The sequence below is a fragment of the Sceloporus occidentalis genome, unplaced genomic scaffold (assembly GCF_023333645.1).
Source record: "Sceloporus occidentalis isolate IW3139 unplaced genomic scaffold, rSceOcc1.0.p SCAF_140, whole genome shotgun sequence".
Lineage (NCBI taxonomy): Eukaryota > Metazoa > Chordata > Lepidosauria > Squamata > Phrynosomatidae > Sceloporus > Sceloporus occidentalis.
The window spans coordinates 906764-978852 of record NW_028317120.1 but is presented as its reverse complement, the minus strand read 5'-3'; positions in this window follow the sequence as shown (position 1 = coordinate 978852).

Here is a 72089-nt window from a genome sequence, read left to right as displayed (position 1 = left end):
CAAATGAAACAATTTATCCAAATGTTATATGAAATGAAAGGGCAAGAAACTAAATTTATTGAAAACAAATGGACCAAAAACTAAAAATTTGTCTGAATCTTTCTTGGTCCATGTACACAAGTCTAATATATATATATATATATACAAATTAACCCAAAGAGCACTCATGGGACTTCACTTTGCACTTCACTTGATTATTGAATTTTTCTATACATATGTTAAAAATAATTTAACACCTTGATGCCCCTTAGGAGGTACCTGCATATCTGAACATCTCCTGTAAAAAATAAAAAAAATCATAGCCACCATTACAGCGTATCCCTCTTTGAATTCTAGAGTTTTACATATCAGAACATAATAACAATCATCTGTTCTTTAGGTCTAAAAATAAGGTAAATAGAACCTCAGATGAACAACACATGGCATATTACACTGTGCCATGATTTATTCAACAAAAATAAAGCCAAAATGGAGAAGCCACGCGTGAGAAAGTACACCTTTACTGCTTCCGTAGGAATTAAGATGCTAAGTAGCAGACCGAAGCTAATCAAATGCTTTTCAAGAGACTGTCTATTAATGCTTTCTTTTTCTTTTTAATGTATATTAATACCATGGTCATAGAGACCCATATGTCATGTTATTAGGTGATGGTTTTTATTTCTGTTCCCTAGCAAGTATAATTTAGTATTCATGTTAGGTCTTAACACAATTATGTAACATTTGGGTAAAAATATACACATCAAAAGTCCAGCGTTTGAGGCCAATATGGCAAAAATCTCTACGGCCACCATGTATTTGCCTTTGGTGCTCAGATAGGCCGGTATCATTGCAATCCAAACACTGCAGAACAACAGCATGCTGAAGGTGATGTACTTGGCCTCATTAAAAATGTCCGGCAATGTCCTGGCTAAAAAAGCCATAATAAAGCTAACAGCTGCCAGAAGCCCCATATAACCCAGGACACAGTAGAAGGCTATAACTGAACCTTCATTACACTGAACGATGATCTTTCCCTGATAAGAATGTTTGTCCAGCTCTTGAAATGGAGGAGAAACAACTAACCAACAAATATTAATTATTAATTGAATGGATGAGCACAACAGTACTATTGAATTAGAGACCTTTGTGCTGACCCAGTTTGCCCAGGAGCTGCCAGGTTTGGTGGCTTTGAAAACAATATAGATCATTATTGTTTTGCCCAGAACAGAAGACACGGCTATTGAGAAGAGGACTCCAAAAGCAGTTTGTCGCAGCATGCAGGTTACATCCGCAGGACGACCAAGGAACAGAAACACACAGAGGAAGCTCAGCATGAGGGAAACCAGGAGAAGGAAGCTGAGGTTCTTGTTATTGGCCTTCACAACAGGTGTGTCTCTGTAGACTGTGAAGATTATTAGTATAACAAGTGTTAACACGCAAAGAAGAACCGAGGAACATGATAAAACAATAGAAATGGCATCATTGGTGTATGATAGAAACTCCACCACTTTCGGAATACACTTTTCCTTTGTTTCATTGCACCATTCAATATCTGGACATTTTATGCATTTTTCACTATCTGGGGAAAAAAAAGCAAAAATTAAAAGTAATCTTTGTGAGTTGAGAGAAAGCAAATACGTATATAGCTTTTGGTAACAGGCCTGTGATAGATTAATTTTTGGGGTGAAAAACTTCGGTATAAGTCATCTTTGAAGACTTCGATATTTTCAGGGTTCCCGTTTGAGACCCCAACGAAACCACTCACCTGAGTAACCGCTAACCACGGGTGCCAGGTCCGCGTCGCGCCCTCTGCTCCCTTCTTGTCCACCTCCTGCATGGCTGCTTCTGGGCATGCACGAGTGCACCCTCACCAAACTTTATTCATCCCCAAAAGGAAACAGCGGGGAACACGCTCTGATGACATCACGCACAAGGGCGGGGCATCCACCAGTGGATAGTTTAAAACCGAGCACTAAGTATTACTCAGTGCCCAGTTATTGTGCCGTATTGAACCTTTAGCTTATGCTGTGTGCTTTGCTTGCTGATTTCCCGTGTACCAGACCCGGCTATTCTATTGGACTTGCTGTATTCCGTGTACCAGGCCTTGGCTGTTCTATTTGACTCTGCTGACCTCCATGTTCCTGACCCTGGCTATCCTTGTTGACCCTGGCTTTCGCTGCCCTCCTGACTCAGGCTACTTTGTGTTGCACTTGCCTTGGTGCTTACTTGGGTTGTGATGTCCTGCATTCCAGACTCACAGATATTAAATGATATATAAAGTATGCCTTCTATACTAAACACTCCTACAGATTTCCAACAAACTGCATCTTGCAACGTTAAAAGATTTGTGAGGGATAAAAAGTCAGCATCAAAATGTATTCACTAAAGTGTTAAAATCCAGCAAAAACTGAATAAATCAAATTATTCTGGACAAAGCAATTTTAATTAATTTCTGGTTCTTTATTAAATTAAGGACAAATATATATATATATATATATATCTATATATATATATATATATATATATTAAAAAGTAGTTTAAACAAAAATTTGGATAAAATCTTGACAAGATTATCATCAGATTGTTTTCTTTATTTTACAAGATTTAAGATCATTGGGCCAGGGCAAATAGATTTGCAAGAAGAAAATCAGAATTTCAGTGTTTGTGTGTAAATACGTGTAGCAAGGTCCATGTGAGAAGGTTTGTACATGGTTAAAAAAAAAGGGCCAGGGATTTCGCCATAACATATGTTACGGCACGTTTATTTGTGATCACTATGGATCATTACCAGTTGGCATACCTGGGAATTGCTGGGTGAGCATTGCTTCTCCGGGTCAAGACCTGAGTCCTCCGGGTCGTGGGAGCAGGGTCTTGACACGCCCAGTTCCCCGCCCATTTTTCCTTTAAATGGGGGTGTTTCGCGCTGCCAACGGGAGCGGGAACGCCACCAACGTCACAGGACCACCCACTGACTTCAGTGTGCAGTCCTGGCCGCGTCTGCATTTTTGTCTTGCTATAAAAGCCCCAAAACGTATTTCTTACTACTTATACTGAATGAATTATGCAAGGAAGGTATGCCAACTGGTCCTTGGGACAGGCAGCCAAAAACGGCTGCTTGCTACCACGGAAACAAGTAGGAAAAAAAGACAAAGCATGCTATCAGCTAATCTTATGTGGTGCACTGATGTTACATCATAGGTACCCCCTCACTCAAAAATTTCCTAACTCCAATAAAATAATGACAAAAATACAATATAGTTGCAGCTGTAGATGTGCATATTTTCTAGCCAGAGTTTGTTTCATTAGCACAGTTATGTAACCCCTTTATGTGTGCCTGCGCTGCAATACGTTGTATACTGTGACCTACCACGGTATATATGCATATATTGCATAAAGAGGTGGTAACATTTTTGCCATTTGGTTTGGGATTAATGTGAAATAATTGGGACCGTTACACTTTTTTGAGTTTTTACACTAAACCCTATTTTGTGATGCACGATTTGCCCTAAGCTTGTTTAACCCCTTCATGTCCCTATAAAGGAAACGGTAGATCTACAAAACAGATGACAAGACGCCACTTATGATGCACCAGTACAACTAGTCTTTTTTTGCAGTGGCAGGGAGATCAGACTGTCTAACAAGCATGCACCAGGACACCATTATTGGGCTATCAAGCAAACTGATCTGTATCTGTATCATACTGATAACAGCGAAAAAAACCTCAAAAACATTAAAAACTAATGCTTTCTTCAAAAAATGTGCAAAAACGTAAAAGGCAACCTTCACTACTCCCAAACCCCTTAAGACAGAAGAGTTAAAAAAATCTAGAACATAAAAATTGGAAAATCTGAAAAAATGCCAAGCCCAATTGCAGCAGTTGCTCTCTAGAAGAAGAACTAAACTGTTTATGACTTTTTTTTTTTTACATGGAGACTCATATTGATTACATTTGATAAGATTCTTTGGTTTAAAAGAAAGCCCTAATTTGCGTGGGTAAATCAAACATGGAAAAGAGAAACTCATGGTTGACCAACATATAGTACAATTGCATGGGATTCGTATTCCCTCCATATACCTTTGCATTTTCCTCCCCCACCTGGCTATTTGACTTGTAGGAGATGGGATTGGCAGAATGCATCACCTGTCACTTACTGTGAGTTGGCACTAGCAAGCACTCCAAAGACTTAAAAACACATGGTTGTGTCACTGTCATGGAACAAGTTTGTTCATTATGTTGTTTCCCTTTCTCCCATTAAGTGGCTGGTTGCCCTGGCAACCTTTCCAATTCTCATAGTTGAGATTGGGCTATTCCTCCTCCCCTGTAACTTTTCTGTAGTTGGTTTGTCCCGGAGGTTTTCCTGTTCCCCTGGACATTCTATCTCAGCAGCCTCTGTGAGGAGAGGTTCTCGTTATCTTCTCCCTTGCAAGGCAATCTGTTTTTACCTTCCCCTTGCAGAAGCGCTTCCACCCTCACCAAAGCGCCTTCTTCTAGAGAAGCTCCTTTCCAACACTACACAACCAAAAAGTGCCTTTATTTCTGTGACTTTCCTAATAAAGCTAAGAAAATACAGAAGATTTTGTGTGCTTTTATAGGGGACGAGTTAAGCTATCTGACCTTATTCATTTCCTGGCATTTGCCATTCATATCCAGGCATCTGACCCTGAGGTTCCAGAATAGTCACTCATGTTACACTCATACCTAATGTGAATTTATAATTAAGAATTCAAGGCTTTCTTAAACATTTCATTATTTAATATGATTGCTATTACAATGAGAACCCCTCCTTGGACTTTATTGGTGGACTTTTTACCGTGGATTTCTATTGTGCCTTATGGTATTTTGACCCTTCTAGGTATGTTTACTTATTGTTCGGCGAGGAGACCATATATTTGCGGTTATTGGAGGTAGAACCATCGAAGGAAATACCAGTCTAAAGGCTGTCCAGCGACCTGCTATCCTCCACAGCATATATGAAACTTCTTGCTCCTGAAATGCGAATTCTCCAGCCCCCGAGGTGTAACTTTTCTCCACTTTGTTTCAATCACGCTGGAACCTCAAGTGAGGAGTTACACTAACTTTGAAAAGGATAGGACTAGAGGGACCAGACTTACATGGAGTATTGCTTGCAGGCCCGGACTGGCCATCGGGCACACCGGACTGACTGGGCCTATGCGGCCTCTACGGCCGCATTAACGCAGGGCATAAGAGGTACCTGCCCCTTAAGCCTGCAGCAACTGCGACCGGGCGGGTCGGCCACCAGGGCCGACCTTAGGGGTGTGCGGCCGCACAGGGCTTAAATTAAAACATCAGGTTTTTTTTGTTGTTTTTTTTTAAACTTTATTTAACAGGCTGAATCCTGACATCGACCCTGATCTCTCGGTGTATTCTTGGTGCCAGGAGTTGCTAAAGTGTGGCACAGCTGGGCAGAAATGGGGTGAATATATAGTTTTTGCATTATAATGAACTTTGTGTATTAATGGTGCCGGGTAAAGAAGGGTAGAAAGGCTCTGTTGGTGCTTCAGATGCTGTCTTCTATCTATGATATAGATGGACATGTAAACTAGGGCACAAAGTCATGTGACTACACACGCACAAACATATTCATATTATTATTCACGCTAATGTCATGACATATTTCAGATTATGAAGGAGGAAACTGCCGTTCTGGCACTTCATTCTCTCTTCTATTCTCCTGCTTTGGCCATATAAGCAGTTTTAGTATTATTTTATAACTAAATATTAATTATTAATTAAAATATTAACTTGTTCTGCATAAATAAAATAGAAATCAAACATAAATAAAAAGAAATCTCACCTGATTATTATTATTCCTCCACGTTATTGATTCTGTATTTATAATCAGCCGCTGACCATCCGGTGCGAACTCTCTGAAGCTTCCCACGTTTCTGATAAGGGTGGAGATGTTAGGTAGTCTTACCCAGTTAACAATATTAAAACGAAATCCAAACTCTTTAAGCTTCTCGTTGAAAAACGAACCACCAGATTCCAAAAAATATTTGACCTTTTTTATATAGTGAAATATCTGTAAAGTAAAACAGAAATTATAAGCTTTGTGCAAAAGATACACAGAGTGATAGAGAAGGCAAGATAAAATAACTCCACACCAATATGGACATGTCCCAAGAGCCCTGCGCTGAATTCACAGAAGTGAGCACTTTCTGAAGACTTATGGGAATTGTAGGAGGAGACATGCAGATACAGGATCATAAAATAGCAGATATATGTAAATATAGGAACCCATGTAACAAAGAGTAAAGAATCAAAAAGTGAAGCACCGTGTGATCCTAGCTGTGTTCAAGGCTACAGTTAAATGTGTCTACATCAGCTTACATGTAGTTTATTTCACTTATTTGTTCACCATAAGTATACCAACAGAGAAATAACAGATTTCTATTTCTGAATTGACTTGTATGTATATTTTGAAAATTTTACTACACATACACTATAAGATCAAAAGTAAGTGGATACCTGACCATCACACCTGGTGATTTTGGAGTGTGTCGTGTGTGAGAATTTCTGCCTATTCAGCTAAAAGAGCGAACGTTGGACGAGAAAGCCTGGCTTCAATAAGTGTTTTAATTCATCCCAAAGTTGTTCAATGGGGTTAAGGGCAGGGCTCTGTGCAGGCCACTTGAGTTCCTAGACCGTTATCCCTCTTCTGCCCAACTTTTCAGCTGGTGGTATGCATTCTGGTAGGCACCTTTCTACTAGGATCGGCCAAACCGACATTTGTCCATCATACTTTCAGATAGTGAATGTGATTCATCACTCCAGAGAACACATTTTCACTGCTACAGAGTCCAGTGCTGATGGCTTTACACCACTTCAGCCGGCACATGACTCTGTGCATAATGATCTTCGGCTTGTGTGAAGCTGCTTGCTTGTAACGTACATACATTATATGACCACAAATATATGGCCAGCCTTCCTAATCAACGAGTTTAGGCGTTACAAAGGATAACAGAGGATACTGAGCATGAATGGACAGGGTGAGAAGGGTAACAGAGGTAAATAAAAACCCCCACAAACACCTTGAAAGAGAGACACAAACTCAACTACGTTTTGAGGGAGAGGGAATAAAGAAAGAGATGAGAATGATATTGAGAGGTGTGTGTTGCGTTAATGGAAACATCACCAAAACTTTAGTATACGTTCAGGTTTTGTAACCTCTTGGGCTTCTTTCATTCTTCCACTTTTGCCTATTAAGGATGGAATCTGAGCCAATGTATAAAACACTGGCTTTGAGTTTCATTCTGTTACCTCCACCTTTTGCTCTTACATATCATACTAACTTCCCTACTCATGATGATGGAACTGGACCTTATTTTTTTCTAGCATGTGCCCTCTGTGTAACTTCTCTATTTCTCCTTTCCCCCATCTCTGACCATTTCTTCCCAACACCCTGCCTGACATGAGAACTAAACTTTCTCAATCTTCAGAAATCCCCAATCCAATTACTCCCTCTTCCCATCACATACATGTCATGCCCTAACCTTGCTTCCTCTTTTTAAAAACATTGCCTGCATTCGTCCCTTCCTAACACAATATGCCATCTCCCGTCATGATAACTGTAACGCTGTCATAGCAAATCTCTTAAACGTCTCACCCCTCTGCAATCCACCATGAACGCTGCAGCCAGACTTATCTTCCTCACCCACCCTTTACTCACACCTCTCCCCTCTGTCAATCTTTTCACTGACTGTGCACTTCAGGATTCATTCCAAAGCTTACCTTCAAAGCGGTTCCCCGACTTACATCTCCTCACTCATCTCTAAATACATTCCCCTCTGGTTTCTCTGCTTATCCTCTGGAATGCCCTCCCCTTCCCATCCATCTTTTACTCTGCCTTTGGTCTTTCCCAAAATCCCTCAAAACCCCCCAAAAACTCAAAAAAGACTCCTACAACCTTACACGTTAACCCCCTTCCTCTCACATTCCTTCGCTCACCTTTCCTAGTCCTCCTCCTTCAATACTGATACTAGTGTGGCTGGTCCATCTCAAACAGTGGCACTTTAACCTCTTGTGTAATACCCCCTTACGTCAGGGCCCTCTTCACCTGTTGTTTCTGTAAGTCAAATTATTATGTTATTTACTACTTGTCGAGTCCTGTTTATCCATTGTACAGAGTTGCAGAATATGATGGCGCTATATAAATCAATACTAAACATCCATCATGTCGTACTTACCTGATGGTTATAACTATACTCCTTGAAATTTAAGTGCAAATAATGTAAGGCGTTAGCCATAGCGAGTACGGAATAAAACACATGAGATGATACCGCTGTAGGCACATAATTTCTGTCATAAATTGCATATTTTTCCCCAGTGCAGTTATGCAGAGAGATCTTATAGAGCTTTGAATACATTTTATTCTTTTGTGAATTTTCTGACAAACAGTTAAAATCTGTTATCCAGATATCTTCAAGGAGTTTGTCCTTTGGGTAGTTTGAAGGATGGATATTAGGAAAGAAATCTCCGGTATCTGGTAACGGTGCCGGATAAAGGTCTACGGCCAAGGTGCCGTTCAGGGCTTCAATATAGTATTCTGTGAGATAAAAGTTGGAGGCCCAGGATGGAGGAAGGATCATTGTTTTATCAGTAAACATATTAGCAAAACCAATGATAATATCAAGAATCGCCAGACTGAAAGATCCACAAAGTATAATAACTTCAGCAGATGACTTTTGAACAATTTCTATTTTCCTCTTAATAATATGACGCATGCCATCTGATAAATTTATTTTTACGGTGTAAGCCACACAGATCCCGTGACTGGCCATATATTTTAGGAGCGCCTGTGTCTCTTTTTCCCCGTTGTCATCATCTGAAGTCAGAATTCCCACCCAAGTCCATCCAAAGTACTTCAGAAGCTGACATATAACTTTGAGGTGGATATGGTTGTTCTTCCATGTCTGGAAGAAGTGTGAATGAACACGTCTGTTATCGACCTCGTAGTCTGATGCTCCATAACTAATCTACAAAACATGACATAAAATGTACACGTAAATTTCTTTTTTACATTTAATGTATGGTATGAGGCTCCCACCCTCCTTACCTAAACTTTAGTTTTGCACCATTGATGTAGATGCAGCAGACGTGACGTCCACATGCCGCACCAGTCTGCCTCATCAACGCTGGGAATAAAAAATCAGGGCGGAACTAAAGTTTCTGGGTTGCCGAGGGACCGCATTTTTGCTGGACCGCACCACTGAAAGCACTCTGCGGTCTTCTGATCTGGCCTTCCAGACACCCTGTAGAAGGTAAAAATGCTAAACCCCGATTATAGGCCGCATCCCCACTTTAAAGATTTAAATTATGGGGAAAAAATGCATGAACCCTCTGTATTTTTATTTAATCTTCTCTTGATTGTAGACTTTATGATACTCCTGGAGAGTGTTTTTCATGTGGTAAGATGTTGTGAAGGGGCTTTCTTTACCAAGGAAATAATTCTGCGATCAACCACTACAGTTTTTGGCTTTTTGGTGTGGATGAGCTTACCAGTTCCTGAAACGGCCTCCCAATCATCCAATTACTTTTGAGCCCCTGGATATGGGGGGACTACGTATGAATGGATGTAAATACTCTCAATTAAAACTGAAAGTCTTCCAATCCATTTCTGAAAATGGTATCGACCTTTGGAAATGAGCTTATGTTTGGGCATAATCTATCCAGATGTAGCTTCGACTCACCTGAGCGTATCCGTACATCCCCAGTACCTGCGCTATGGGGACCGTTGTTATCGCATGCTGATCCCCGATAAATCCGGCCACCCTGTTAGAATCCATACAGGAATAATTAGGGATTGTTTTCTTTGGTCCTGATAATATCTGAATAATGCTTTTCACAGCTTTACCCGCATATAAACACGAGTCGTATAAATGGTATCCCAGCGAGATATTTGGTAAAATATTTGGGTCCAGGTTCACATGCTCAATGGAGAAAAGAAAAAGTAGAATATTTATATAATCACGGGGATTAGGCCTGCAAAAAAAGTAAAAAAAATCAGTTATTAATACAATCTAAGAATTCAAAAAACAGTATACATGCTATAATATATATAATATATAGTTTTATTGTATATATTATGTAACATATATTATATGTAACTTTATATATTTTTCTATGTTGGCTGAATTAAAATGTATTAACTACAGACAGAATTTTATATTTAATTTGAATGTCTAGCTGGAAAAATGTGGGTGAAAAGTCATGTTGGTAAACCTTACTGCTAATTTCTAGTATTATTTGATAATTAACGCTTTAGCGATAGATAATAAAACAATTCACTTTTATGTTGGATATTTGTCAATTTTTGCTTGATGGCTTTCTTCCATTTTGTTTCTCTCTGTGACTTGAGCCAAGTAGTAACTCAGTGTTGAGCAGCACCAAATACCGTAATAACCCTAAATTAAAATATAAAATTATAAAGTCCCCACCAAATGGTGTAGAAAAAATATATATAAAGAAGGAATACAACCTTTCACATATACAGGTCTTCTGCAATGCACCTCTTTTCAGAATTTTAAATCTGGGAATAACATGAAAAATACATAAAGAAAAACCAGTAGCGTGGTATGTAAAAGTAAAGAAACCCCCACTACACGATTTTGTAGATGTAGATATGCAGATGGAGATTTCAGTAAGCAATCCAGTAAGTAGAAAAATGCTTGGACGGACTCCTACGCGTTTCGCCTGCTCTAACTTTACAAAGAAATGTTATTGTATAATCAGCCATCAGAGTCAAGAATGTAGCAATCTAGAATTTCAATAACTGCTTTAAAACAACATATACTCTGTCCATGAATAGGAGGAATAGAAGATACATTTAATACCACATACATCCCCATGTTGTTATTTTGTATAAACAGAAGAAAAGAATCCATAGCTTAATAGAAAACTGAATGAATTCTCTTTTCAACAATAATGTATCTTTTTTCAACCAAAACTGACCTACCTGGCACAGAAGAGTATTTTCGGTGGTTTCTTTTTATAATAAGCCCTTACCACGTATGAATTTACAGTAAACACTGCCCCAATGATGATGTCTCCATCCTGGAAATAGTCGTAGTCCTCATATGATTGCACCAGTTGGAGGCTACAGGCTGGAGCTGGACTCTGGAACACAATTCCAGAGAAATACAGAAGGATCACGCAGAGAGGCACAACAGATTTCACTGCAGCTATAGACACGGTGCTCCTCCATAACGCGGTAAAGAGCATGGCCATAGGATTTAGAGGACGAGGCACCACATAGAATAACAAAACCCTCCGCACGTGCGTCAATGTAAAGAAAGTGAGCCATCTCCTCTTCTTTTATACAGTTCTGTGTGATACATTTTGCTGGCTCCTGATATAGCAGCCTCTGTGGGTTGGGAAAACTATTCTGTCCTATTCCTCCTGCGTATTTCACAGATAAATGCAGTAACCTTACATTTCTCAGTCCCTAGCCGGGTTCAGCTGAACAGCACTTTTTGGAACATGTTTGTAACTTGGAAAATAAGAGATAATGCCTGGATACTTTTTACAAAAGATTATCAAGCTAAATAGGTGATAGATGGACGTTGATAGGTATAGAGACATTTCCTGTAATAATATATACTTATGGTTTTGGAAGAATCTGGTACATTCTAGAATAATAAAGTATTAAAATTTCATATATATTTGATATTGATTAAAAGGACAGTTTAATGTAACTGACACCCTACTGAGAGAAGAAGAATGAATGTGTAAGTACCCTGTGAGTAACCTTAAACCTCTGTGAGAACTTTAATATGCTTTCTTCCTAAATGAAAATAAAAAATGAAGCCACAACAGCTGCAACTGGCCTCCTCCTCTGTGAAATCAATGTGAGCGCTTTCTGTACATGCTCATAAGGTTTGGATAAATGTTGTATAAATTACCTTTTCAGTAGTACTAAATTATTTCCATTAGAAAGGCTTCATTTCCTTGCATATCCTCATCCTCGCATGGCCTCGCAAACAACTTGCATTTTACTGCAAGCTGTATAGAGTGTTAGCATGAGAGGGCATGCAACATCAGTCACATTAATCTTTATCTTAGCTGACCACTCAATGTCTAGGTGGATAGTTCTCAAAGAAAAAAAGAAGAAATGTAAACTTCACCTTATTAAAACTACTGACTATATTTATTGATGCCTCTTTTCAATTGATATATATTCCCAGGGGTCATGGAGACAGATTTCCCTAGCTTCTGGTGAGAACATGCAAGGTTTAATATTATTTGCATTCCCTTGCTGCAATCACATGCCTTTGCACATTGCTCACATTGTTTTGCAAGTATTAGTAAGGAAGGACATGCTACCTCGGTTGAGCCTGGGCAGTCAATGTCTGGTCCACATTCTTTAACCCGCTGATGTGAGTTGCAGATGGAAATGGTGTAACATCACAAGTATGCCATGTCATATGCTATGAACTCACATCTTTCTAACACCTCTACCTAATGCACACTCGGATGTCGCATATAAAATCCCTTAAACGCAGTCACTGCTAAGTTGTTTGAATGTCTCTGTGGTTTATGAATGGGAAAGGGCAGCTGCTCAGACTGTTCACTGGCTGATGCCAGACGAGTCCTCTGTCAGCAACCAATAGAGTCGCTCCTACGGACCTTAAAATCCTGGCGCCAACCCTGGGTTTTCTGCTTAGTGATTCCTCACACGGATGAAGCCGAGGTGGATCTCGGCCAAACGACAAGTTTCGGATTGGGTGTTAGGGATTTATTTTTCTCCCGCTATCATTTTTGGTGGTTAGAATGCTAGAGATCTATTTTCCTCACACTATTAGCTTTTTCTCCCTTGTGGATTCCTGTATTAACCCCTGCTATTCTACGGAAGACTTAAGATCGGCTAGAGGCAGTGACTTATAACGAGGAAGGGACCAGGAAAATGAACTAGGAGATAATTAGGGATTTTGTCCTAACTAATAGGCTAGCCTAGTATACACGAAGACAAACATGAAGTAACGAAGATTCTTTGCGTTTATTTGCCTCCATATTAATGTGTTAGTTATTCAGTTTGACGAACGAGAACGCAACATTCGTGTTTGTCTTCATGTTCTCCTGTATGCACAAGATTAGTGTAAACCAGAGGTAGTACCATATATAAAAAAAACCACATAAAATATGGGCAAAATTATAGACCTTTATTGAGATATGATATTCCGGAGTACACTATCACATGAATTTCATTATTAGGAGCCAACACTGTGTCAGACTAAACTCACCGTGTTCTGTGACTTGAGAAAGGAAGAGAAAGGGTTAGGGGAACTTGAATGGAAAACTTTCCAAAGAATGGTCTAATGCCCCAGGCCGCCTCATCAATAAAGAATGCATTATTACAGTAGTTTTTGAGGACTTTATGATGCATTTTTCAGAACTTTTAGAACTTACCTTTAGGAGAAGCTGCATCTCCAGAGCTACAGCAGAATGTCTCCTCAGTGGTCTGATATGCTTTTTTGTCCTTCTTTCTGGTTTGTTTCTGCCTTTTAACTTTTTTTTTAAATTAATTTCCTTTTCTGTTTTTTTTTATACTGGAAAACAAATGTTATGACCAGATATTGTTACTTGGGTAAGTCTGATGTCTAATCTATGAGACGGATAATAAATGTGAGTTTTCAGCAGCAAACTAGCATTAGTTAAAAACAACAGGAATTATGTGTGAGTGTGCATGGATATGTGCTCTAACACTGTACACTGACACCCTCACATTCAAACAGTGTGCACCGACACACCAGACAGCCTAACACTGTAACACACACTCCAAATTAAATGTAGTTTTATAATTGGTCATTAATGTAGAACAATAAAAGTGAATTAACTGAATGCTTCAGAGAAAAGATGAGTTTTAAGACTTAAGTTTTAAAAGTCTCTGAAGATTGGGCTTCCCTGACTGAATGTGGCAGAGAGTTTCAGAGTGTAGTAGCACCATGAGGGGGGCTGGTTTGTTAATACCCCGGCTGGTGCATTATGAGCCATCTGTAAGCGATGAAGTTCTTTTTCTAGGAGGCTTAGGTTTAGTGCATTGCAGTGATCCCGACGAGATCACAAAAGCATGGATACGGGTGGCCTGTGTTCTCAGTTGGGATTAGGTGCTTTATCTTGGCTATGTTCCTCAGATGAAAGAAGGCAGGTTTTGTCACAACAGAAATCTGGTTTCTGACAAACTGATGTCAAGCAACACCCCTAGGTTTCACATTTCATTTGATCTGGTCTTATCAGCTTTAACCAGCTAGTTTCCAGGAGATCTGCTAAGCATCTGTTGATTAGAGGTGTTGAATCCTTGGTTCCTGGTGCAAAGGAAAGATAAAGCTCTGTATTATCTGCATAGCAGTGATATCTTGAGCCATAACCCCCGGTGGCAGCATGTATATGGCAAATAGAGTGGGAGATAGAATAGATCCCTGCGGCACTCCACACGATAGTGGTGTGGGAGCTGAAGAACATATTCCTGATGATACTCTCTGTGGTCTGTTTGTGAGGAATAATTTAAACCACATTAGAACAGTACCTCCCAGACCACATAGATCTTGCAAATGCTCAGTTAGAATCTGATGATCAATGGTGTCAATCTAGAAGAATTAGTATTGAGTAATAACCCTTGTCTCTTCATATCAAGAGATCATTTAGAACACAAACCAGGTCTGTCGCAGTGCTGTGATGTTTTTTGAAGCCTGATTGGAAAGTGTCAAATATGTTGTTTTTTGAGAGATGGGCCTCAAGTTGAATTAACGGACATGTTTTAGTTATTCTTTCCCAGAAAAGGGAGGTTGGAGACAGGCCTGAAGTTTGACATGCAGTCTGGGTCTAAGGAAGAGGTCTCACCTCTGCTTCTTTCGATAGATCTGGAAAAATTCTAGATTTCAAAGAAGACTAGACTATTTTTGTAATGACTGGAGGAGTTGCATTTGTGCATGGTGGGAGAAGATGAGTAGTTACAGGTAGTTGGCCGCAGGCTTTGTGTGATAGACATGAAACAAACTATTTCAAATATGTTAAAGCTGGTTCACAAGGCAGGGTAATGTGGACCACCACTGATGGAACTCTGCAAAGTCCTTGGCTTTCCACTTGCAATAGAGGTCCAGATGGAGGCTATCATATCAGAGAAGAAGGTTGCAAAATCTTCACATTTAGACTATGAAAGGTTTGTAGGGGTATGCATGCAAGCAAGTTGGCTTGTAGGGCCTTTCTACTGACAGGAATGTCGATTTATTTTCTTAGTTATTGTTAGCTAATCAGTGATATACTTGATTAAGATACGTTTATCATCCAAGTTATGTGTTTTTTACGCCATCTTCTTTCGAGTTTGTGACCTTTGTCCTTCAACATTCTGATGGTGTTATCAAACCATGGTGCATGGCGAATGTTTTCTATGGGTTGTATGCACATTGGGGCTAGGCTGTCAAAGTTATCACTCACCCTCTTATTAAACTGTTCAACTAATTAATTGGGGTCTTTGCAGGAGTCCAGCTATTCTGTTAAATAGGGATTTCATGAAAAGTCTAGAGGAGTCACACCCTTTAATGAGTGACTCTTGGCCAGCTTTGGAGTGGGAAGTTTAGTTGATTCTGAGGAGATGGAGAATTGGATGCAGTGAAGATCTGACCCTACAACTGAGTTTATTTTTACAGAAGGAATTTCAAGTCCAAGTTCGAACACTAGGTCGAGTGTGTGGCCTCTTTTGTGAGTGGCGGAGGTGACAGTTTGTGTGAAGCCAGGAGTGTTCATTATGCAGAGGAGGTTTTGCCCAAGATGGGAACGAGTGCCATCAACCCAGGCATTAAAGTCCCCCAGAGTTAAGCATCTTGGGTGTTCCAGGATTAATCTGGTCACACGCTTTGAGAGTTTCTCTATGAATCCCTTCCCATCACCAGGAGGCCTATATATTGACAGAACCCTCAACACTTAGAATGAAAAGACTGCTATTCCTCCTCTCTTGTGTCTGGAATAATGGTTCACTAAATAATTGCTTGGCACAGCTGCTTCCGAGATAAGGCCTGTATTTTTTTTAGGCCTGTCTGGGGGAGTTTAGATTTTCTTGTGGCTTTGTAGTGATATGCTTTGGTACCGGAATTAGGCAGCGGCTATTTTTTGGCCTGACTTTTTTACACCTGTCATTTCTTACTGTGGACCACTATAATTGGGTAAGTGTCCCTCATTGACGGCTGGCCCACAGTTATTTGTGGAAAGATATTAGAGTCTCCTAAATTTTGCATCCCCACTGCATCCCCTGCCGGTTTTCCAAAGGATGCCAAGTGATTTAAGCCAAGGTTAAATTGATCCTTGCTGTCTGTGGAAGACAGAATAAGTGCAGAGTTTTGATGGGTAGCAGAGCGTGGTACTGGAGGGGTTAATGTTGTGGAGATCAGGCTCTGGGGGGTAGTTGATTACATATGCATAGTATCGGGATCCAGGCTTGGCTTAGTGTTAAATCAAGCCAGCAGAAGGCACGAAAGGCCTTTGAAGTTTTGATTCAAATAAAGACATATGGGATGCAGAACTGAAACACAAAAGGATTTTCCCAATATTTAAGCCCATGTATAGGATATTTTCATTATTTGAGGGATTTGTATAGACCCTATGAATATAGTGGAATATGTGAATTTCATGAATTGATAAGTTGGGTTCAATATGTAGGTCAGCAGTATGTAGTCTCTGGGTGGTTGAAAGTGAGATGCCAAAAATTATCAAGAATTGCACAGTACCTTGATCATCACTCTGCTTCTGTGAGGCACTTTACTTGGACTCGGTACTGGAAATTTGTATCTCGTCGCTGAAATAAACTGAACAGTTCCATGGGTGCAGCAAGCCAGGAAGATAGATGATCCATAGATATTGCAGAGGTTTTGAAGCCAGGATGGAGGGTAAGTTAGAATGTTTTTGGAGAAGACTGGCGGCAGTAAAAAGGTGAGGCAGCCATCTTGGGTACATTCAGAAAAAATGCCTGATGTTAATGATTATGTTAAATGTTCCCTGTTTCAAGCAAACTCGCACGCTCTTGCCTGAAACTTGCAAAATGTAAAGTTGCATATCCTGACATTTTAGAAAATATATGCTATGTTTTGATAGGGTTACCATGAGGGTGCATGTGGCCTATGTAGAGTCTGGTCAGTCAAGTTTACCATTAACTCAATTGACCACTGGATTTAGCAAATATTTCAAATTGGAACTGGATTGTGGGCAATCCTGCTATATTCAACTCTCTACATAGTTACATAGACATACAGAGACTTGGAATATGATGTAATATTCCAGCATATGTCATATTTGTTTTAATTACCATACCGTATCGATATGTGATTGGAATCCTTAGTCTACTTGGCCAGTCATGCATCCCATATTTCATGTATCCTATCATTTATCAGAGTTCTTTTTTTTAAATACTAAATAGCCCAGATATATTACAGCAAGCCAGTTTATTTATTTTTATTTTTGTACAAAAATGTTTCTCCAGCAATATGACAAAGAGAACAGCTGTAAGAAGGAATTATCTGCATATATCTAGGTCAGTGAGGTACTTTAAATAAATAACCCTTTTTATTTAAACTAGGTCTAAACAATATAATATAACACTTTGGGAAAAATATGCAACCTAGTATTCCAGAACTTGATGCTAGTATAGCAAAAATCTCAACAATCACTGTGTTTTTGCCCATAACGCTCATATAAACCGGGATAAAAGTGACCCAGACATTGCAGAAAACCAGCATGCTGAAGGTGATGTACTTGGTTTCATTGAAACCGTCCGGCAATTTCCTGGCCAGAAAAGCAACAATAAAACTCACAGCTGCCAGGAAGCCCATGTACCCCAGGACAGCGTAAAAAGCAACTACTGATCCCTCATTACACTGAATGATGATCTTTCCAGGAGAGGAGTGAGTGTCCATTTCCTGGTACGGAGGAGAAATAGACAACCAGCAGATGCTAATTACAATTTGGATAAATGAGCAGACAAATACCACACAGTTGGGTATTTTAACACCAATCCATTTTCTCCAAGTGCCGCCAGGTTTGGTGGCTTTGAAAGCGATGCAGACCATGATGGTCTTGGCCAACAGAGAAGACACAGCTACCGAGAAGATAATTCCAAATGAGGTTTGACGCAACATGCAGGTTGTGTCTGTAGGATGACCAGGAAACAACAGCACAGAGAGGTCACTCAACATAATGGAGACAAGAAGTATAAAGCTCAAATTCCGGTTATTGGCCTTCACAATGGGAGTGTCCCCATATAAAATAAAAATACCCAAAATATTGGCGGATATGACAAACAAAAATACAGTAATAGTAGACAGGGCTATGGCTATTAAATCAGTTTTGTACGATAAATACTCAGTGGGTTTTTCAACACACTTTTCTTTTGTCTCATTTGGCCATTGGTCATCTGGGCACTTTGTGCATGACCCTCCACCTGTAAGGTATATAAAAGTTCAAACATTAAATGATTTATAACACTATAAAAGATAAATAGATATTCAAGAGAGTAAGTAAAACATTTTACCTATATTCTAAAAAACTATGAAAATTGTACATTATCAGCATTGTTGATCTGGATTTGAGTAAGGAATTTGTCCTTGACTTTCATAGAAGGGTCAAATAAATACCGTATTTGCTGGAATATAAGACAACCCTGACTGTATGATGACCCCCAAAATTTGAATATTAATTTAAGAAAAAAAGAAAAAGCCTGATTATAAGACTACCCTATAAGAAAAAAAGTGTTACTAGTAAATATTAATTCATTCACATGTAAACTATTGTTTTCATATGTAATAAAAACTACGATTGAGAAAAATACATTTGTTTTTATTGCCTTGTATTTGCCAACCTGCCCCCCAGTTATGCACATCTGCCCCAGGCTTGCCACTCTGCCCGTAAGATATGCCCTATATGCCCTTTTATGCCACTCTGCCCCCAAAAATGCTATATAACCCCCTATATGCCGCTCTGCCCCACAGATATGCCTTATACCCTATATGCCACTCTGTCTCCCAGATATGCCTTATACTACCCTATATGTCACTCTGTCCCGCTGATGAGCCTTATACCCCCTATATGACACACTGCCCCAGATATGCCTTATTCCCCCCAATATGCCACTCTGCCCCCAAAGATATACCTATATATCCCCCCTATATGCCACTCTGCTCCCCAGGTTGCCAGAGATGAGGAACAAGGTCCCCTGCAGCGCTGCGGGGCATCTGGATCTTAGCCTTTTAGTAAGACCTCTACTTGAGGTCAGATTATAAGATGACCTTGAATATCAGACAAGGGGTATTTTTCAGAGTATTTTCTTAGAAAAAAACCTTGTCTTATATTCGAGCAAATACGGTATATTGAAGTATTTGTGTTTAAAAGTTAAAACAGGTAGGTTGTAGTTATTGGTGAATATTCAGAATAATGTCTTGTTACTAGTAAGCGACATTTGGGTTCAGTACTGGGACTCACATCGTGTGACAGAAAACAAGCAAGTTGTTGAGTTGTATAACTAAAGGGCAAAAGAGGGCAGTGGTTCTGCCATTTTACAGATCTCTGGTCAGACCTCTTATAGTTTTGGGTGCAGTTCTGGAGTCCCAATCTCCAGAAAGATGTTGAGAGTTCAGAGAAGGGTAACTAAAATGTTTTTCAGAATAAATGTTACCAGGAAAAATGTATGGCTTGATGGAGAAAAAAAAGAGAGGGATACATGACTATTTAAAGCACATGATGGTTCAAAGCTCAGAGTGAGTTTATCCCAATATTATACTTACTGTATTATATTTATTATTGTATGACTTGTATTGTAATACATTATTAAGCTTTTTTAAATTACAGCATATCCCAATACTATTGTATTTGGTCATAAATGAGGTTTTGCTTCATATTTTATGAATATAACAGTCCCAAAAGTTAACATGAGTTGAGAGTGATCATTTTCATTAACATTTTGTAGATAACAGGACACTAGTTATTTTTTCTGCCTCTTATATTCCAACCTCTATTATTCAAAATTATAAGCAGAAATATATTTTAATGCACCTGTTTGATTTGATATCTCTCCTTCTGGGCACAGCACACAGTCGAAGCAGCAGGTGTGTTTCCCTTTACGTAAAACTCTTCTGTGGCCAGGAGGACAATCATCAGAACATCGAGAACGAGGAATCTATAAACCGTGCAACAAGAACTTTGATTGAAGATTGAATTTATGTGATAAGTGTGTACTGATCTGTGGTCATGTCGTTGGGTTAGCGGGAGATATACACGTTTAGAGGAGAGGCAGCAGTGGATATATTTTAGGTGGAGGGGGAAGTATAACAGGGCCAGAGAGAAGGTGTGCATGAAAATTGGGAGACAGTTAAGTGGAGGGTGAAAACCAGTTCAATTAGGTGTCCATTATAGTGTGTAGGCGAAGTGGTCCACTGTGAAAAAGTCCAAGGAGGAGGTGAAGGATGACTGTTTAGAGGTAGTAGAGAACGAGGGATTATCAATAGGTATATTAAGTAACCCACAGATAGTGTGGGGATGACAGAGTACAGAAAGTCATGCAGTAAAAGGATCAATAAATTGAGATATACGAACAGGAGTTCACTAATTCACAGCCACGTGTAAGAGAAGAATAGAGTGAACTTCAAAAGAAAAGAATGAGGGAAATGGAGGCAAACACTGACAGGTGCAGTGGACCGAGAATGATTCCAATATCTGTATCCGGCTCCCCACAGGGTTAAAGCATGAAATGATGGCGCTTAGGACAGTATTGTAGTTGCATTGTGAACATAGGGGATGGAGGTGAAGGGATATACAAACACGTGAGATGAGGAATATGAGGTCACTAACCTCATTATTATTGGGCCTCCTGTTTCTATATGTTTACAGCTCACTCTGTGATAGTCTTGCACACAGTTAAACCGATGTGTATACCTCACAACACTCCCAGTTTTCATGGCTCAGCTCCAAGTTTTGGGCTTGACTGTCGTCCTACTTTTGTAGGCAGTAGTGATCATCGGCAAGTTGGGGAGATCCTCTGATCAGTGAGCCACGGAGGAGGTCTAGAATCAGGGAAGGTATATGGTGTAGCACCACAGACATCCAAAACAACTGAGTGTTGCGAGTTGGCTATTTGGGTCAGGTGGTCGGGTGACCACACCTCCAGCCCTATGCACCTTCTGGTGCTGGCCTGCCTATTCCCACTTATTTCTGCATCCCTCCACACCAGCTCTCCCAGTTTGAACACCCGAATGGTTAGAGGGTATGGATATGTATATCTCTTTACTTAACGGTCTATACACTTGGAGCTACATTGGGCAGGTAACAACATCCAGTTTAGTTAAAACACCTGAATAAACCCAGATAGAAGAAAAAGTATATATATATATCCAAAGTCTAACGTTCTTTAGCCATAGAACCTGGCATGTAGTAACTGATATAAGCCACTGAATAGTGAGTTTAACCAGTTCTCCCAATTTGGGCGAATATGAAGTGAAAGGGACCCCAAAATCTCACGTGAAAACAGTGTAAATAGAAAAGAATACTTTCCCAAAAAACACTCCTCTGGATGTTTGGTAATCAACGAATAATGGGGCGCATGTACATAAGGGAAAAAGAAATGAAATAATCATAGTGCAATATTTTAAAAAAACTGTTATTTATGATTAATTCATTTTTCCGTTATGTACATGCACCCCATTATTTGTTGACTCCCAATTTGGGCACCTGCATTTTTCAGCAAGTGTACCACAAGCTACCACCATGTTTACATTACAGTAAAACCAGACATCTTCTAACCTCAGTAGTGCCGTATTTCCATATTATTTCACTGTCTTTGATGGTGAGTTGCTCTCCTTCAGATGACACGCTGAAAGTCCCAACAAGTTGGTCAAAGTAGGCCCCACTCCTTGAAATAACATAATTTTGAATATGGTAAACATTTGTCATTTCTCCATTTTTATTGAAATACACATCTTCTCCAGTGGGATCTTTAAAACGAACTCTTTTCAGAAAATGCTGCAATAAACAACGGTGTCTAGAATGTTATATACAATAAATACAAGAAATAAATACTTCTTCAGTTATCCTGGCAGAATCTGACTATAAATCGAAACGTTTCATCTCACATTGCATTATATAGCACCAATGATTTACGCAACGCTTCTTAAAATACGTATATTCAGGGGGAATGACAAAACAGACTAAGACAAACGGATCCTTTAGGTAAAGGGTTAGGTATAGAGAAAAGGAAAACATGGTGTGAAGGTTGTATTAGTGGCAGAAAGGTTCTAGTAGCGATGATTGACTCTGAAGAAGTGGAGGGTGAAAGCTGGAGGTTTGGTGGAAGTGAGTGGTGATAAACGAGGAGGAAATCAGATTTGCTGCTGGAGCTGTCAGGCCAGCCCTGACATTAACCCCACTGAACACCTTTGAGATTAATTGGAACACTAAGAGCCAGGTCTTCTCATCCAACGTTAGTGCCTGACCTCACAAATGCTCTTTTGGCTGAATGGGCAAAAATTCCCACAGACACAGTCCAAGATCTTATGCACAGCCTTCATAGATGAGTAGAGGGTGTTATAGCCTCAAAGAGGGGTGGAGATGCCATATTAATGCCCAGGGTTTTGGAATGGGATGTCCAATAGGCACATATAGGTGTGTTGGTCAGATGTCCACGTAATTCTGGCCATATAGCGTATGTATGTATCAAAACTCTGCCTTAGTGTATTAACTATTTTAATTATTGAAATATCCCTTTAATTCTCGAAACATTTTAGAATATAGATAGATTGAATTTCGGATTTACCTCTCGCATTCGTTTATGTGACCAAGTAGAATTTCTTTTGGAGTGCCTCTCCATATACATATTAAAGTCATTCAAAGCATGAGCCATGGCATAAACTGCTTTATAAACTTGATATGGGGTTCCAAAACTCTTGGAGTTGTATAAGTGAATGGCAAACGTTGTCATATTTCTATTCATACTGCAGTTATGGAGGCGAGTCCTGTACGTATACTCAAGTATCCAGTTCCAGTCTGAGTTTGAGGTCTCACAGGAGAAATACACAGCCCAGATCTCTTCTAGTAAAGTGTCAGTGGGACGGTACATAAAATTTATATTCTCAAAGAAGTCCTGCATCCTGGGAATAGATTTATGGGAACGTGTGAATACAAGACTGCCGTTAAATGTGTATAAGGATATGGAGCTATTATCACTATGGAAGTGAAGGGTCCAACTCGCTGGGATAATTACAGTCTTTTTGTACATATCGCCACCTTCATCTATATACGCTGACCACAACGAAACCGAACCGCATATCACAAGAATCTGAGATGTTGAGTTCCTAAGGATCTGTTTGTTGGTTTTGATTATTTTAAAGCTTTGCTTTGGTTGGGACTTCAGGATAAATTCAATGCAAATTCCATTTTCGTTTGCTAGTCTTTGTATTTCTCGACTCTGCGCCTCCCCGCTATCATCATCTGACGTAAGGATACCAACCCATGTCCATCCAAAATGTTTGAGTAACTTTATGATGGCGAGACATTGAACATGGTCATTATAAAGAGTCTGGAAAAATGATGGATATAACTGTTTGTTTGCCAGAATGGGGTCTGTTGCACCAAAGCTGATCTAAAAACAAATGAGAAATCTCATCAATAGAGACATTCACCTCGGGATGCAGAAGGAGGGGTCAATCATTGTTTTAACAGGCGACCCAAAAAGGAAGGACCAGAGTGATTTTTTGTTTTGCTTTTTTTTTCAGAACCAGCAGATATTTATTTATGTATTTTTTATGGTCCAAAAGAGTTTCTGGTGCTGTTTGGTGGAAAAAAAATCTGGAAAATGTATGTGCCTCTACGCGGGATCTCAAAGATCTAACAAGCCCTTCTATTGTCAGCTTAATTATATATAAAATCTAAACTTTATAGACAGGTAACCCATATGTTAAATGTCGGATAAAGATATAGAACTATTATGACCATGGAAGTGAAGGGTCCAACTTGCTGGGATAATTAAAATCTTTTTGGACATCTTTTTCACCACCTTCAGTCTGATTTCTATACGCTGACCATAACGAAACTGAACCAAATCACTAGAATCTGAGACATTGAGTTCCCAAGGGTCTTTTTTGTTGACTTTGATTGTCATAAAGCTTTGGGTGCAAATTTTTATATTTCTTGACAAAATGTTTTTATAGAGTATTGAAAAGGGTAGTAGCCACGGAAGAACAGGAAAAAGTTAAAATAATACCATTTGTTGGCAGAGAGTTTGATTGCAAGCTTTCAAAACCAAGTTGGTAAGCCCCTTCCTCAGGCGTTAACGAGGCTTAAACTAGTTATTAATTACAAAAGCACAGTTTGCAGCTTTACAAAAAATTTACTTACCAAGCCATTTACACTCGGCTAGCCTTTTATGACCACCAGGCAGACCTAATCCGTGATATCCAGGGTCCTCATGTACATAGCCAACCAGAACAGTAGACTTTCAAGCAATAAGCCCTCAACACGTCTTCTGTAATTATATATATTTTTTTGGAGCCCGAGGTGCTGTTCTGTGCATTAGCAGCAGAAGCCCAGAATACGATACTGGGGTCCCACAAGGGGAACCCAGACAAATCCCCCCCCATGAGGGGGGCCGGATCTTCAAGTCTCACCCCGAAGGGTGAGACCCCTTTAACCTTCAGGGCACCCCCGCAAGGGAGAAACCCCCTTTAGGCTTCACTGCTTTTTGAAAAAAAAGCAGTGTCCAAAAACGTGGGTACAAAAAATCGGAAAGCAAAATCGTGACCGTGTCCTCGCCGTGAATTTCAAAAATAACCGTGTAGTCCAAAGCAAAAAAAATTGATGGGCACACGTGTAAAAACGTAGTGATGTATAACTTAAATAAGGAAAAATAAATAAGGGCAGGCCATTTCTAGCCTAGCCAGGTTCAAAAATAAGTTCTTCACTCCAAGACCTGATGGTGCAAGGAGAAGAAGGTGCAGGAAGGCCACCAGCGGGAAACATGCGCTCACCATGTGCAGCAGCATGCAATACTACACACGGTAACGCCAGCTTTATTGCCAGGGCAATTTAACACCTCAGGCTCCATGCTTTCTCAGCCCTAAGGCCAGAGGATCAAATGCTTATTACACTTGAGCTTAGCCAAAAGGCTGAGAAGCTTTTTCTTCTGGAATTATAGCTCAACACTGGACTCATAACAGTTGCGGTGCTAAAAGACATCTCAGCTTAATTGATTTCAGGATGTGGATCCCCTAAGCCACCATATAGGTTCTGGTGCCCCGAGACAACACCCACAAACTACACTTAACAGGATGGGGAAACAACAGTAAAATTGTTCTAACTTATCTAACGCAAAAAAACTACATGCAAAGTTGGGGAACATGACACAAACACAACCTCCGCCTCACATTCATAACATCACTGAATTTGCATATGAATGAGAACAGCGCCACCAAATGTCACATTGCAATACGCTTTACAACCAATAGGTGGGGCAATTACATTAACGAACAAATACAATTTTATTATGAATTAATGTAGTAACTTGGTCTTGAAATCTTGCACCCAAACTCTCAGTTAGCAAATAAATTGAATCATTTCAACTTCCTCATTTCTTACATGAAAAATGTAAGACATGAGGATTTTGGACGTTTAAATATCCATGACATGATAATGGTCATCTTGGGTCACTTACTAAAATGGGGTAATACATCACAGAAAAAAAAATCTGGTCTCTGACAGCCCTGCTGATCGGATTTAGTTTGATTCTCAACATGTTTCTCTAAAAGACAATAATTTCCACGATTCACACAAATCACAGGAAACTCCCATGTCCAAAGCAAGTCAAAATCGCTGATGTCAAAAAATGTCTTTGCGAGTTATAAATGTGACTCAGGCCTAGTAGCACTGAGAAGTTCGGCGCGTGAGAAGGAAGGAGCTTGGAATGAATTCTGTGACTGGGGGTCATGCAACCAGGATCCACCGACTGGATGTCCAACAACCTATCCTTTGTCAGTTAATTTTGTCTGAAATGCAGTTCTTGATGTTTTTTGGCTTTTCTTTCTCTGCGATATCTTTTTTTTAGATAAAATGTTTGTTTTTATTTTTAAGACACTCACATACCTGTATATTCTTCTTATTATTAAGGGTAACTCAGATAATAGAATCATATCAGCTGTTACCTGTGAGTACCCACATTCTGCATTACAGATTTCTGTATATGGTTTATATATATTTTCTTAATATTTAGGTTGTTCAAACAACGTTAAACTGCTTTCTACCTGTGGGTATCCATATGATCTTAATACGTTTGCTATTTGTGTCGATGTTTGTGAAGACAGATCTCCAATCACCCCGGCCAGCTGTCCGTGTTGCCCGCAGGAGTAATTTGGAACAGTGACCGTGGGTCCAGATAATATCTGTATCACGTTACTAACTGCCAAGTTGGCGTCTCCGCAAGAGTCCAGCGCGTGGTACCCCAGAGTCTGGTTGGGTAAGATATCAGTGTTCTTATTTATCTCATCAATGGCAAAAATAAAAGCCAAGAGATGCCTGTAATACCGAGCAAAGGGCCTGGAAGGCGATAATATGTAATTATAACAGACATCATAATACAGATAATAGAAATATACTGTGTATATATTAATTAGATTTATACTCAAGATATACAGGACGGTAGTCACACAAAATGGGGGTACGCAGGAAAAATTATGGTATTTTGAATTTTTAATACAATCTCCTTATTTTGATTTTACAAAACGAGTTCAATAATTTCCCCTTTTTTTTTTTTTAATGCAGAGGGAGCACTTCACTGCATAATAATTATTATTAAATAAAAAAACGTAAGTATTTCTGGAAAAAAAAGAACATAAATGTATAGATTTTGGCGAACCTTGAAGGACTAGAAGAAATAAGTCTATCATATGTTAAGATAATATGTTAAATAATTCATATATATAAAGCGTACATTAATACCCCAATTGTAAATGATTATTTAAAATGTTGACATACCTATGCATCGTCATATACACGTCTCAATCACTATGATAGTTTAATTTTGTACATAGTTATATAGTTAGTTTAGGCAATTTGTAAAGTCAATTGACTCTGCCCTTCTACATACCCATATCTATCAATATGGAAGAAGGAAAAATGTCCATATAATCTGATATAGCCCCAAAACAGGAAATATCTCATCCCTTCTAGATTGTGGACCAACTTCACCCATGCTGACGCTGAAACATCAGAACTCAGAATACCTGCGCTCACTAGGAATGGATCCAACACTTTTGGAAACCATGAACTCGAAACCACTTTTCTACGCATTCCACATCTTTACCCCTAGAAAATGCATTTCTAAACGCCCTCAAAAATTAGAAAAAAGAATATTCCATAACCCTATGACAAAAACACAGCAACCCATTAGGAGTTTGACTAAGGCATCCATCAACCTGTCCAAGTGCTGGCATCTCTAGCTTTAGAACCCAGAAGCCTTTACCAATGAAAAACACATTAACTGATTTCACAAAGAAAAACATAGAACAATTGAATATTTGCACATATGGTAACGGTTTCGTTCATTCGGTAAGTGGTAAGTGGTACATACACTGTACAATAAATAAAACTCTTATATGTCATGTGATAGATTTGTTCATGCAAAAGGTATCTCACTGTGAATATTCCTCCAATGATTAAATCTCCATCCTGAAAGTATCTGGGGGCATTGAAAGCGTTTTTTAACACAAGTCTGCATTGGGGTCCAGAACTCAGAAGGTTGCCCTCCGTCACCAGCTGGATACTCAGAAAGAAGACAATATATAGAGGGTATGTGGCCCCTATTAGAGAGATCTGAGCATGTTTCATCCTATTGTTATCTCACAGAAGACGTCCGTGTTCTCATAAGGCAGCTTGCGATGAGCTACGAGGATTTATATTCCTTGCTTTTATATCTAAATGTAACTCTGAGTCCGAAAGCCAAATTAGTGCGAGAAACAAAGAGTGAAAATACGGAGGGGCCATTGGGAGAGATATAAAAATCTATGAATTACACAGATGTCTGTTGAGGATCTATCCCACCGGAGTACCGAGCATGCACAGTGTCACGGCAGCAGGTGGTAATAAGTTAAATAAAGAAAAATAAGGACATAAGATTTTATAGAGATTTGTGATGAAAAAACACATCTTAATGCTAAATTTTCCATTATATTGCATTTTTTATGAAGATTTAACAAAACACATCATTTTTGCAACATTTTTTCTATAAAGAAAAACATGGAAAGATTGAATTTGGAAACCTAGACTCAAATCTTTGTCTTGTGTTATGCTTCGGATAGCCATGTATGCTTTCATTCCCTCACGCTATTTACTTTTACCACTTCACCTGTGAGGCTGTTCTACTTACCTACCAAGCCTCCATCTAAGCCTCGGACCCTTTAGTTTTTAGATTAAGGCCCCTTGCTCATACTTTTTGCCTCTTTTGATATATACTTACCTCTCTATTCTTCCTCCAAGTGATTCATGCTGAATATACATACACATGGAAGCGTGGGCACCACTCTCTCATCTCAGCCACCACTCTCTCATCTCAGCCACAAATGTGTGGTCTTCAGCTGGTAGACAAAATGTAACAAGAGCCCAGAGAGTCCCCTCTTACATTCTGTAACCTTTAGTGCTTTGCTGATAGTATAACTTACACAGTTGTTGGCCTTATATAACACCGAGGAAATGGAGATATTCACATTTAGATATTTATATTCAGTATATATTTATAAATCTGAAAAGTTCAAACATTTGAGGAAACAATACATCCCACTAGTGGCAAATAGCTGTTGCCGTGGTTGCACCTCCTATATAGTATTCTCCTGAAATAATACATACTGTATGGAGTCCCCCTACACTTTCTCAATTACATTTATTGCTGCTGCTCATTTGTTGCCCAACTCCTGCCAGGACTCAAAATGGAGATGCTGGCTATTCCTCCCACCCACCCCTGCAGGCAGGTCATGTAATCAGCTTCACCAATCAGGTGACAGTGTAGCTTTCCTTGGGTTTTGAGGGAGGATGTTGGTGACTGGAGGACAGGATATGAGTGGGAAGCTGGAAGGAGCTCCAGGGTAGCAGAGCTGAGGACTAGGCCCAAGGCCAGCCCTGATTGTAGTTGAGTGCCTCCCATTTAGAGAGACAATTTCTGGGAAATACCCTGCGCAAAGTGAGTGCTGTGTCCTGCGCATGCTGGCTGTTACTGAGGGGGTGCTCTATATTTGCTTAGAAGGTGAGCTCGTCTGACAGGAGCTCGTAGGTGGCCATTACACTCATACACGCCATGCCCTGCAGTCATATGTGATATGTGGTGTGGACCCCTGGAGCGTATATTTCTATAATATAAATGATTATATAATGTTAAGCAGCGCGATTGCTCTATAGAGTTGCGTCTCAGCTGTTATAATCAGCTTCAGTGACACAAATAAAAAATGCCGTGCATGAAGGGAAGAGCTTCGCTTTTATTGCAGCTCTCATGTGACTGTACGCTTCGTGTTGGCGCTGTAGAGCCGCCATGTAAAGATGAACTGCTTCAGTACCGCGATCGTGTCGAAGTTGTATAATGTATTATTTTTGTAGCATCCTACCTATCATATGTTTTTATTTTTTATTTTAATCTTTGCCATTTTAATCAAATCAAAATTTCTCTTTTCCATGTTTTGACTCCCCTCCTAAATTATACATCCCTTTTTTTAAATAAAAAAATAGGGCTTTCATTTATAACCAAAGAAAGAAGTAAAAAGTAATTCTTAGGGCTAGTTTACTAAAATAAAAAAAAAAACATATTTGTCAATTTTGCTTAGAATTTCTTCTACAGTAGGTGGCCCTGATAAACAGTTTATGTACCGCAGCATCCCCTGATTACAGACATACCTCACATAGATACTCTATTGGCTCGATTATAGGCCGCACCCGATTATAAGGACGCACCTTAAAAGCTAGGTGCTTTTTTAAAGAAAAATTTAGATTTTTAGAAAAAATACACAGAGGAATAGTAAAACAGTATTCTAACTAACACACTGTATTTTAACATTTTTGGTATCTTTTATGCAGGTAGTCAACATATGTTACATACAAACAGAAAACCAATAGCCATTTTAATGCACCTTACTTATAGACATGCCCCTTTGCCCCGGATATGTCACTCTGCTCCCCCAGATATGCTGCCACTCTGCTCCTCCAAATATGCTGCCACTCTGCCCCCCCGAGATATGCTGCCACTCTGCCCCCCTGAGATATGCTGCCACTCTGCCCCCCCAGATATGCTGTCACTCTGCCCCCCCAGATATGCTGTCATTATGACCCCCGAAATATGCTGCCACTCTGCCCCCTCCAGATAAGCTGCCCTCTTCCCCCGAGATATGCTGCCACTCTGCTCCCTAGATATGCCCCCCCCCAGACTTACCAATGCAGGCTCCCTTGTGTCTAGCGGGGCCGGCGGGGGACAAAGAAAGTGCCGGCATAGAGGATTGTTAACATACATCGCGCAGACGTTCACCAGCTGTGGCGATGCGAGCATAAACAACCTCCGCTGCTGGTACGTCTGCACGATGTGCTTTAACAATCTCCCTTGCCGGCACTCCCCCCGTGGGAAGTCCCGACAAGGGATATTGTTAAAGCACATTGAGCAGACGTGCCGGCAGCGGAGGTTGTTTACGCGCATCGCCGCAGCCGCTGCACAGTCCCCCTAGCATGCATAAATGTCCTTAGGGGGAGGCCTCCGTGAAAGGCCAACCATGCAATGTCTTTATGCCTGTTGGTCAGCCAGCTTGATGCCACATTAGCCCAAACAGTCGTGGCTGTGGCTGGAATGTTCTCGATAGTGTCTTTGGCTCTGATGAGCTTGTGGATCACAGAAGGTGACCACAAGTCTGGTTTAACTCCCTCCAGTTCATGCTCCCTGTCAGGCATCCAACCTACCTCGGCGGCCGTGCAGGGTCCCGCCACGAACTGCATCCATGTCCGGACACCTAAGACGCCGTACGAGAACCACGCGGTTGCGGAGTGGGCCGACCCCCCGGCCTCGATTGAAAGGCACCTCGCGGAAGATGGCCGCGAACACGATGTTCATGGCGGGGGGGCGTGTCCAACTTCCCAGTTCCATTGAGCTAGTGCAGGAGGCAAGCAGAGGGCGGGGAATAGGGAGGATTGACAGCTCCTCACTAAGGGTGGATAATTAGAGGGGAGGAGTCGGGTTCTGGCAGGGCTATATAAACCCCCAGCACTGTTCAGTCAGTGCTGGCTTGTTAACTAAGCAGTGCCCCATTCCTGTATGCTGATTACCTGAATCTTGCCCTTCCTTACCCTTATCTTGTTTGTGGATTTCCTGGCTATTCGAGCTCGGCTTGTTTACTGGACTACGTAAGTTTCCTGGCTATTTTTGACCTCGGCTTGTTTATTGGACTCTGTGCTTATCTACTACCCTTGACCTTGGCTACGTTTAAATGGACTCTTGTGTACTTCTGTAATCCCTGACCACGGCTTATATTAAGACATCGCTTCCGGTATATGCCTGTCTTTTGTGGAATAAATACCTGTTTGCACCACTCTGGAATCACCTGTGTTTAGCGTCTCACTGCGCTGTGCTCCGTTCCCCTCCCTTCTGACACTCCCTTACAAATATGCCTACGTCCCAGTAGAACCAGGACATAGTCAAATTGTAAGGGGCTGAGCTGTCCTACTTTTCCCACTTGAATTGCCTCCATAGGGGCAGTAGAAAGAAGCGAGACATCCTCAAGAATAGGGGAAGTCTTTCCCAGCACCCAAAAGGTCCTAAATGCGCTCAAGCCTCACGAGTGTTAGGATTTCTCCAGCATGCATCCACTCGGTGTTGGGGAGTTCACAACAGATTTCCTAGAGTCTATACACCCGAAGGCCGAAGAGTGAAATCAGCCAATGATCAAATTTTGTTCTTGTCAGAAAGGCATCAGTTAGAACCCCAATAGCAGCATGTCTACATAAGTAGATAGGCCAAGGTCTAACAACAACCAATCGTCACGGACCTTAGGATAACATCTTAGCCAAAAGACTGAGAAGCAATTTTTTCTTTGAAGTCCCAAGGTCAGTGCTTCGCTGTGAAAAAAATAAAAAAGTGCCAAGTGCCATAAGGCCACAGTGGACACCAGGTCTGCTTCTTCATTTTCTTCAGGGGGTCGCACTCCCGAAGCATATGCGGCCCCTTCCTTCTCTCCCTGGCCATAAGGCCTGCAGGAGTTCTGGATCTTCTTGGTCCCTCCCTGCAAGGGTTGGGACCACTGAAATACTTGCTCAGAAGAACTATCTAACTCCCCTCCTCACCAGAAAAAACAGACCTTTTTATGGGACCCGGTTCCACCAAGGCTTTTCAGTGATTCAAAAATCATGTACTGTGTCCGTCCATTTCTGCTTTTGCTTTCTGCTTCCGGCTGGTGTGATAAAAGCAAAAAAAGTCTGGGGCTAGTGCATGCAAAAATAAAAAGTGCATGGAGTGGTGCAAAATGTGCTTAACAGCACGTGACATGTAAAAAGTGAAGTGCGCTTAACCTCACACATTCACCCTATGCACAGTACCCAGTCCTGGACCAAAGACTGGGGACCTAACACATCCTCGGGGCTTCATACTTTCCCAGCCTTAAAGCCAGAGAACCTAGCTTTCCCTCTCCTGTAGGTACTCCCTTCACCTTAGTCAAAAGGCCGAGACGCAATTTTTTTTTTTTTTTTTTTGAAGCCCGAGATTTCTACTTAGGGAGCCACAAGGCATCAAAACAATGCCATATCCTTGCCGTGTTAAAAACAAAACGTGAATCAGTAAGAAGTTGATAGGCACACGTGCACTAAATGATTAAATAGAAATAAAAAGTTGTCCAGCCATTTCCATATGGCTGAATAAAAATAAAAAAAATTCACACTAAAGCCCAAGAGGGTGAAGCGGTGAAGAGTGCTCTTGTAGCGAGGCCCTCCGTGCTATTCATGTAAACACTCACAACTATAGTGCAGGGCTGTGGATGTGACCTAGAACTACTCAAATAAAGCATCTTGTCCCTAAAGCCAGAGAACCAAGTTGTTATTCCTTACCAAATTTTTTTCTTTGGATACCACTCAGTTTGAAAGCACATTCCTCCATTATCACACCAGAACGGCTTGTCAAAACATCCTCATGGCAAAATAATTCAAATAATGCAAAAAAGGAGACTAATACTTACTACATACATACGATATCAACTAAAAAAAGACCCTTCCCCACGACCAAAAAACAAAAAAGCCACACACACTTACACCATTCCTTCCACTTTTTAGCCTTCCACACACCTTCTGCATCCATTTTTCCCTCTAAATTTCAAATCCCTAAAATAAACCAAAAAAACACATACAACCAAAAAATCTCGCAATAACACCAACTTTCTCCAATTTGTCGGACTGGTACAGCACAAACTTGCTCCCCTCCCACCAAACACCCAACAACCTCCCTTAACCGATTAGCCAAAACTTTCGCAATGATTTTATAATCAACATTCAATAACGTAATTGGTCTCCAGTTCTTCAAACCCTTCTACTCCCCTTTCTTAAACAATAACACTATCACACCATCCTTTATAGACCGTGATATCTCATTTTTTCCTCTAAACCTCCCTACAAACTTCCAAAAAATTATCCCCCAATAAATCCCAAATCGTACAATAAAATTCACTCGACAAACCATCACTACCCGGTGACTTATTTTTGCTCGAACTCAACCTCCTTCTCAACTACCTCCTTTACCAACCAATCTTGATCCTCCCTTCCCACCTGAACTTCTTACTCATCCAGAATACTGTCTTCCATCATCAAATCCCTCCTATCTTCCGCATACAAACCATCATAAAATTACGCAACCACTCGCAACAATTCACTCCCTTCAACCAAAGCTCCATCACACAAACCATCAGCTTCTTACCCCCAAAAGCTCTCTCAAAAACCTAGTACACTTTTCATCCTTATCTAACACATCCAAACAGGCTTGAAACATGATTTGTCGACCCCTATCCTCCACACACTTATTCATCCGATCTATAGCTTCTGCCAAATCCTCTCTCACATCCACCCCTCATCCCGCAAAGTCTTCAAATAATCCACTCTACCTTGCCAAACCCTCCAATCAGCCTGCTTCACGCTCGCTCTTACCCAACTCTCCTTCTTCACCCATTCGCACCACTCAAACACAGACCCAAACCCATCCTTCCGATCTCTCCACTTACCATACAACTCCCTAAAACGATTTTGGACACCTACATCATCCAACAATTTAACATTCAACACACACATGGTCTGTGAAAACCATTCAAATCCTCACCCACGATCCCAGCCGAAAGAAACAAAAAAATCAATACGTGATTTTACCTGCCCACTCTCACTAAAAAAAAGTAAAAATCTGCCTTATCTTTTTGAAATACAATCAAATCCGTTAAACCCATATCCTCCACCACCCCAACAATACCCTACTAGACACATCTAACAAAGAACCCACACCCCTCATACCTACTCTATCTGTAACCCAAAGTATGCAATTGAAATCCCCCACTAAAAAAGTCTTGTTCTCTCCCAAGCAAAAAAAACTTAAGTCTGAAATAATTCTACTCTCTTCCTTCTACACACACCCCCATACAAAAAAAACCCAAACATCATTGCTCCCCCAATTCAATTTCCACCTTTATTATTTGAAACAAAAGCCCAAGAAATAACACCCCGACACCTCCATTCTGCTTATTACAATAAGAAAAACAAGAAGGGCCATGCAACCATGACTGACCAACAAAAGGTTCAGAAAGATTACACTCCTGAATACAATAAACATCTCCTTTTAGTGCGGTCAGAGCCTCAAAAACAGCAGATCATCTCGCGGTACTCTTGATACTACGTACATTTATAGAAACAATACAAAAGGTCATCAGGGATATAGATATAGATAGATATATATATATATATATATATATATATATATATATATATAGATATATATATATATAACCATATCATGCAAAAACTATGTCCCAGTCCTGAACTTTTTCGATTCTTTTTCTTCCATTGTTAGGGCAACAAAACCTGAAATGTTCTTTTTCCACATTTTTTTATAGTCAACGAAAGCCATCCGCAACCCACTCCCCTCAGACGTATCAGAACCCAGGGAATCGCACACTACACCAAACTGGCTCTGTGATGATAAAGAGGACTCTTTATGCACCCTTTTTTCAAAAGCTCCCCCTGCATCCATTAACGTATCCTCCTCAGAAGCCGAGGAATCCACCCTAGGTTCCTCCTCTATTGCATCAATATCCAATAGTTCAGGTGAGACAGACTCATCTCCATCCGGCACGCACTCGGAGCTTCAAGCACCCCTGGCCCCACCTCAACAGAGGGAATCTGTGACACTTTTTGACTCCAACCGGCCCAACCGATGCTCCAGGCTTAAGAGCTTCCATTTCCACCAACTGTTCCTGAAGTGCTTCCGCGACTACTTCTTCAGGAGCAGAGTTGTGTGCCAATTTCAGGCATCTTCTAGCCAAATGATCATCAGCCCCACACAGATCACGTATGAGGGCACACTCAACAGCCTTTTGCCCCTCAGCACCACAATTATGACATCTAGGACCAGATGAACAATCTTTCATCGTGTGTCCAAAACAAACACATTTCCTGCAATACTGAGGATTGTCCAGATAATAAAGAAAACCTTGATTCCCCCCAATCAAAAAGTTCTGAGGTGGATATAGCATACCTCCGTATACCTTCACGTCAGGCTGTAAAGTTGCCCAAAACTTTCTTTTCCCGTTATATACACCATACTCATTCAAACGTTGGCACAGTTGCGGCACCCAGGAGCACGCACCTCGGGCTCCAAAAAAAAAAATATTTTCTTGACATACCTACTAAGAAAAAGGCGAACATCTTCATCACTAACAAAAGGATTAAACATATGGACTATAATAGGCACTCGTCTAGAAGTTGTACATGACAAAAACTTCAGCCCAGCCAACAAAGGATACTCCGCCTTTTCTTTACACCTCTGCAGCATGGTCATCACCCCAGAATCCACAGTAAAGGTAATATCAACAAAACCTCTCTTAAAAAAAGGCTAAATACAAAAAACTGTTCCCAAGAAATCCCAAGATCTCCTTCCAAAATCAATAACTGGATCTCCTGAAGCCTGATCTCTGGTCTCCTCTTCTCATCAATAACCATCTAGACTGTCCGTGGTATCGAAAGTTCTCCAACATCCTGTTCCCCTCTTGCTCTCATTGCAAGGCTCTGACGGACCCCCAATAGCAGCACCTGCCTTAGAATCCCACTTAAGGGGCCGATGCCCGGAGGCCAAGAGCCATACTCTGCCTGCAATGGGATTTCCGGTCTAAGAACTCCTGTCACTAGAACACTTGATCTTAGCTAAAAGACCGAGAAACAACACCAAGAAAAAACTCCTAATGAGATAAAACAGGATCCGTCTTTATTGAGCCAGCCTCCAAGAGCCTTTCAATAGGCTGACAGTGAGTTAAGACCAGCATGCATCACGCCATATGTAAACCGCAATATGCAGATCATATGCAAATTAGTTTAACATAAAACCACACCAACTTACACAATCCTGCCATCAGAATCAAACTGGGATCTAGAGCGCTCTGGGTTTCTTACTGTTGCCACCCTGTATCCCTAATCAGGTACACGATGACTTAAACATAAATCCAAGCAAAGGAACCAAATATTGCACTGCGATTTGTGTTCACTGTAGCCTGCTGGAAGTATGTTATGCAATCCATGGGTCCTCCTTCTATAATGGGAAAAACAGCCTCCAGATGCCACCCAAGTCAAGTCTTGTGACAGAAGCCAACACAGTGAACTCCTTCAATGACTAATCTACATACCTGGGAACTCTCTGGTTTTGACTCAGAGATTGCCGGGTGAAGCACCGGTGCTCCGGGTCAAGACTCGAATCCTCCGGGTCACAGGAGCAGCGTCTTGACACGCCCCGCTCCCTGCTTATTTTCTCTTTAAATGGGGGTGTTTCCTACTGCTGTCAGCAGGAACTCCCACCGACGGCGGGATATCCCACTGATGTCAGTGGGAACACCCACTGACATCGCGGGACCGCCCTCTGACATCAGTGGGCAGCAGAGGAAAAGGCACCTGACGTGTAAGGGTTAATAAACCCCTCCAAAAGTGTAAGTGCATTTATGTATTTGCGCGCTACAAACAGTGCATGATAATACACCATTGGGGTCCCTACCTGTCTTTCTGTTTTTCTTACATATATCTATTGCATACACATCCGGAAGACAGGATGATCTATTGAAGCCTGAATATAAGTGAACACTGTAAGTGCATTATATAGTTTTATAAGGGCAGACAGATTTGCGTAGAAAGAGAAGCTCAGAGTACTTTCGCAAAAAGACAGAGCAACTGTGAGCACCATGGGGACAGCCTTTCCCTTGTCTCTCCAATTGGACTAGGGTTGCCCGGAGGCCATGTGGTTGAAGAGACCTGGTTCATGGAACTGATACAGAGGAGAATGTGGTCAAGAAAGATGACAGAACAAGACTTTCTTCTAATGACAAACCGCAGCCCCTTTGTGACCTGTGATTTACCAGGTACCTGATGGGAAAGTGCCCTTATAGGAACAGTGATGTACCTGGTAAATCAAGGGTAACAAATGCCCTTGCGTCACCACAACCATGACACTAGCTGGGGCACAGCTGCTGCTGACGACTTCCAGGAAGTCCAGGCATGTCAATGATCACATGGCTTTTTATTGAGGCTTAACTAAAAAAAAAAATAAAAAAATAATAAACTCTGTGACTGCTGTCGTGTCCCAGCTGTCATAGGCAGTTTCAGGGACAGAGGGCTAAGTTTCTTCAGTGGCCACGCAAATGCAGGGACCATGGAGCCCGCTAGCAGTGTTTCAAGTTTTATAGAGCTCTTCCATGTCACTGTGCATGCTCTTTTGGGAAATTGTTGTGAATGGGTTTATGCTAATTGTGTGTAACCTTTTTGGTGATTGCAAATGCTGTGTGGCCTTCCTACAAGGAGCGTTTTTTACAAGCCTACTGCACACATAGCTCTTGCAGTGCAATAAAAGTAAAGACATTCCGTTCTTCGGATCAATCTCTCAACATCTAAGAAGGCATTAGTTGAGTTGGACCTTCATGTGTGAGAAGCAGAAGGAAATCATTTAAGGAAGGTGAAACCAAGCGAATGAGAACAGCCACTTTGACACGGTGGCTAAAACTCTTATTCTTTATGTAGTGCCGTGTAATGATGTCGATGAGAAAATGATAGGCCTTATACATATTGGTAAGATGGATACATGTGCCAAGCTTGGGGTCAAGAAGAGAATTAGCTAGAAAACAATTGATACTGCTGTATCAGTCTATTGGTGGATAGACCAAAGAACTCTGGGGTACCATATAGCAACCAAAACTCATAGTGTAAGGTGGTCCTGGTCATCTGAATGTCTCTCCTCCAAGGTCATGAAAACCTGTTAATTTCACTTTAACTAAGCACAGGCGATATAATGCTAGTATCACAATGTCACACACAGCACTTACTTTGTATTAAAATACACAACACATTATTTTCAGCTCCAACTAAACATTTTTTTTAACTACTGGATTCCATGGAGCTCGATACCTAAAAAAAAAAGACACAAGGTGTTAAGCTATTCCCAGTACGTGATGCTCTTTTAAACACGTCCCTTGCGTTTTCAGACTCCTTCCAAATTATATAAAAATCTAAAACTCGGTAAATCAGATTCATTTGCAAAATACATGAACAGGTCTGACTACGAACCCTCACACATCACACAGACTCGGGCCGAGCTTCCCTGGGAGAAGATTATTTCCTGGTGAAGAACCAGAGCTTTCTGATGGGTGGCAGATCTGCTCTGAATACACTAATGTCCTGTCTGTGTTTTCTGTTGGCACGAGGGGATTTTCAAAGACAGAGACCAGGCTGCCATCTAATCTCTAAAAATGCAATATTTCAACCCAAGTATGTCCAGGATGGAGACATCATCATTGGTGGGATATTCACAGTAAAGCTTATTTTGAAGGAGAGATCAATTCAAGGAATGCGTGGCTCGGCCGTTTTCTGTGAGGCGTAAGATGTTTATAATAGTTCCTCTTCATTTTATCATGTATGTACTGTCTAAGACCATCTGTATGTATGTATATGTTATGTATGTAAGACTGGTTTTGCCATTGAAGTTATACAGGTGTTTTATACAGGGCTCATGTTTGGGGACTATGAATGAAGTACTAATCTCTCCTTCCCAGTATGAAACCTGCCTATAGTTGTATCAAAAACAGATTGTTAGCTACCTGAGTATCTGATAAATCTCTAATATCTGGAGCTGAAACATTGCAGAGGGCCAAGCAGAGGGTCGGTAACCTGAACATAAATCAGGGGCTTTATTTAACATTCCATGATCCTCCTGTCCACATCATTTACGTATTAGAAGAAGATGCAATGTGTAACATATGTAAATGTGATGTTTTCCTGAAAATTTTTTTTGTTCTTCTCACAATGGAAGGTTTTGAATTAAATAAAATATGTATTGCAAAGTTAATTAGAGGAAAGAAGAATTTTAGTTATGAAGAAAGACTAGAAAAACTGAACTTGTTTTCACTTGAAAAGAGACGTCTAAGAGGGGATCTGATCACACTGCACAAATATATACAGGGTCTGTATAAACAGCTCTCTAGTGATCTATTCACCAAGAGATCTCTACAAAAGACACGGGGTCATCGGCTGAGACTCAAGGAAAGGAGATTTCAGCATCAGCAGAGGAAAGGGTTCTTCACAATAAGAACAGTAAGAATTAGGAATTCTCTGCTTTAGGATGTTGTATTATGTAACTCTGTGGATATTTTTAAGAAAGGTCCGGATGCTTTTCTGGTTCAGCATAACATGAAGGACTACAACTGATAAAAGGACAGTCGTATCAGCAAATTGATCCAGGGAGTAATCTGATTGCCGCTATAAAATCTTTATATAGGGAGTATAAAGGATTTTTTTTCCCTGTTGTGGCATAATTGGAAATTGCCCGAAGTAGGGTTTTTTTTGCCTTCTTTTGGATCATCATTAGAACTAGGTATCTGTCAAAGGTTGAACTTGATGGATTGAAGTCTTTTTTCAACCTACTATCCTATACCATTTCATTAAAAAACAGTAAGATGACCTCCCCACCGTCCTGTTCATCCTGTGCCTGAATTGGAAAGATTAGTCAGTTATCAGCATTGAAGCCTTCTAGCCAGAGTAACTGGTTCTTATTCACATACATTTTCCTACTCAAATAGATTACATTATATATATATATTTACTTAAAAACTATTTTTTAAGTTACCGTTTTATATATCAATCTTTTATCCTTCACTTCCTCCCCACAGGCCATTTACTCAGTACTACAGGCATCTTTTGGCTTTTATTTTTGCCATCGATGAGATAAACAGTAATCCGGATCTTTTACCCAACGTGACTCTGGGATACCATGCACTCGATTCCTGCGGAGATGTGAATAAAGCCATAGACAATGTGTTACAAATATTATCCGGACCCTCTAGGACTGTCCCCAATTATTCCTGTAGAGGTCACGGCCAACTGGCTGGAGTTATTGGAGATCTGTCTTCAAAAACATCCATACAAATCGCCACTATACTGAGCCTATACGGATACCCACAGGTAGGAGACACTTCTACAGGAGCTAACATCCCTTTTTCTTTCGTGGCATCAGCATCAACCATAACTTCATCTATCATAACCTGAACAAGGAGTATATTCACTGTTCACCCAGGATAGTTGGGCTACAGGATGAGAATTGTTTGGTAGGCAGTCATTTTAACATTTAATAAAGCTTTTAGCTAATGGCTGTGACGGGGACAGGCTTACTGGAGTTGCCCCAGACCTCCTGTCCCCGGGCAGAGGCAGACATTTTCGTAGAACTCTGGCTCAAAGTGTTTCATTGTGTGAGGGTGTTTTGGAGGTCTTTGTTGAGGATTCGTGTGCTGTTTAGCCAGGTCATGGAGTGCGTCTGTGTCCTATTTCTGATCCCATCGCCCAGTAATATTTTATAGGAAGTTTTTAAGTTATAGCCGGAATGAATGTGGCTGCAGCTCCAGCCCTTCAAAGGGACAATCATGTAACCTGACTGGAGCACTTAATCGGCCAGCACAGCCATGTTTGCCCTGACGACAACCTCACTACAGGGGGGATAACACAGGTGGGGAAAACCATTGTATCCCTTAATCCCCTCACTTTATCCATTGCTTGTGTACTCTTGAGCTGATAGAATTGTATGTGTTTGTAAATAAAGTTCTTGTTTTACGGCACAAATTGTGGTCTGACTGATCCGTGGATACCAGGAGCTCCGTATGAGGGTACTGACTGGTGATTCCTCAGCCCTCAAACAGGGGGACCCGGCCTTGGGTACGGTGACCCTGTAACAATGGCCATGACATGATGCCATTTTCATATACGTGCACACACATGGAACCCTTACATTAACAGGAGATAAACTTCCGTGTCTCTGCTTCTGCGGCCACATTTCTGATTGTAAAGGATGGGCTGTTTAATTATCTTTTATGAGGCCTTGCTTGGCTTCGTGTTTCAGAAAGAAAACCGAAGCCAATAAAAACACAGCTGATAGCTTGTTCATGACCCGCTTTGTGGCCTGGGGTTTTCTTATTTCTGTACATGCTGCTCTCCCTTTTTTAATTTTACTTTCCCTTTGCCCATCTTCAACTAGAATATTTAATGGTTGCCCACATCTGGTAAGGAGATGGCCCTGGATCTCATCTGTCCTGTCCTGTCTTTAAACTGGGCTGTGCTCTACATTAACATCGGGGTCAGTGAGGATCACTCTCTGAGTGTCAATGGTTGCACCAGTGTGAGAGGTTCCTCTGCTGGCAATACCCCTAATACTGTTATCATAACTTAATTAAGTGATTAAAATTGTCTGTTTTTGTTTGTTTAGATCAGCTATGGAGCCACAGATCTTCTTCTATCAAACAAAAAATTGTACCCATCTTTTTTCCAAATCCTTCCAAATGACCGGATCCAGTTTGATGCCATTATAAAGCTTCTGAAATATTTTGGGTGGAACTGGGTTGGTATCCTTGCTTCAGATGATGATGCTGGAGAGAGACAGACTCGGGAACTGACAAGCATGGGCGAACACCATGGTATATGCTTTGAGTTCACACTAAAGATACCTTCAAAAACTGATGATAAAATAAGTCAAGTGATAGAAAGAAACAAGCTTATTATTAACCACTCAACCTCACAGATTATTGTACTCACTGGGGCAGTTTCATTGGCATCTTTGTATTTGTTTAGTAAAGACAGTGGTGACATACACAAAAAGACCTTCATTATCCCAGCGAGTTGGAACATTCTCTTTCTTGGAGACGGTATCACAACTCCATTTGATGGTGGTTTGATGTTTACACATCCTATTAAGGCCATCCCAAATCTTCATAACTTATTAGAGAATGTCAGTATGTTAACTCGACCCAATGACCTTTTACTGGAAGACATCTATTTATATTATTTCAATTGTTTAACTTCGGACCCCTTTTGGAATGAGTTAATGAAAGTAATCAATAAAGCATCATTTATCAACTGCACCAGGACAGACCGTATCGCTAAACTTGGCTACGCGTTGTATGACACTTTTAGGTTTCGGACCACACACCACGTGTACATCTCAGTCTATGCCATGGCTGTGGCTCTAGATAGATACCAACAAGACTTTTCAAAGAAAATAGGTAAACGTGCTGAAATATCTTATATACGTAAGGTAAGCAAAGAATAATATTTTTCAATAAATACAGATTTTCGTTATTACCAAATAAAATCATATATGCGGATTATTACTAGTTTTGTGATGAAGATTCTAATACTTTATATTCTATACTTAAAGAAATAAAATTTGAGATATTATGAAGAGGATTTGGTAATGCATAGTTAACCAGCCGTTGCCAAAAAAACCCCAAAAAACTCTTTTTGGAAGTACTGTAGCAGAGCAGCCTTGAGTTTTTACAACCATCAAGAACAGAATTAGGATTAGCAAAATTTAGCAGCTGTCATGTTTTCCAGATTCTCGGTGCTCTGAGGTCTCTCCACTAAAAGGAGAGCTTTCTGGAGAGATTGCAGTAGAGTTGTGTTTCAGATCCTTGACTCTACTATACATTATAAAGGACCATCCTCAATGCAGGAAGAGCTTGGCTGGACCTGTCTAAGTCTCCTCGCCCACTGATTTATACATTATACAGGGCCAGCTCAGCCCTTCTTGCTTGAGAAACCTGCCAGTGTTGGACGTTTATTATGAATAGCGAAGTTTTGTATGATTTATGGGAAGGTCGAGACATAATGAGGATTTCAGTTGGATGAAGAATGGACAATGACCAGAATCACTCTTTTTCTATTCAAACCATAAAATATAAATCACAATATAACACAGGCAGCCTGGGAGCAGCACAACGACTGGGATGAAAACATACGCAAAAAATCCCTGTGTTTTTGGGTAATGTTATGACATTTTTAAATGAAATGAAGCGAATAAAACCTCTAATATGTGCACGTTTAATTATTACAGAACTTTTTAAGAAGACTTAATTTAAAATACCCCAGTGGAAAGGATGTTTTCTTTAACGAGAATGGAGAAAATGAGTTTGTCTATTACATTAATAATTATGTAGTGTTCTCCAATAAAAGTTACTTAGAACAACATGTCGGGATGTTCAAAGTGTCCGCTCCAGAAGGAGAACAACCTGCCATCAATAAAAGCAAAATAACATGGAAATACAACTCCAGGGAGGTCAGTGGGACTTAAGTGACTTATTGTCCTGACATAAAAGTAATTAGATAAAAAGATGAGAAGTATCTCTTTCAGGTAATATGTGTCTACTCTTTGACATATTCCCCATATTATTTACGCTCATAGAATGTTGAATATAAGTTGTATGAAGGCCTGGTATACTTGTCATGTTACATTGCGTATATAGCAGCCTATCTTGGGTGCACTCCCTAACCTGGGAGATCCCAGGAACTTGGTCCAGCTGAGCTGAGACTCTTTGGTGGGAAGATACAACTGCAACTCTCCCAACTGCCAGGTTAGAGAAGGCCCCTTGTCTTCTGAAAGATCTGAGAGATACACAGAGAGATGGACATTTTGTGCATTTTAGCATTATAGTGTATGTGCATACCTGGGAAACCTTCAGCAGTCTCCAGATAAAGTTATATTTCCCCAAATCGGTTTCATCTCTCGATGAAGAGGGGAGCTCTGGATAGCCTTCTAAGGGATGTTAATGGGGGGGTCATTGATCAGATGGTTAAACATTGATCACGCCACTTTGTGATTTGTTCTGATATTCCTTTTAATAAGGACTGCTTGGTTTTAAGATTCCTCGTTCTCGATGTTCTGAAGATTGTCCTCCTGGCTACAGGCGAGTTTTGCACAAAGGGAAACACAACTGCTGCTTTGACTGCGTCCCGTGCTCAGAAGGAGAGATCTCCAACACAACAGGTGCATATCAAATGTTATCAGTTAATCCGATGAGATTACATTAAACCCAGATATACAATCAGCAATGTGGGTTAGAGAACACTGTTAATTTTGGGAGTCTATGGGGAAACCTGTGTTCAGTTTATATAGATGAAATTCACATTTAGTCATTGAATGTGAAGCTTAACATCTTCTTCACCATGTACAAAGTCACATGAATTATTAACGAAGAGAGAGCAGACGGAAGTGATACGTCCTCACTTACTAACACTCGTTAAACAACTCATTTACACAACCCTTGTTTGCAAGTGTCTGCTGCTTTCGATTTGCGGCTACAAACGTCCTTTTTTTATCATCTCTCCAGCACTCACAGCTTAATGGAAAGGCCACAGGGAGACTGAAACTGGTCAGATAACACAATGATATTATAATGTGGTATCATCCTGCAGCTTGCAGTCTCTTGCGTCACGTTTAGTTGATAGACCTGAATGAGATTTCGAGCTGTTCATTCACTCGCAGAGCTGGGCGTTGTGCATCGTGTCTATGAAAGTGATCTATCGTATTAAGTGAAGTACAAGTTGCATTCAGCTTCCGTTTTAGAATTCCCCTTAATCTTTCGATTTCTGGAAGAATATGCTTTGTCTTGAACATCTAAACTTCTCCAGTGACCAAACAGCAATCAAGACCACAGCTATAAAGTTTCCCTTAATATGATCTCTCCCTGCTTTATCTTTTCTTGAATACCTGAATACGCTTTTCTTATTCTAAATAATAAACATTTTTGAAAAATAATTCATATAAAAGATTTTGGAGCAGTCACAGGATACAGCAGCATTTCACAGAAGACCCTCTAAGCTACGTCACATAATTGATAACATATGTTCCTAACACTCAAGTTACAGAATAAAAGTATAAAATGATTTCTTACAATTTCCTAAATTTTTAGAATTCCCCATCAATTGCTAGTAGACGCATTTGCTGCCTTTTTGGGAGTCAGACTCAATAGCTATGAAATCATTGGATCCTAAACTTAACTCTTAATTTATAAAAGTTCTTATTGTTTGGATATCATTATGAACATGAACTGACACTAAGCCATTGTGTATAATGGTGAGGTATCCATATAAATCACAGAAAGGCACTTCCACTTAAATCACAATGAAAAATGTAAAATAATGGAATCCGCAACATAGTATGTTCTTCAAACATTTTAGGGTTCACCTTGAAAATGACGCACTCTAAAACCGGTTAATGGCTGTTATTTGCTATATTTAACAACATAAAACAACTTGGAAGTGCCTAGGTTCTATGATTCATATGGATACTGAACATTTGTATCGAACATGTACTGAGTTCCACTCCATTATACTCACTGTATTACGCGAGTGTCAGTCCATATTTAGTACTTCGTTGCTCTGGGCTGAGTGGAACTCCATTGGACTTTATTGCTTTGCATTATTTTTGAATATTGAATAGTACTCTGTAATATACATTTTAATTATTACATCATTATGATACTTCTTCTAGATGGAGAGTCTTGCCAGAAGTGCCCAGAAAACCAGTGGCCAAATGAGAAGAAGGATACTTGTGTTCTGAAACCCACTGAATTTTTATCCTTCAAAGACAATTTAATTGCATTGGTTTTTAGTAGACTTGCGCATTCGTCTTCGGGCGAACATGAAAACGAGCACGAAGAGGCCGTTTTTTTGTTCGTTCCGAAGACACGCCGAAGAGAATACAGTGCCGGCAAAACGTAGGAGAAGACGAAGACTCACAACCACGAAAATTTCAAACAGGAGTGAGCTTATCCTCGTCTGTCCAATCAGCTCACTCTTGTGACGTCACGCTAAGGGTCTCGTCCAATGCCTGTGCTGCTGTTTTTTGAATTCTGAAGGCGCCTTTATAAGACCAGAGCTTGCCTGAGAGATCCATTCATTTTTCGCTGTGACTGCTTTGGCAACACTGCTGTGCTGCATCCGAGCGTTACAGAGAGAGATTGTTCTGTTCTGTGTGAGACTGGTAAGCCTTAGCCTGCCATTTCTCACAGTGTACTTCATCCTCACTTCAGTGCTACTTAATATAATTAATAATAATAATTTGATTAATTTAATTTTTTTTTATTTAATTTGTCATCAACTGAAGTGTAAGTGCTGTTGAGTTGACAGTGCACCCAGTGTCTCAATGGCACTGGGGTGCCCTTGCCCTGGGCTGGCACTAGTGCCTACTGCCTGTCCTGCTTAAATAAATTAAATAGAATTTATAAATAATAATTTAATAGAGTCTATAATTTAATAGTTCATTATAATATTATATATATATATATTTGTCAGTCATATATATATATATACTATAGCATACTAGTGTAGAGTGTACTGTAGACATTCATCTACTAGTGTCTAATTTAAAATCAGTAATATTAATTAATATAATTAATAATTGAATTCAGTATAAATATATATATATATTTGTCAGTTATAGTTAGTAATAGTATACTAGTGTAGAGTGTACTGTAGACATTCAAGACATCTACTAGTGTCTAATCTAAAATCAGTAATATCAATAATTCTATAATTCTTTCTTATCTTAATAGTTAATTAAATTAGCTATAAATAAAAGTAATAATATTAATTAATTACTACTAGCGTATAGTTCAGCTAATCTTATTAGTACTGGTGCTGCAGCTCTATAGTTTGTGCTTTGTTTTAGCAACAGCAAGAGACCAAGTCAATTTTTCTTAATAATCTTTCATTTTATTTCATTTGTTTTGCTCACCTCAGTCCATCAGTGAAGTGAACTTGTTGGCCTAGTGAGTGCAGCCGCATAAGTGCTGTGTTTTTTTTGATCAGCAAGCAGTGACGTTAACTGTTTTGCAAAGATTTTCTCATTTATTTTTCATTTTATTTCAATTTTATTAAAAGTACCCTTAGTGTTTTGCTCACCTCAGTCCATCAGTGAAGTGAACTTGTTGGGCTAGTGAGTGCAGCCGCATAAGTGCTGTGTGGTTTTGTTCAGCAAGCAGTGAAGCTAACTGTTTTGCTGTGACATTTTATTTTATTTCTAATTCTTTTCAAGAAAAATTGACTGTGACGAGCTGTACTAAGCAAAGCTTCAAGCTACTAGCTGTAGTACTAAAATAATTCTAATCTTCTTTAATCTTAATCTATAATATATTATAAATAATATATAACAATATAAATTCTAATTCATAATCTATAATATAAGTAATTCTAATTCTAAATTCTAATTCATAATCTATATTCTTCTATCTATAATACATAATATATAAGTAAATTATTTCTAATCTATTAATATTATATAACTTAATATTAATTAATAAATCATACTGAATCTGATTTAACCTCACTTTAGCTTAGTGGGTTTGAGAGCGTCTGCCTAGAGGTAGATTTATAGTAAGGAAATATAGCTTTAGGCTAGCATAGTAGTAGGCTAAGCTCTTAGGCCCATGTAAATTCAAATTAAAAATAAAATACTGCTAGTTATTAAATAGTTAATAATTTAAATAATTGCACACAACAGCACAGTGCAGTAGTGCATAGTTTTACTTTTTAAGCAGTAGCACTGAAGAGAGCTTCCTCTAATTTTTTTGTCTTTAATTCATTTTTCCTTTTTTTTTTTATTTTTTTATTTTTATTTTTTTTATAGTTTTTTAAACACTACACTACACTACACACACAACACAAAATTTGAAATGGATCCTCCTTTTGGGACTAAGGAGGGACAAGCTCCATCTACCACCACCACCACCACCACCACCACCAGCACCACCACCACCAGTTCTAAGATGCAGCCTTTGCGTCAGTCTAGTCGGCCAAGTAGGCCAAGCTCTCGCTTATCATTTGGGGAAGCATTGCTTGAAGGATCATCAAGTAAAGGAAAGGCACCAAAAGCAGGCAGTAGTAGTGCGGCTAGGCCCACAAGCTCTATGGTTTTTTACGGAAAGCCTAAAGCACCAGAAGCACGTTCAAAGTTAAAGGGTAGCACAAGTAGTACCAGCCCAGTGACTAAAAAGAAGTGCCTTTTGCCCCAAGCAGCATCTTCCCCATCCACAAGCAGCATGCAAGGTACCAAGCAGAGCCATATTAGCAGCAAGACTCAGAGGGGTCCCAAACAAAAGCGATCTCATTCCTTTGTCGGGAAAACCACCACCACCACCACCACCACCCCCACCGCCTCTACCACCACTAGTGCTGCACCTACTGTTCCCACTGGTACCGCCACGCCATGTCCTCCTAGTACCTCTAGCAAGCCACCAAGTCCTTACAAAATTTTTGTAAAGACAGTTACACATAGTGGGACTCCACCTAGCAAGGTAGCAGAGGAGCCTGAGACTGAGAGGCCAAGTGCAGAGTCTATTCTTCCTGCTCGCACTACTACTAGTCACGAGTCTCACAACGATATCAGTCTTAGCTCCAGCCTAGCAGGAATTCCATTCGATCTGGCTAATGAAGAGCTAGACTATGAGCCAGAGGAAGTAGAGGAGATGAGTGGTCAGGAATCAGATTCCTCAGGGAGCAGTGTCCAAATGACTAGTGCACAATTTTCCCCTGAGCCTCCACCTTCTCCGCTACGATCATCACCATCACCACCACCACCACCAGCAGCAGCAGCAGCAGCAGCAAAACCTAGCAAATCTAAAGCATTTAGCAGTCCCACTATGGCCAGTACTGTTACCACCAGTCCCACCACCACTAGTTCTGCCTCTGTTCATCCACCCCGAGCAGTAGGAGCAGCACCCAAGGCACACTCCAAGGCTATGCGCGCCCCAATTTGGGAGCACTTTGAAAATGTTGAAGAAGGGCGCTATGGAAAGTGCAAACATTGTGGGAAGCTAATAAGCAGAGGGAAAGTGTCTGGCCATTTTACCAGTGCTAGCATGAAGCATCACCTCAGCACTCAACACAACGCTGTGCTATTGGGGAAAGATGCAGAAGTAAAACTTAGTGCAGGCAGCATAGCTGGTGGCCGTGGAAAAACCCCAACAGCTTCTTCTTCTGAGTCAATAGCAGCAGCAGCAGCAGCAGCAGCTAGTGCTGGCAGCCAGAGACCAAGGCAGGTTGGAGCACTGCATGTCCAGCCCACCCTGGAACAATTTGTGGCATTCCAATCCAAAAGGTCAATGCCCAAACAGCAGGCCAATAAAGTAACGCGACTGATTGGTCAGTTCATTGCTGTTGGAGGGGCATCCTTCTCTATGATCGAAGGGGAGCCTTTCAAACAATTGATGGCGGCTGTGGCTCCACAATATACAGTTCCGTCACGTTCCACTTTCAGCAGGAACGTTGTCCCCTCATTGTATCGGTCCTGTGTTGCAGCAGTGAAAGAGGAGCTTTCCAAGGCTGCTGGTCAGTGTGTTCATTTCACTACAGATTTGTGGAGTGCACCTAGCGGCCAGCATGCCTTTCTTTCTTTGACAGCACACTGGTGGCAGCCCGGTGTGTCTAAGGAAGCTGCTGCAGCAGGCTACCGATCATTCCTTCTCCATGCAGAAGTGATGGATGAAAAGCACACTTCCCAAAACATTCTGCATGCAATGAGGAAAATGTTTAGCCTTTGGGTGGGAGCAGAGGCGGGCACCAATGTTGAAGTTGGTTTTGTGGTAACTGACGGAGGTGCCAATATGGTGAAAGCGCTGCGAGATGGTCATATTGTTGGTGTGCGCTGTGCAGCCCACATCATCCATCTTGTAGTGAAGGCAGCAATGTCAGAAGGAACTAATGTGGCAGCAGTAGTTCTGTCCCGCTGCAGAAAGATCGCTGGGCACTTTCACCATAGTGTTAAGGCTAGCCAACTTTTGAGGGAAGAGCAAGAGAGGTCAGGTCTTCCCATACACTGCCTACGCCAGGATGTCAGTACACGGTGGAACTCCACGTTAGACATGCTGGAGAGGATTTTGGAGCAGCAGAGGGCAATCCATAATCTTGCCTCAGAGCACAATATTGGGATTACCTCTCCATTGAATAGGGAGGATTGGACAGTGATCGCCCAGCTAGTGGCAGTCCTTAAACCATTCAGGGATGCCACAGAAAATTTAAGCTCAAACACTGCCAGTCTGGCCCAGGTAATCCCAGTGTTCTCCCATCTAGGCAGCAAGATGGATGTGTTCCTTGGAAACCGTGAGGCTGTTCAAGGTGGCACTCTACATCCTGATGTAGCAGCCATAGCCAGGAAGCTGAAGGATCTGCTAAAAGTACACCTTCGCAAACGAATGGAAGAGAGTCCCGAAATGATGCTAGCGTGCCTTTGCGATCCAAGAATTAAGGGAAAGCTAGCTTTGAAATTTAATGTTCTCAGTAGCTACCGGGAGCAATTGGTCAACAAGGTGCGTGACTGGCAACGTAAAATGGGAATGCTGTCCGAGGAGGGAGAGGTGCAGGAGGAGGAAGAGATGATGTGGTCTGCTACTCCTAGCAGCAGCATCAGCAGCAGTGCCACAAGCAGCACAACACAGCTGAGTGGAGCAGCTGCGTTTTGGGAAGAGGCACTTGGGAGTATAGTTGGACCATCTGACAGAGCTAGCAGCAGAAAGGAGAGTAGTGCTGCTGAAATGGTCAAACTTTACCTCTGTGAAGTTCCTTCTGCGCCTAATGTTGATCCTCTTAGCTACTGGGATGAAAAGAAGAGTGTGTGGCCTGCACTCTCATGGGTTGCGCAGCAGCTACTATCATGTCCGCCAACCACTGTTCAAAGTGAGCGCGTGTTTTCTATGACTGGAAACATACTGAGTCCACAGCGCTCACGCATGGCACCTCACCTGATGGAGCAGATTGCCTTTCTTAAATTCAATCTGCCCAAGTTGGTTTACCCAGCTCTTAGCTTGGAAAGTTAATTTTTTTTCTCTGTAATGTTTAAGGTAGTTTCTCCCCCTGGTTGCACGTGTTTGTGGTGTGGCAACGTCTGCTACCTCCGCCGGTGTAGCCAATTTACGCTAGGGCCTAGTGTCTGAGTTCTGGAAGTCCGCTCCCAAACGCCATGGACTGACAGACTTTCATGCTTTGCCCTGGGGTGAAACAGGTGAGCGGGTCGTCAATTGCCCACTCATTCACCTTTTTCCGTTTCCAACGCTGCTGCTGGTGGTGGTGCCAGTATCTTTTGCCAGTTCGCTTCCTGGCTGAAATCATGCCTCAAATGTCCATAATGGAGAGGGTAGTTTCTCCCCCTGGTTGCACTTGCTGCGGTGTGGCAATGCGTGCTACCTCCGCCAGTGTAGCCAATTTACGCTAGGGCCTAGTGTCTGAGTTCTGGAAGTCCGCTCCTAAACGCCAAGGACTGACAGTCTTTGGATGCTTTGCCCTGGGGTGAAACAGGTGAGCGGGTCGCCAATTGCCCACTCATTCACCTTTCCCAATGCTGCTGCTGCTGGTGGTGGTGGTGCCAGCGTCTCTTCTCTGCCAGTTCGCTTCCTGGCTAGTGTCATGCCTTAAATGTCCCTAATGGAGAGGGTAGTTTCTCCCCCCTGGCTGCGTCTGTTTGCGGTGTGGCAATGCCTGCTACCTCCGCCGGTGTAGCCAGCTTACGCTAGGGCCTTGTGTCTGAGTTCTGGAAGTCCGCTCCCAAACGCCAAGGACTGACAGTGTTTGGATGCTTTGCCCTGGGGTGAAACAGGTGAGTGGGTCGCCAATTGCCCACTCATTCGCCTTTCCCAATTCTGCTGCTGCTGCTGGTGGTGCCAGCGTCTCTTCAATGCCAGTTCGCTTCCTGGCTGGTGTCATGCCCAAAATGTCCCTAACGGTAAGGGCAGTTTCTCCCCCCTGGCTGCCTCTGTCTGCGGTGTGGCAACGCCTGCTACCTCCGCCGGAGTGGCCAGCTTACGCTAGGGCCTAGTGTCTGAGCTCTGGAAGTCTGCTGCCAAACGTCTAAGACTGACAGTGTTTCGGTGCTTTGCCCTGGGGTGAAACAGGTGAGTGGGTCGCCAATTGCCCACTCATTCGCCTTTCCCATTTTTCAATGCTGCTGCTGCTGGTGGTGGTTGTGGTGGTGCCAGCATCTCTTCTGTGCCAGTTCGCTTCCTGGCTAGAGTCATGCCCAAAATGTCCCTAATGGTAAGGGCAGTTTCTCCCCCCTGGCTGCGTCTGTTTGCGGTGTGGCAACGCCTGCTACCTCCGCCGGAGTGGCCAGCTTACGCTAGGGCCTTGTGTCTGAGCTCTGGAAGTCTGCTGCCAAACGTCTAGGACTGACAGTGTTTGGATGCTTTGCTCTGGGGTGAAACAGGTGAGTGGGTCGCCAATTGCCCACTCATTCGCCTTTTCCATTTCCTTTTCCATTTCCATTTCATTATTTTCCTTCTGATACACAACCAACCAACCAAACATAACACACACAATAACACAAATAACACAGTGACATAATACATAACACACAACACATATAACACACAGTGACAACACACATAACACACATAACACATACACGTACAATGCACAAATCACAAGGACCTTTCCTCTTGTTATTTGTCCTGGCCTTCACTTCTACACTCACTAGCATTAACGCTATAACTCACACTTCATACTATAACATTTTTCCATCCACATACCTGCCAACAGACCCAACTTTTTCAGGGACAGTCCTGCTTTTTTCCAGTCCTGTCCCATCTAATTTAGCTATCTAGGTATGCAAATACACGTTGGTAGTTATAGCTCGGTAGGTAGCACTAGTATAAACATTAAATAAATATAATAAAGTACTAAATAATAAATCTAACTTTAAAATACATTTAAATAAACCCCTTAATTTTTTAAAACTCATTAAAATTACATTATTATTTAGACATAATACATCTTTAACCAAACCAGTGCACTGCTACTAATCTTAAACATAACCGTACATTAACCCTAAGCTATTTTTTAGTTCTTGTCCAACATTTTTCCATCCGCATACCTGCCAACACACCCAAGATTTTGGTGGACAGTCCTGCTTTTTTCCAGTCCTGTCCAGTAAAAGTTGGGTTGTTGAAAAGTATGCCATTGTGAATAGGTAGCAAATGTTAGGCATGTATTACAAGTGGTCCAAAATCAATTTAAAAATGTAAAATAATCCCTATTCTTTTATTAAACATCTATGGATGTGTGACTGTGTATGATAAACGGAGGCCAAGTTCCTTGGAGCATTTGTCTCTAGGTCATTTTGTGTACAGTACACCTCAGTACGTGTGTGCAACTCTATTGGTCGTTTCGGCAGGGGGCTGGCCTGCCATCAACTAATGAAGTGCGTTCTGCAATTCACTTGTTGATGCCAGACCAGCCCCCTGCCGAAACGACCAATAGAGTTGCACACACGTTCCTTCACGGCAGCTGCTGCTGCTCCGATGTGTTGTTAACCCCGTATTAACCCCTGCTAGGCAACCGGGAAGGAAACGAAGATCAAACGAGCACGAAGAATGTCCGCGAATATTCGCCCGAAGAGAAGACAGGAACGGGCGAATATTCGCGGAATACGAAGGTTTTTTTCCCCCCGAAGACGAGCACGAAGACGAACACGAAGAGCCCCCTGGTGCCCAAGTCTAGTTTTTAGTACAATATCAGTTCTTATGTCTGTCGTAACCTCCATTATCTTGGTTATATTTATTTTGTACCGAGACACCCCCATTGTCAGAGCTAATAATAGGAATCTCAGTTTCCTCCTCCTTGTCTCCATCATCCTGAGCTTCCTCTGTGTGTTTCTGTTCCTCGGTCATCCTGTGGATGTAACCTGCAGACTGCGACAAACTGCTTTTGGGGTCATCTTCTCAGTAGCTGTGTCTTCTCTGTTGGCCAAAACCATCATGGTCTGCATCGCTTTCAAAGCCACCAAACCTGGCAGCAAGTGGAGAAAATGTATTGGAGTCAAAATACCCAATTTTGTTGTGTTTATCTGTTCATTTATTCAGGTTGTAATTAGCATCTGCTGGTTGTCTATTTCCCCTCCGTACCAGGAAATGAACACTCACTCCTACCCTGGAAAGATCGTTATTCAGTGTAATGAGGGGTCAGAAGTCGCATTTTACACTGTTCTGGGGTACATGGGCTTCCTGGCAGCTGTGAGTTTTATTGTCGCTTTCCTGGCCAGGAAATTGCCGGACAGTTTTAATGAAGCCAAATACATCACTTTCAGCATGCTGATCTGTAACGTCTAGATCTCTTTTATCCCGGCTTATATGAGTGTTATGGGCAAAAACACAGTGATTGTAGAGATTTTTGCAATATTAGCTTCTAGCGCTGGAATTCTGGGCTCTATATTTTTCCCAAAATGTTTTATCATTTTGGTGAATCCCAGCATGAACACAAAGAGACAATTGCTAAATGTGGGATTTTAAGATGTGCCACTTGTTCGTTTTATATTGCTGCGGTAAAAGGTTATTATATATGTAACTTCTGCAGGGCAGTACTTAACCAGTCACTATACTCCTCCATGGGCACCTCTTAACCATGGGGACCCTGAGATCAGCAGCACCTTCACCTAGCTGGCTGTCTAAAGGGAATGTATCCAGCTAGGACAATGATATATTTTGCTATGAACTGAATGGTGACAACACACCAGTTGTCTATGTACAATAAACTGGAAAATATTTTATGTCCTTATGGAAGAACGTAATAAATGTCATGCAACACATCATAAACTCAAACCCCCAATTATAACCACCCAAATTAGATGTATTTCTATCCTAAGGAATCCACAACTTGGACAGAACATACCCAAAAGTCCCATATGGTAACAGTTTGGTGCCCTTTATATCTGCATTCAGATATTCATACCTTTACATGCTCTCTTACGCTCTCTTATTCACATTCTCACACCCTCCCTCATGTGCCCATCTTATTTTCCACTGTTCTGCTTCTTCCCTTGCCTCTTGTTCTATCTTCTTTCTTCTGCCTTGTTTCTTCATTTCTTCCTTGTACCAGCTCTCTTTACCAGGCCTCCTAGAAAAGAGAGAAAGGCTAGCCATACGGTGCTCCAAACAGCTAGAATATCGCAGGCGCAGAAACGCTTCTATTTCTCTGTGAATATGTGGATCCTTTCAGTGCCAAAGGGGTCAACAGTTATTTTGGATGGGCCTCATCCCCCCCTACTAGTGGTAGTTTAGAGATGGAGGAGCAACATTTACTATACATGCTGCATCATAAAGAGAGAAGTTAAAGAAACCTGTCGGCGATTTTGTTTATTTCTCCTGAATGCTTCTATCACTTAAAAACTCAGTTTAAAAGTTTATAGAAATATATTAACCGGTATATGCAATTAATATGATATTTGAAATAAAAAGATGCCTTAATACGTTACCAAAGAACTTTATGGGAATGCAGTCAATCGGTATCCTCAATTAGTCATCTCTCTCTCCATCCCACTGCCCCTTGCTGTGATATTTGTTTTTAAACAGCCATCTATATGTTGAAAATCTTTGTTTCTATCAAGGCAATCCATTGTCAAAAGACCAGAACTTTTGACAATGAGCATCCTATCAGTGTTCCTCGTTCGGCCTGTACATATAACCTGCATACTGTTTTCTTTTAGAGTCTTTGTCTCAGTGGCAGTATCTCCTGTGTTGGGCAGAACTAGCAAGGCTTGAATGCTTTTAAAGCCGACAAAACTGGTAGATCCTGGAGAAAGTAAGTGGAGGTCAAAGAGGTCAATTGACTTAGAAGTCTAGTGGTTAGTTGTTATCTTGTGTGTTAAAATTCTTGCAAATAATAATTCTGTTATAGGTAATAACCCTAAGAGTTAGGGCTGTTAGGTGATGGGTGGTCATATGCCTCAAAAGCACCACAATAGTAATCTGCAGGCCCGCGTTAGGTCACCTTGGGGGGACCACCCCCTCTGCCCTCCCCCTTGGGTACGGAATGGTTGGCTTTACTACTATTTTTGTTCCTCTTCTGCACCCAAATCTGGCCTCTGACAGCTTGGTTATTGGGAGGCGCTTTCTGACTAGCCAGGGTCTTTCATCCCCTGTTATTCAACAATTTTTTTCCCAGCGGGAAACTTGTCACGTTCATCCAATACCGGAAAGTTTGGAAAGTTTTCTCCCTCTGGTGCTGTCCCCCTCAGATTGTATGGCCTACTGTCCCCTCTCACCTTGGACTTTCTCTAGCAGGGCTTTGACTCTCACTTAAAACGTGCTACTCTTAAGATTCAGATCTTGGCCCTCAGTGCTATACGGAATTTCTGTTTGGCAGACCCAGGGCCATTCTTAATTTGCTCCCTGTTAACTAAACATCGGCTTTGCTGTTAACCATCTGCTTATCACAACCAAAGTGCGGCTCTTTATATGTAATGAATAAAGTTCACATAACACTATAATAAAGGATATTTTCAAATACATAATAGTAATATATAATAATAGTAATTATAATAGTAACAATATATTATAATTACAAAGTCTACTAATACTATTAGTAAAAATAGTAATAATAATAAGTATAATAAATTACTATTATTCATTAATTATTAGAAATAAAGTTGTGCCTATAAGATATGTAATAATAATTATCTCCTTACATTTCTATTAAGAAAATTGTATTTCAACAAATAAGAGTTTGTGTTGTAGATTTGTACTTCGCATTAAGGAGGATTTAAATACTGGTAATGTTTAATATATTCAATTACATGTTATAAGCAAATTCCATTCAGTATTATATTATGAGATTCCATTATCAGTCTTATAGAGTATAATATCACTAATAATATAAAGTGATTTGATTTTATTATAACATTTAATTCATTAAACTTCTTTTGCACAGTAAAAATGACATCGCAGTCACACACTTGTTCCCAGCGGGAGATGATGTCAGTTCTGTAAATGTGTTCTCCGTGGATTTGCTTAGAAATCAGATTGTTTGTCATTGAAAAGTTTCTCGGACTTTTTTTTGGCTTCACACACAGATCTCTGAATAACCGCGTCTCGGCCAGATATGTAATTACAGGGGCGACCCGGGAATTACAGTCAGAGGAAAATCAGATGATGAAATAACCAGGAACTTTCTTACAGCAGAGAAAAGATCAAAGTCTCCGCCGTTCCCTCTGGAAATTGACGCTGAGCTTTGCTGTTAACCATCTGCTCGTCACGAACAAAGTGCAGCTCTTTACATGTAATGAATAAAGTTCCTATTACACTATGATACAGGATACCTCTAAATTAATAATAGTAATAATAGTAATATATTACTATTATATTGTATTATAAATAAAGCCGTTTACATAACATTATGATAAAGGATACCTCTAAATGAATAATAATAATAGTAATTGTAATTATAATATACCGTTATTTGTATTCATTATTATTATTTAGACTTTTATTAAATATATCACAGATAATGAAACATCAAACGTATGTGATGGCTAGCTGAGCATGGGTCTTTGTAAAGGGTCATATAGAGCGAGTGCCTGCAGGGGGCGGTGGATAGCAAAGAGAATTGAAACACTTATACTATCCAGGTCTGTTCTGCAAATCATACTAACGTTTGGGCTAACTTAATTGCTGGGGGCCGTCAGGAACCATAAGTAATTTAATGGGAGGCTTAATATATTTATAATATATTTATTATTTCCATTTTGTGGTTTTGAAATAGTTATTGAATAAATGCAAAAGCCAGCTCACCTCCCTATATATTCGTCTGCACGGATCCGCACGGACTTGATGCGTGGAATAAACACAAAGAAAAACTTCCAGCTTTTATTTTACTTCAATATTAAAAAACATTGATATTGAAGTAAAATAAAAGCTGGAAGTTTTTACATTCAAGTGCTGGATCGACCTTTTTTTTTTCTTTTAAATAGTTATACCATAAGGTAACAATCTTATAAACTATTTCAGCTCCATCTAAACCTATATCTATTTATAATTTATTCCTAGTTTAGAGCTATGCATTACACAATATGATAATGGAAGAAAAATACATATTTTCCCCAAATTTGGAAGCTATATCAATATTCCCAAAAGTCCATACTTCCCTAAACCGGACATATGAGAAGGGGTTAAATCAAATGTATTTGTGATGGATAGGGGAGGCATTATAAAAGTGGGAACATCTACAGCACATCCTAGGACAGTTTCATTGTAGAGTCCACACAGAACAAGACAAAAATGGAATGATTCTTTTAAAGTAACACACAATTGAATGATAAAGTACGTTCAAAAGTCTTCAAATTCAATCCTGTTCTACTAAGAGGCCCCAGGTATCTTGGAAGAATTTGTTTTCTGTGTCATATCTCTCCATTTTTCCCAAACAGTAGTTTCTCACAGAGGAATGGAGACTCACAATATGAGTTTCTATTGAGGATAAAATATGACTACGTACTGAGTATAACATGTAACTGTTTATTGGTTATATTCAATAAAAAAAGAGTAGAATATGACCAAAAGGGAACTTATGATTAACTGTGCCCAAATAAAACTCTTCTAGCATTCCTTTCACGTTTTAATAAAATAACATAACATTTGTGGAAAAATATACATCCCAGTATTCCAGAATTTGAAGCCAAAATGGCAAAAATCTCTACGGCCACCATGTTCTTTCCTTTGGTGCTCAGATAGGCCGGGATCATCGCAATCCAAACGCTGCAGAACACCAGCATGCTGAAGGTGATGTACTTGGCCTCGTTAAAACTGTCCGGTAATGTCCTGGCTAAAAAAGCTATAATAAAACTAACAGCTGCCAGAAGCCCCATATAACCCAGGACACAGTAGAAGGCGATAACCGAGCCCTCATTACACTGAATGATGATCTTTCCCTGATAAGAGTGCATGTCCAGCTCCTGGAATGGGGGCGAAATAGACCACCACACAATACTTATCAAAACTTGGACAGAGGAACATATCAGGACTATATAATTAGGTACTTTAACTCCCAAAAACTTCCTCCAGTAACTTCCTGGTTTGGTGGCATTAAAAGCAATGCAAACCATGATGGTCTTCGCAAGTATACAAGACATAGCAACAGAGAAGATGACCCCAAAAGCAGTTTGTCGCAGCATGCAGGTTACATCCACAGGACGACCGAGGAACAGAAACACACAGAGGAAGCTCAGCATGATGGACACCAGGAGGACGAAACTGAGGTTCCGGTTATTGGCTCTGACAATTGGAGTGTCCCAAAACAAAATGAAGATTCCCAAAATAAGGGCAGTTATAAATGTAAATAAAATAGAGAGGAAGGAAAAAACAGCGGCCATGACATCCTCTTCATAGGACAGGAACTCGTATGATTTGGGAAGACATTTTACCGTATTTGCTCGATTATAAGACGAGGTTTTTTTCAGAGCAAATGCTCTGAAAAATACCCCTCGTCTTCTAATCGGGGTCGTCTTCTAATCAGACCTCAAATAGAGTCTGATTAGGAGACTAAGATCCAGATCCCCCGCACCGCTGCAGGGGACCTGGATCCTCCTGTCTCACCCCCCCCCCCCATCATACACACACTTACCGGTGCTTCCTGCTGTATTGCCGGGGCAGCGGGTTGACGTCTACGCGATCCGCGTAGACAACGTCCGCTGCAGCCGGAAGGAGGTGTGGCTAGCAGCGGGGGTTGTCTGCGTCCGTCGCGCAAACCTTCCCCGACTGTCAGAGATCAGAGTTCCCCACACCGGTGCGGGGAACTCTGATCTCTGACAGCCGGGGAAAGTATACGCGACGGACGCAGACAAACCCCCGCTGCCAACTCCACCTCCTTCCGGCTGCAGCAGAAGGCGACGTCAACCCGCTGCCCCGGCTGGAAGCACCGGTAAGAGAGGGCTGAGAGGGGAGGGGAGGGGAGAGTGTGTGTGTGTGTGTGTGTGTTAGTTAAATGGGGGTATAGGGTGTGTGTGTGTGTGTGTGTGTGTGTGTGTTAAATGGGGGCATAGGGCATTTCTGGAGTGGCGTTAAGGGGGCATTTAATAGAGCACTCTGCCTCCTGAAATGCCTTATACACCTATATGCCACTCTGCCCCATAATATGCATTTTAACCCCCTAAATGCCAGAGTGGCATATAGGGGTATAAGGCATTTCTGGAGGCAGAGTGCTCTATACAATGCCTTTTAACTCCCTTAATGCCACTCTGCCTCCTGAAATGCCTTATACCTCCCTATATGCCACTCTGCCCCATAATATGCATTTTAACCCCCTAAATGCCAGAATGGGATATAGGGGTATAAGGCATTTCTGGAGGCAGAGTGGCATATAGGGGTATAAGGCATTTCTGGAGGCAGAGTGGCACATAGGGGGTCAAAAGGCATACCATGGGGCACAGTGGCATATAGAGGGTTAAAAGGCATATCATGGGCCACAGTGCCATATTGGAGTGGCAAGCCTGGGGGCAGATGTGCGTAACTGGGGGACAGGTTGGAAAATACAAGAAATAAAAACAAAAAAAATATTTTTCTCAATCATAGCTTTTATTAAAAAAAATAGTTTACATGAATTAACATTTACTGGTAAAACTTTTTTCCTTTAGGGTCGTCTTATATTCAGGCTTTTTCTTTTTTTCCTAAGTTAATATTCAGATTTTGGGGGGTCGTCTTATAATCAGGGTCGTCTTATAATCGAGCAAATACGGTACTTTTGCCTTGTCTGGCCATTCATCATCAGGACACTTTTGGCAAGCAATGCTGTCTGTAATAAAGGCAACATCAAGATCATATGTTATCCCCTGTCCCACTGCATACAAGTTAGAGGGAATAATGGAGGGCCAGTGGCAAGGTCGTTTGGGGAGTGTTTTTTGGTTGCAATTGAGAGAGAAATGTAAATTCCTGACCTTTGCTCACAGAGATTTCACAGCATTGCCCCCAATGTCTCTTGTCTTTTTTTCAAATATCACAAAAGGTCTTCAAATATCTTGTAAACATAAGTTTTCCTTTGGCTATGACTTGCTTCTCTTTTCAACCACTATCACTTCCTCCCGCTCTCATCTCCAGGTTCTCTTCTTGGCTTAATGATTGAATGGGTTAATACCCTCATACAACCCCAACTACTTCTGCAGTCAATGGAATATGAGTAGATTTATCAAGACAAGCCGTATAGTGTGCATAGAAGAATGACATTTTGCCTCTGGAATTTATAGCCCTAGAGACTCAATACACTTATGTCTATAGATTAAATCAGCAATACACCTGTGTTAGAAATGCACAGGTTATGATAGTATGTCATGGGGGTACTAATGGTAACGTCAGATCTGCATATTTACTGTCCCCCATCAAATAGTTGTTCATCTACATATGAATAAATCATTAGTAGTCTCTTTCTATGTGTGAATTAGTATAAGTTACACACATTTACTGTAATGAATCAAAGCTATGCAGGTCATTGACCATTCACATCAACTCTTCCAATTCATTGACCATGGAATCACTAACTCAAGGTAGAAATGACCTCAGGTTTTACATCCTTTATATGGAAAGATCCCTTTTCCCCTCAGAACCGAATGTTTTGCCAATATCTATTATTGGCTTGATATGCATACTCTTTGTAACTGCGTATAAGGCATTCCTACCAGTTCCATCGGACACTTCTCCTTCTGAGCATGAAACGCAGCCATAACAGCAAGTGTGATATCCTTCACCACTTATTTTCCTGGATCCTGGTGGACAATGGTCACTGCAACGAGCGCGTGGAACCTGGAGGCAAGTTGTAATCGGGTCTGCAGTTATAGTTACACAGGTAATAAAAAGAATCAAGTTAAACATTCCAAGATCTTTTGATCATGAAGTAGGTATGATAAATGTGACCTTTATGTTCTGTCAGTATCCTACTCCAGGTTATTCAATAGAACAGGTCCAAAGGACAGAACGCACTAATAACGTTTGGTATTTATTCTTTTTTGTATAAATAAAACAACAAAAAACACATTAAGAGCAGGAGGTAGCCAAGCCTTTGGCCTGCTACTCAACCTTTCCTGTCACCTTTATTGCATCCCCAGTGGATGTGATGGCGCGCGCCTCAGTATGATGTCACAAAGGGTGTGTGGTTTAACTGGGGTGTGGCTTAACGGGCGGCAGATTTAAAAGCCAGCATTGAGCCTTTGCTCATTGCTCAGTTGATTTTATTCTTTAGAGCTGCCGTGCTACCTAGTGTTACCTGCTGTTGCTGAATCCGGATTGTCTTACCTTCCTGCTGCTTCTCTGATATCCTGACCCTGGCTTTGGACCTCGACTTTGCTGTTTGCTGATTTTGGCTCCTCTACTCTCTGACCCGTCTTCCGTAACCCTGACCTTGACCTCCATTTTGACCACTCTTTATCCTGCATCCCGGACTCTTCACCAGTACTATCCTAACACCCTGGTCCCTTCCCCATCTAGCCTACCATAATGAGAGCAGACACCAATAGAGTCACTTGCATGGCCTTTAACTTCTCACGGCGGAACCTGGCCTGGGGAGACCGTCTCCCCCCTCCAAGAGTTAAAGGTCCATACGAGCGACTCTATTGGTTGTTCGTACGGACCTTTAACTCTTGGAGCGGAGAGACCAGGATTTAAAAAGTCTGTACGAGAGACTCTATTGGTCACCAGCAGGGGGCTTGTCTGCCATCAACCAATGAAATGCAACTGCACTCCGAACCAAATACAGGAACGGGTGAATATTCATGGAATACGAAGATTTTTTCCTCAGGAAAACAAACACGAAGAGTTGGCCAGCGCCCAAGTCTAGTATCTATAAAGATTTATTTCTCTCTACCAAATCTCTGTTAGAAAGTGTTAGGCTTACTTTGCCGGTTTTCCAAAAGAATTCTTGGTTAATAAACGAGAGTTGCTGGTCTTCTGGGAGTGAGGTATCATAGATGCCCAGGACATGTTTATGTAAATGAATAACCTTGCCTTGTTTTGTAACCTTGTAGTTCAATAAATGATACTCAGAATGTATTTCTCCTCCTTCATTAAAACATATTTTCTTTCCAGCACAGTCTGTGTACTGTATTTTTCTCACGTAGTTATGGAGCTTTCAAGAAAAAAAAGAAAAAAAAAGAATGATGAAGAAGGCATAGTTTTGGTAATATATAGCATTTCATTGGCTTGTATCACGCGGTCAGAACTCCCCCTTACCCCAAGGACGCAACACCACACTGAGCCAACAGACCCAAAGCAGTCGAGGGACCAAGGAATAAAGTATGGTCCTTCTCCAGATGTTGATGTACTGTATGTAGGACCTAGCTATAAGTTGGTGTTTAACAAAAAAAACAGTTTTAAGAGGCATCTACTAAATGTAGTTATAGCTACATTATGTTTTGGAAAGGAGAACCTTTTGGTTTCTTCTACGGAGAGCCACAGTGGGTCTTTGGAATATTATTCCTGAGGACTTTATATTCAATTCAAGTTTCAACTTGGGTGAGCTACAGCTTGTAAGAATATCTAACGCTCTAATGAATTTGAGAGCAACTTAAATATTAATCCATATTGGATTCACCTCCTCCATCTTGTGAAAGCATCAGAAGGAGGTCATAGTTTAAATATACATGTATTTAGAGGGGGTGTATAATATCTCATGCAACTTGGTCGATAGTCACCTGCTTTATGTGTTCAAAACTCCATGATTCCGGGTCGGAATATTTTACACCCAGTGACAGATACATATTGTACAAAGCATGTGCCATCACATGCACCGCAGTGTACACATGATACGGGGTGACATCAGATGTCTTTTTTTCAATGTATGTAATATTTTCTTTTTCAGTGCAGTTTTTCAGAGTTATTTCATACACATATTGGTACAATGTGTTTTTTATGTTGTCTTGTGTTAAGCACCCAAAACATAAAATGTAAATATCATTAAGTAATGGATCATGTGGGCGATTGGATTGATCAACGCTGCTAATAAATGTCTCCAGGCCAGGGATAGTATTTACCCTAGGCGAAAAACTAAGACTGCCATTAAATGGGATGGCCGTGTGTACAATAAAGTATGAATAAAATTGCCATGAAGCTGTGAGGATGATTGTAATGTTCTGTAAAATCGTAATGGATTTCATGAAAGTCAGCATACAGCTTTTGGCACAGGTGCCACAAGCGATTACCACCTGGCTGGTTGACTTCTCAATAACAGCCATATTCAGCTTCTGCTGTGTTTCCGGTATCTGAATAACAAACTCAATGCAGATCCCATGGCTGGCCAGCTCTATGCTCAGTTCCTGGAGCTCCCTCTCACCATTTTCATCTTCTGATGTGATTATTCCGACCCAGTTCCACCCAAAATATTTCAGTAACTTCACAATACCCTTATAATGAATCTGATCATCTTGAACCGTCCGGAAAAAATATGGATAAAGCACACGGTCACCGAGAATGGGGTCTGATGCTCCGTAACTGATCTGGAAAGACAATAACATATATAAACATATTTATTCACAGTTGTATTACCACTTCCCTGAAAAGATATACAATATTCTGGTTCCCTCCCAAAGGCCCGCCATGCCACCAGTTACCGCCATGCTGGCACTGACAGGCAGACCTTGAGCTTCTGCTGAGCTTTGAGAGATTCGGGATGTCCACTAACAGGCTTAGCGTGGTGTCTACACTTAGCTGAATACTTTGGTAATAAAGAGTCTGTGCCTCCTAGGAACTAATACCTTTAGTGCTGCTGACACAGAGTAAGTGTAATGGGAAACCCTGTATGTATTATACTAGTTAAACATATGTTACAGCAGTAATATATTGCAGTACCTGGCATATGCTACTGTCCCGACCGAGCGCAGTTCCTTCAGAGTTGACATTATTTAGTCTCAGACGGTGGTGAACTCGGTGGGGGCCGCTCTAATAAGGACCCGGGGCCAGACTGCAACATACTCTTCCACAGGACAATAGTTCTTGGAGCTACACATGGGATCAGAGTCCTAACCAGGCCCTGGTACCACACACAGACTGGAAATGCAAACAATAATGTTCCTTTCCCAGCTTCTTCCAGGATACCCCCGAACCAGTCTGTTCGAGTCAGTTATGTTCCTTACAAACTATGAAACACATGAAATCTTGCTTAAGAATCATACTCAATAGTACATTTTGTCCAATAACATCTTTATTAAGAGACAGCACACTTAAAAAGTACAGATCGTGTCAGACTAACAATTAGGTTTTATGAAGAATCATTTATAGTTCCACATAAAAGGTTACCATACAAATTGAAAGAGACAGGCTAAGACAGCTGCAACACTAGGGGTTGGCTACTGGGGTTGGAGCCCCGAATCGCAACTTCATAGCCTCTTCATAGCGTTCTTTACATTAGCCCCAGAGTCTCCATTCAGGCCCCAGGTAAACGTCTGTGTATACTGACCTCCGTCTCTCTGCTCCCTCCTGAAGTGTGCCGGCTATTAATGCCAAGCGGCGAGATGTCATGTTTTATACCAGGGGGGGCGCCACAATTGCCCCCCCAGGGCAATCCAAAATTGTTCACATAAGGACTGGCCTAGGGAAGGAGGAACATACCTGGGTCACTTGACATGAGGTTATGTGGCCCAGGAGTTAAACATTAGGCTGTTCACAGGGTTAATGCCGTGCGCCCTAAGCAGCAGCTTTGGCACCAGGATTTTAAATGTCCGTACAAGCAACTCTATTGGTTGCTGGCAGGGTCCTCCTCTGCCATCAACCAATGAAGTAGACCTGTGCTTCATTGGTTGATGGCAGACAAGCCCGCTGCTGCTGATCAATAGAGTCACTCGTACAGACTTTTAAAATCCTGGGGCCGCAACTTGGCCATGAGAGACCACAAAGGTCCGTACGAACAACCAATAGAGTCGCTTGCCCTTAACTAAATACAAACTGTATAACAAAAATATATGGAATATGACAGCAAAATATTCTGGCTTATCCAAGGGCAGAATAGTAGAGAAATCAGGAAGGGGCAAATACTTTTTTCACAGCATTGTAAAATAAGTATAGTAAATAGCCAGGCATCATTAACGGGGTCCTACTGGTGTGAATACACCAGAAAAGATGTCCCTGCCCCATAAAGCTTACAGTCTAAGTTGTAGGAATGGGTGGACATATGGGATCAGTAGGAGCGAGTAAATTCAGTTTACAGGAGTCCTGATGCATGTCAGGTAGAGGTTTGTAAGTGACTGTACTAAAAGTATTAAAAGCTCTTCCTAAAATTGTAGAGACTTGAAGCTTGGTACAAGTCTGGTGGTAGAGAGTTCAAGATATATTGACCAGCAAGGGAGAAGGCCTTTACTTGAGATAAGGATGCAGGTGTCCCAGAGAGACACCCAATATGGAAGAGACAGAGAGGGCATGTTTGTATACGGTGGGATCTCAGAGATGAAATATAGCATGGGGATGAGCACTGAAGAGCCTTGAAGGTAAAGACGAGGATTTTGAAGGTGATCCACTGTGTTATAGGAAGCCAAGGCGTCGGAAGTGTCCTGGAAGAAAGAAAGAGAGTATTCTGGTGGCTAAGCTGAGAAAAGGTTGTAGAGAAGAGGTATGAGAAGTAAGAAGACAATAGTATCTATCAAGTGTGGGGGGTTTGGGCTAATACTTATCATATAGACTAATCATTTGAGTAAAGTTGCTCAAATCAATGAGTGATAAGAACAGACAACAATATTTTACAGAATGTTAATTTGAAGACATAATTTAATCACATAATAAACCTTAATATATATATATAGAGATAGGTAGATAGATAGACACACACACAATACTATGCAAAAGTTTTGGGCAGGTGTGAAGAAATTGCTGTACAGTAAGAATGCTTTCAAAATTAGAAATGTGAGTAAACAGAAGAAACATCTAAATCAAATCAGCATATATTTTTCTGGGTACACTCGCTCATAGTGTTTTAAGGAACTCAGTATGTAGGTTGTTCAAGATATCTTGGAGAACTCATTCTTGTACCGCTCTCCAGCCCTCTCCAAATTTTGACTCATCAGTCCAATGCACCTGCTGTCATTTTTTTTGCACCCCAGTTCTTGTGTTTTCATGAATAATTGAGTTGTTTGCCAATTTTTCCATGTCAGATGTATGTCATTTTGGCCACCAGTCTTCCACGAAGACCACTTCTGAACAGATTTATCTGTGCTGTAGATGCATGTACTAGGGTCCCACTGTTTTCTGCCAATGTCGGGTTGATGGCGCTGCTGGATGTCTTCGGATTGCTAAGCGAAGTAAGCGTGATGTGTCTTTCATGAACTGCATTACGTTTCTTTGGCAGTCCACTGCATCTATGGCCCTAAACATTGCCTATTTCTTCATGCTTCTTCAAAGGGGCTTGGACAGATCATGTAGAAACCCCTGTCTGCCGTGAAATCCCCCCCCCCGCGAGTGACCTTGTTGGTGCAGTATAACGACCTTGTGTGTTGTTGCTGTGCTGAGTCTTGCCGTTGTGTATGGCTTCTGACATCAGACTTCAGCAACTGTACCTTGTTAGTGAGTTTGGCCGTTCCTCACCCAGTTGTATTCCTCCTACACAGCTGCTCAAGTGAATGGTTGTGTTTTAAGCTACGTATCAAATCGATGATCATTAGCACATGTTTGGAATAATTGTCAAATCATACACCTAACTTTACATCCACACAATCAATGACAATCAATGACAATCAATGTGCAAGTGTGCCTAGAAGAATTGATGCTGTTATGAAGGCAAAGGGTGGTCACACCAAAGCATGATTTGATTTAAATCCTCTGTTCAATACTTTTCATTTTGTTAAATGATAAAAATAAACTTTTAACATGTCTATTTGTGAAAGAATTCTTACTTACTACAATTTTTCACAGCTGCCTAAAACTTTTACACAGTACTCTCTATATATCTATATATACGTCAGTAGAGTTTATTTCATATTATATATTGATAAAAGGCATATAAAATAGAGCTGACATCTAAAATTCATGTTTTTCAAGTTTTCAATGAAAATGTCATGCTCCACATAATAATAATAATAATAATAATAATATTAACTATTTTAATGCTTAATTTCTCAGCATCTATTCGATTTCTCTTACCTGTGGGTATCCGTACACGCTCAGAATTTGTGCCACTGGAATTGTGGTGAACGACCAGCGATCTCCTATAAATCCGGCCACTTTATCCCGTTTCACACAGGAATAATTAGGAATGTCCTCGTTATAACCGGATAATATGGCCAGGACACTCTGAATAGCTTTCTGGGCATTTCTACATGAATCAAATGCGTGGTATCCAAGAGTGATATTGGGTAAAATATCCGGGTTCTTGTTAATTTCATCAATAGCAAAGATAAAAGCCAGGAGATTTCTGTATTCTATTGGATCCGCTCTGTAGGAAAGTTTCACAATTAATAAATTATATTTATTCATTAAAAATGATGAATATTTAAATGTATTTTATGCAGTAATTTTTTTATTACAATTAATCAATTGTCCTTCCTGCTGTTAATCCAGAAGAACATTCATTTAAGCCTTTTCAAAGTTGTAAACATTATTCTCACAATGGCACTTTTAATAAAATGGATATTTTACTCATTATGATCGGAAATTGAAATACTACTTAAATATTAAATTCAAATATTAATTTAAATTGAGGAGCGTGCCGAGGTTGGCAGGTTCCACAATTATGAGTGATTTGCTATCATCTAACGCCATCTCCAAATCATCCACCCGACCCCTCTACAATACGTATAGGAGGTTGAATGGGAATGCGGATGCTGTAAGTAATGCCCTTGGATCCATCCATGGCCCAGTTGCTTAACCTTTTGAACGAGGTGGAGCTCTGCCCAGGTATTCTGCTTTTTCCTAAACTAGATAACGGAGGAAGCCAAGTGAAAGATCAAAACTGCACATGGTGTATGATATATAATGACCAAAGATGACATCCTCCATGTAACCAGAGGAATATTTTCCGTTCCGTGCTGCGACAGGCAGATTATCCCTACAGCGATCTAGGATACTTCTAAGGGCCTTCAGTCACGTCAAGGACCCTGTGTGAGGGAACCTGCCCGGTGTCTGGTGGCATCTTCAGCTAGATCTGCAGGTTGCACTTAAATTGATAGCAGGACACATAATAAAATTCATAAAACAGGGTTCATAAAGTAGAATCCAGATTCCACTGGGTATCATCAACGCTGCATTCTAGGCCTTTGAAGCAAGCCCAAAGCCTCCAAGCCACGCAATGATGACCCTTTTCAGCTTATTCTATATTTTTTAAATCCCATGCTTTGCTTTCACTATTTGGCCACGACAAATGATGTTTCAGTTCTTAATGGCTTCTTTCCTCTCAAGGCCACATCATCTACTGATCACCTAAGGTCCTGGCGCCTCATTTTCACCCCCACCCCTCTAGTGTAATAGCTGCTGCCCCTGTAAAAATAAAATAAAATACAAAGTAATCTCTACTTAACCACAGGTGAGTTCTCATGGCAGGCAGTTAAAGGGTTAAAATTTTAGGCATGCCTGATTCAGCTGATTGGAGAACTCCCCTGGTGTTTTTATTTGCATCTACACAGACTTCAAGTGAATCATAGTGAGCGGTGCCACCGGACAGAGGAATATGGCCAATTCTGATTTAAAAAGAAAAAAAACATTCTCATCTTTCTAATAAATACAGTGTTTGGACGCAGATTATTCTTCAAGGGAATACATTAGCCTAATATCCGACCCAAAGCATTAAATTAGAGAAAAAAAATGTTTTATTTGCTATGAAACATTATAGGTTCCTTCCTTTTTTACCATTAAAGCCTAATACATGAAACATAATAACCGGGGACTCTGCTGGAGGACAAAGTCTTTTAAAAAAAAAAATTAATTAAAAAAAACATTAAATACAGAAAATTACAAAATCCACAAAAAGAAATCCTCGACACATAAGCAAAATGTTTTAAAACACAAGCTACTTCATTTACCAGATGTATACGTTGTTTTGAAGCAGGGTGAAAAAGAGGAAGAAACATGCTTTCAGGGTTAATCCACTGAGGGTGTTTAACCCCGTATGGGACACAAGACCAGCGACGTTTAAATTCTTAGGGTAGCTGGAAAAATGTGCAGAATAAACCCCTACCTTCCACTATTTCTGATTCGGTTTCATTCTAAATAATTCCGGTATAGCTGTTAACTGTATAACTGCTGCTTTTATTAACCCTCTCACTGGCCAAATGAGTTCATGCATTGTAATATGCTTAAAGTATTAGATGTTACATAATAAGTGGTGATTCGATTTCAGAATTAAGACTTCTTTCCAAGGATTTATTTCCAGCCTTGCAGTTTCTTAAGTGTTAAACTGGCGCAAACAGCATCTCGAAGGCAGGCACCTGGCAGTGAGGAATTGGTTAATATGATGAGACAGGACTGACACATTCAGTTGCCAGCAAAGGTCATGCATTACCTGATTAATTTTTACTTCCCCCAAATATTATGTGTAACCGGTCCCAGTTCACTGAGCCTTCCAATTCTGTGGCAATAAAGGGGTTAAGGGAAAGCGAAACAAAAATGCCATGAAGTATAATTATTGGACTGAATTCCAGTAACCGTGAGAGGGGTCGCATGTACCATGGAGTGGCATATGTGACCTGGGACACCGTTACACGGCCTCTGATCACCCTCAGAAATGTCATATAGAAGGTAAACGTAGAGCAAGAACTTACTGTGTGCACAACTTGAAGTGATTTATTACATCAGAATTCATTTTCATGCCACCATTGACCGTGAACAATCCTCCGATGATGACGTCTCCCTCCTTATAATACCTATATTCAAAGAAACATTTTGTCATCTTGAGCCAACATCCAGGTGCTGATTTCTGGATCACAGATGTTCCCTCTGTTACCCGCATAATAATCAGACAGAAAATCCCAGCTAAAGCATGAGAGAGCGCTCCGGGCAGTCTCTGCTCCATCGCGGTCCGCGTCCTTCTCAGTGTGATCAGCAGCAGCTCTGTAGGTCCCGGTATATATCTGCGTTCATCTGACTCTATATTAAACCAGGCAGCTGCGGCTCATATAAATATATCAGATGCTATATTCTACCTTCTTTCTCTACCTTAGTGACTTAAATTCCCCAAACCAGATAAAATTAATCGACAATCCGCTTATAACTGTAGTATTACAAACAACACAATGTACTAAATGGCTATATTCAAAAATCTGAAATTTCAATTGAAAAGTTGACCCCCTTTCCATCCCAGCACATCATGCTATTCTTCTAAGAGGCTTACCACCTAGATCTCCCCAACCAACTGGCTCCTTCCTGGTGCTCTCCGGTTCACACACTTCTTCACCGGGATCCCTCAGGTTGAAGAGAAAAATAGCACACTCACACACTGGATAATAGCCTAGGTAAAATCTTATGTGGGACAGAGAGGGCCAATGAAAATTTCATATGGGATAAAAAGAGTTGAGGAGACGATGAAGGAACAATGAGAGCTCGGGAGAGGAGGAAAGGGCATGTGGGGCAATTAACTTAGGAGAAACCCAAGAGCTAGGTAGAAAAGGCTCAGATTGGTTAGAAAAGCCCAGTGAGATGCCCACACAGGACACAATGAGCTGGGGAGAGGAAGAAAGACCACAATGTACCCAAAAAAGCACGATTATGCATGACAGAAAAAATCATCAGAGAAAAGGATTAGAAGCTCATATGGGATGGAAAAACCAGGAAAAGGAAGAAGGGCCATACAGGATATAAATGGCCACGAAGATTCCCAAGTGGGACAG